At 43.1% G+C, this 70831-nt stretch overlaps 1 protein-coding gene and 1 long non-coding RNA gene across 2 annotated transcripts; one reads left to right on the top strand and one right to left on the bottom strand.

The window, feature by feature from the left end:
- Window positions 1-26960: 26960 nt before the first annotated feature.
- On the bottom strand, window positions 26961-54900 carry LOC115528682 (ankyrin repeat domain-containing protein 26-like). The gene is made up of 6 exons (XM_030336974.1): window positions 54793-54900; window positions 36864-37154; window positions 36110-36324; window positions 34632-34860; window positions 28930-28975; window positions 26961-27319 (listed from the first exon to the last, which is right to left on the bottom strand). Exons 2-6 carry the CDS (start codon window positions 37059-37061, stop codon window positions 27186-27188), a joined length of 822 nt encoding a protein of 273 aa, XP_030192834.1. The 5' UTR covers window positions 37062-37154; window positions 54793-54900; the 3' UTR covers window positions 26961-27185.
- Window positions 30935-33420, top strand: LOC115528684. Its single transcript, XR_003973348.1, has 2 exons — window positions 30935-32645; window positions 32843-33420. It is a non-coding gene; the product is annotated as an uncharacterized LOC115528684 (long non-coding RNA).
- Window positions 54901-70831: the final 15931 nt, after the last annotated feature.

The following is a 70831-nucleotide window of genomic DNA, read 5'->3' as shown; positions in this document are numbered from 1 at the left end:
CTCCATTGTTTAATTTCAGAGTCAGAGGATGTCGCTGTCATTATATATTTAGGCCAGATTTTCGAACCAATTCTAACTTCGTGAAAGCAATTAGTTTTCCACATGTGGAAACAGTGAAGCAAAAATTTGGCTGAAAGAAGCTTTCGCGATAGTGTTTTTTCCAGAATTAAGTATACGTCATTCGGTTTCCCTATAAAAGATTTACACACCACTCACTAAGAAAAGAGACGTTAGCTGAAAGATGCTTTCTCAATGGGTGTTCCTTCAAGGAGGTGAGTGTGTGGCAATGTCAATATACGTCAGCCTAGATTTCAGTCACTTCCTACTTCAAGAAAGATGTTGAAAGACAGTTTGTCCACAGTCTGTTTTCACAGAGTTGAGTGTATGGCACTTGCGTCAGCGTTGCCGCGTGGGTTTTCAGACACTAGTCCGCTTAGTGAAACAAGAGATTAGTTGAAAGAACGTCCCCCCACAATGTTATTTCACTGCGCTGTGTCTGTGCCATTCCCCTATGTTTCCGCAGAGGTTTACTTCGTGAAACAAGAAGTTATTTGAAAGATGGTTTCTCCACAGTATTGTCAAACACAACTGAGTATATGGCACTTCATAATTTCTCGCAAATATTTTCAAAAATTTTACCTTAGTGGAACCATATGTTAGTTGAAAGATGGTTTCACCACAGGGTTGCTTGACAGAGGTGAGGGTATGGCACTTTCTCCATAGACCCCGTATAGGGTTTTGAAACACTTGTAAATTAATGAAACCAGATATGAGTTGAAAGATGGTTTCTCAAGAGAATTTTTTCCAGTCAAGTATAAGGTCACTTTCTTCATCATTCCCCACAAAGAATTTTGAACAATTCTAATTTGGTAAAACAAGATGTTGGTTGAAAGACGGTATCCCCAAAAGGCTGCTTGGCAGAGTTGAGGTTATGGCACTTTATGCATAAGACCCACAGAGTGTTTCAAACACTTCTAACTTAGTGAAAGAAGATGTTAACTTGGAAAATGGTTTCCCCACAGTGTTTCATAGAGCTGAGTATATGTCACGCTCCGTGGAAGCCCTGTATGGGTTTCCAACACTTCTAACTTAATGAAACTAGATGTTTTTTGAAAGTCGGTGTCACCACAGTGTCGTCTGACGGAGTCAATGGCCCTTTCCTTATAGGCCCCGCGTAGGGTTTCCAACCCTTCTAACAGTGAAATGAGATGTTAGTTGAAAGATGGTTTCTGCAAAGTGCTTTTTGAGAGAGTTGAACAAAATGTCAATGCATAAACCCCGCAAGCGTTTTTTCAAAATTCTACCTTAGTGAAACAAGATTTTAGTTGAAAGACTGTTTCCCCATAGTGTTTGTTACACGGAGTTGAATATACGCCAATTTCTTTGTAGCCCCTACAAGCGTTTTCAAACAGTGCTACCTTAGTGAAACCAGACGTATGTTTAAAGATGGAATCGCCACACTGTTGTTTCACACGGTTGAGTACGTGACAGTGTTGGTGTAGTCCCGCATGGGTTCTCAAACAATTCTGACTTCGTGTAACAAAAAGTGGTTTTGCCACCGTGTTTTTTCACAGAGTTGAGCATATGGCGCTATCCCCCAAGGCCCCACAGGCGTTTTCCAACACTTGCAATTTAGTGATACCCGATGTTGAGTGAAAGATTGTTTTCCCCAAGTGTTATTTCACTGGGTTGAGTATAATGGCACACTCCCTTATAAGCCCCGCCTGGGATTTCAAACACTTCTAAGTGAAGCCTGAGGTTAGTTGAGAGATGGTTTCACCACTGTAATGTTTCACAGAGTTGAGTATATGGCACTTCGTGCATAGGCCCCGCGTGCGTTTTCAAACACTTTTACCTTAGTGACAGCCAGGGGTAGTGGAACGACGGTTTCCCCAGAGGGTCGTTTCACAGAGTTGAGTGTACGGCACAATCCCATAGGCCCCGCGTGTATTTTCGAACACTTGTAATTTTGTGAAACCAGATGTTAAATGAAAGACTGTTTTCCCTAGTGTTTCACTGAGTTGAGTTTATGGCACTTTCCCTGCTAGGCCCTGCGTAAGTTTTCAAACACTTGTAACTTTGTGAAATGAGATGGTAGTTAAAGAAGCTTTCACCACATTGTTTTTTCACAGTGACGTTTATGGCAATTTCCGCATAAACACTGCATGGGTTTTACAACACTGTAACTTAGTGAAACAAGATGTGAGTTGAAAGAGGTTTCACAAAGGGTTGTTTTCACAGACTACATAGAGCCATCCGCATCGGCCGGGCATGGGTTTTCAAAGACCTCTGACTTTGTGACAAAGAGATACTAGTTGAAAGATGTTTCCTTTCAGTCTTGTTTTGCAAAGTTAGGTATAAGGCACTTTTCCCTTAGGCCCCACAGGGGTCTTCAAACTCCTGTAACTTAATGAAACAAGGCGATACTTGAAAGATGGTTTCCCCCACAGTGTTTATGAGTATGAGTATATGGCTCTTTCCGTGTAGGACGCGTGCATGTTTCCCAACTCTTCTCCCTTGGGGAAACAAGGTGTTAATTGTAAGATGGTTACCTCACAGTGTTGTTTCAGAGTTGAGTATATGGCTTCTTCCACCTAGGCCCTGCATGGGTTTTCAAACACTTGTCCCGTAGTGAAACGAGCTGTTAGCTGAAAGATGGTTTCCCCACAATGTTTCCTACAGTCGTGTATATGGCACATTTGATGTGGGCCCCGCTGCGGCTTTCAAACACACTAATTTACGGAAACCAGATGGTAGTTGATAGATGTTTCCATCAGACAACTCTTTCACCGGACACAAAAGTGAGCACAAAAGTGCCCCTGCGTGAGTTTTTTAGACACTTTTAACGTGGTGAAACAAGATGATGGTTGAAAGATGGTTGTTGCCCCACAGTGTTATTTGCCCGAGTTGGATATATGACACTTTATGCATAAGCCTCGCATAGGTTTTCAAACACTTCTAACAGAGTGAAACCTTATGTAATTTGCAAGATGGTTTCTCTTCCAGTATTTTTTCACTGAGTCCAGTCCATGTCGCTTTCCACATAGTTCCCAGCATATGTTTGAAACTCTCCTAACTTAGGGAAACAAGTTGCTAATTGAGAGATAGTTATCCCACAATGTTGTTTCACAGAGTTGAGTAATGGCACTTACAATGGTAGTTGAAAGACGATGTCACCACAGCGTGGTTTCACCGAGTTGAGTGTATGGCACGTCTCTCGGAGTACCCCGCGTAAGTTTCCCACCACTTCTAAGTTGGTGAAACCGAAGGCTTGTTGAAAGCTGGTTCCCCACACTGTTGTTTCACTGATTTGAGTATAAGGCACTTTCTGCATAGTCCCCGACTTGCTTTTCAAACAACTCTTAGTGAAACCAGATGGTGGGTGAAAGATCAATTCCCCCCACAGTGTTGTTTCATAGAGTTGAGTATACGCCACTTTCCCTGTAGGTCCCGCGTGGGTTTTCAAACTCTCTCAACATTGTGAAACGAGAGGTTAGCTGAATGATGGTTCAGTAAACTGTTTCCCAGAGTTGATGTACGGCATGTTCAGCGTAAGCTCTGCATAGGTTTTCAAACACTTTCATCTTAGTGAAGATGTGTATGTGAGTTGAAAGTCAGTGTCGAGTATATGCCATTTCCTCATAGTTTCCCTCGTAGGTTTTCAAACACATCTCAGTGGAACAAGATGCGTCTTGAAAAATGGCGTACTTATGGAAAGTGCCCCATGCCCAACGTTGTGCCAAATCACTGTGCTGAAACATCTTTCAACTAACATGTTCACCAAGTTAGAAGCGTTGAGATCCTAGACATAGAACTATAACGAAAGCGGCCTTTACTCACTTTGTGAAACATCATTGCAGACAAACCAATTTTCAAAATGACACCTGGTTCAACGAAGTTGGAAGTGTTTGAAAATGCTCGTGGGGCCCACACCGAAACTGAGTTGAAAACCCACGTGGGGACTAAACCGGAAGTGCCATATTCTGAAGTGTATGAAACACTGTGGGGAACCCACCCGTCAACTAACATCTTATTTCAGTAAACGTGAAGTGTTTGAAAACCTTATGCGGGGCTTATGCGGAAATGCATACACTCAACTCTGTGAGAAAAGACTGTGGTGAAACCAGTCTTTCAGCAAATATCTGGTTTCAATAAATGAGAATTGTTAGAAAACCCATGCGGGGTCCACACAGAAAATACCATGTTACTCAACTCTGTTTACTAGGTTAGAAGTATGTGATAACCAGTGCAGGGCCTACGCAGATCGTGCCATATAATCAACTCTGTCAGACGACACTTCGGGGAATCCATCTTTCAACTAACATCTTGTTTCACTTAGAAGTGCTTGAAAAGCCATGCGGGGAACTATGAAGGGGTTGCCATCTACTCAACTTTGTGAAACAACAGGGTGGAGAAACATCTTTCAACTAACATAAGGTTTCACGAAGTTAGAAGTGTTTGAAAACCCTTTTCCGCATATGCGGAAAGTGCCATGTACTCAGTTCTGTGAAGCACTGTGGGGAAAACATCTTTGAACTAACATCTCATTTCCCTGTTAGAAGGGTTTGAAAACCTTTGCGGAGCCCAGGTGGAGAGTTCCGTATACTCAACTTTATCAAGCAGCTCTCTAGGGCAACGATCCTTCACTTAACATCAAGTTTCACTAGGTTACAATTATTTGAAAACCAATGAGGGGCCTACGCCGAAAGTGCTGTACACTCAGCTCTGGGAAATAACATTGTGGGGAAACCATCTTTCAACCCAAATCACCTTTCAGTTAGAGTTGTTGGAAAACCAACGCAGGGCCTATGCAGAAGGTGCCATATGCTCAACTCTGTCCAACAACACCGTGGAGAATCCACCTTTGAACTAACATCTTGTTTCACTGTTAGAAGTGTTGGGAAAATTGGGCCTTCTGCAGAAAGTGCCGTATACTCGACTCTGTGAAACAAGTGTGGTGAGACGGTCTTTCAACCAACATCTCATTTCCCTAAGGTGGAAGCATTTGAAAAACCATGCGGGGCCCAGGAGGCAAGTGCCATATATAATATACTCAACTCCGTCAACCTGCACGTTGCGGAAACCATCTTTGAAGCTAACATTTTGCATCACCAACATAGAATCGCTTGAAAACTTATGCGGGGAACCACGGGGAAACTGACATATACTCGACATCGGGAGGGAATACTGTGGAGAAACCACCTTCCAGCTAACATCCTGTTTCCCTAAAGGTGTTTGAACACTATGCAGGGCTGACCCCCCCCCCCCAAAGGGCCATGTACTGAACTCTGTGAAAAAACACGGCGAGGAAACTGTCCTTCAACTACCATCTGGTTTCCTGGAGTTAAAAGTGTTGAAATCCTATGAGAGGCTTAACCCTGAAGTGCCACAGCCTCAAGACTGTGAGTATCAGTGTGGTGAAACGATCTTTCAACTAATATCTGGTTTCACTAAGTTTCAAGTGTTTGAAAACACATGCGGGGCCTATGGGAATAGTGGCATACACTCAACTCTGTGAAACTACCCAGGTGGGGAAATCATCTTTCAACTACCGTCTGGTTTTTGTAGAAGTGTTTGAAATCCTGTGAGAGGCCTAACCCTGTAGAGTCATAAACGCAAAAGTGTGAATATCAGTGTGATGAAACTACCGTCCAACGAACATCTTGTTTCACAAAGTCAGAGTGTGTTTGAAAACCCATGCAAGGCCTGCATCGAAAGTGCCACTTAGTCAAGTCTGTGAAACAACATTGTGGGGAATCCATGTGTCAGCTAACCTCTCGTTTCAGTTAGTTAGATGTGTTTGAAAACTTATTCGGTTCTACCCAGAAAGTGCCCTCTGCCCCATTCTGTAAAACACCAGTGTGGTGAACCCATCTTTCAAATAACATCCGGCATCACTTTTAGACGTATTTGAAAACCTATGCGGAACCTACACGGAAAGTACCTTACACTCAAATGTGTCAACCAACACTTTGGGGACACCGTCCTTCAACTAACATCTTAGTTCACTAAGTTAGGTGTGCTTGAAAACGATGCGGGGTCTACACCAAAAGTGCCATATACTCAGCTCTGTGAAACAAGACAGTGGGGGGAAAAAACCTTCTTTCTCCTAACATCTGGTTTCACTAGAAGTGGTTGCAAACCTGTGTGGTTAGGGCGATGAGAATAAGTGTCACATACTCAACTCTGTGAAACAACATGGTGGGGAAACTGTCCTTCAACTAACATCTGGACTTACCAAGTTACAAGTGTTTGAAAAGCCATGCTGGGTCTATGAGGATAGTGCCATATTCTCACCTCTGTGAAACCACCCTGTGGGGAAGCCGTCTTTCAACTACCTACATTAGAAGTGTTTGAAACCTAAGAGAAACCTGAGCGCTAAGTGCCACACACTCAACTGTGTGAAACAAAGGTGTGGTGAAGCCATCTTTCAACTAATATCTGGTTTCACTAAGGTAAAATGTTTGAAAACTATGAGGGACCTGTGCGGAAAGTACCATACAGTCAACACTGTGCTAGAACACTGGGGGCACTCCATCTTCCAAACAATCTCTTGCTTTACTAAGAGGTGTTTGAAAACCCTGGTGGCTTACACCGAACGTGCCGCATACTCACCTCTGTGAAACAGCATTGTCGGGAGACAATCTCCTGACATCAAGTGTTTGAAAACACAGGCGGGGCTTACGCGGATATTGCCGTACACTCAACTCTGTGAAACAACCCTGTGGGGAAACGGTCACAGTAGTCTTTCAACTACTATCTGGACGCTCTCAGAAGTGTTTGGAAACGTAAGAGAAGCCTAACCGCTAAGTGCCATGTACTCAGCTCTGTGAAACAACGTTGTGGTGAAATGATCTTTCCACTAACATCTGGTTTCACTAAAAGTGTCTGAAAAGTACACAGGCTCTATGCAGCAAGTGCCAGGTACTGAACTCTGTGACCCAACACTGAGGGGGAAAACCTCTTCCAACTAAGTCTTTTATAACTTAGAAGTGTTTGAAAGCTTGAGGTGCCTATGTGGAAAGTGCCGTATACTCAACTCTGTCAAACTGCACTGCGTTAGAAGTGTTTGAAAACCAACGTGGGCAAAGATGTGGAAAGTGACATATACCAGCCACAGCTAAAGAATCCTGTAGAGAAACCAGCTTCCAACTAAACTCTTGTATAACTTAAGGGAGTAGCGTTGGAACACAAGTGCCACATACCCAGCTCTGTCAAACAGCGCTTGGGGGAAACCAACGTTTTCATCTAACGTCGGGTTCAACTAACTTGGAAACTTGGAAACCTAACGCGGGGCCTAGACGGAAAGTGCCATACGCTCACCTCAGTGAAACATGCGGTTTCACTGAGTTAGAAGTGTTTGAATACACATGCCGGGCCTCGCCGGATAGTGCCAAACCTTCACTTCAGTGAAAAACTACTGTGTTTAAAAGAAGCTTTCAAGAAACCTCTGCTTCCACAATCATGGATGTGTTTGTGACCCTTTATGGGGCCACAAGGTAAAATCCCATATACTCCACTCTGTGGGGCAACGCTGTGGTGTAAAATTCTTTCAATTCACATCGACTTCATTGAGAACTCTGAAAACCCGTGCAGGGAATACAAAGTAAGTACCGTATACTCTGTGAAACGACACTGTGGGGAAACGTTCTTTCAACTAACATCTCGTTTCTCTACATTAGAAGTGTCTGACACTTCTAATTCATGCGGGAACACTTCTAGTTCATGCGGGAACTATGCGGAAAGTGCCATGTATATGCTCAACCCTATGAAATAACACTGTGGGGAAACCATCTTTCAACGATAACATTTCGTTTCACTAAGTTAGAACTGTTTGAAAAACTATGCAGGGCCTATACCGAAAGTGCCACATGCTCAACTCTGCCAAACCGCTCTTTGCAGAAACCGTCTTTCAACCAACATCTTGTATCATTTGAAAACCTATGCGGGGAAGGATGCAGAAGGTGATATATACCAGCCACTGTTAAAAAAAAATCCTATGGAGAAACCATCTTTCAACCAACATCTTATTTCACTAAGTTAGAAGTGTCGGGAAACCTATGCGGGGCCTATGTGGAAAGTGCCATATACTCAACTGTGTCAAAGAGCACTTTGGGGAACATAACTTTTAACCAGCATCTTGTATAATTAAGTTAGAAGCGTATGAAAGCCTATGAGGGGAACGATGTGGAAAGTGACATGTATTCGATACTCTGAAAGAATACCGTGGAGGAACCATCTTTCAACCAAAATTTTGTTTCACTGAGAACTTTTTGAACACCTTACGTGGGACCTATGAAGAAAGGGCCATATACTCAACTCTAGCAGTAGTTTGGGAAACCAACTTTCAACTAACATCTTGTTTCACTATGCTAGAAGTGTTTGAGGAACTTTGTTGGGAACGATGAGGAAGGTGTCATATACTTCGACTCTTTGAAATCACTGTCGAGAAACCCTATTGCAGCTAAAATCTGGTTTCACTAAGTTAGAAGCGTTTGAAAACCTATGCGGTGCCTATGAGGAACGTGCCATATACTCAATTATGTGAAAGAACGCTGTAGCGACATAGTCTTTCAACTGATATCTTGTTTCACTAAGTGAAAACTGTTTGAAACATATGCGGGGCCTACAAAGGTAAGTGCCGTATAGACACCTCTGGGAAAGAACATTGTGGGTAAACCATCTCCTAGATAACATCTCGTTTCACTCAGCAGTGTCTGAAAACTTATGCGGAATCTATGCAGAGAGTGCCACATAACTCGGTGAAACTGCACTTCCGGGAAACAATTTTGCAAATAATATGCAACCACACAGTACAACATATTACACACAAACACCACACCTGTATCACACCTACCACCATACACGAACACACAACACACAAATACAAAACATTTATGAAAAATACACCACACACGACAAAAGTACTTTACCAAGATACAACACACAGACTCGCACACCCTGCACATACCACACACCTTGCACACCGCATTGGCCACATGAATACTATATACGCACATACATCACACGTACACCATGTACTCACACATGCATTACACACACCACATATACACCACACACCATGCATATACCACAAACTTACCCAACACAGGTCACAAGTGCCCTTTAAGTCACTGTGGACCCCTCGAACGCTTACCAAGGACCACAGGGTTGTAGATGCTGTGGATCTCAGTGGCTTGAGCCAAAGCCCCAGTGTCATCCACACCCTACACTTGGGGTTCTGTATAAACATGCCCCCACTCTGAGGTGAAAGTCTTACCGTATCAAAGTCAGGCCATAAAGTCCAGAAGAGGTGATTACTTCTTTAAATGCACAGATGTACAAAATGCGATAGGAATCACAAAGATTTAAGGAAAAATGACTCCGCCAAAGGAATAAAGTAAACTTCCAGTAACTGGCCGCAAAGTCATGGAGATCCACGGCTTGTTCAACAAATCATTCAAACAGTTGTTCTAAAGATGATCATGGAGCTAAAAGAAAACACATAAAAACAATTTAACAATAGGAAGACAACGCAAGAAGAAACTGAGAAGGTCAACAGACACTATTTTTAAATACAGCAATAAGAACTTTGCGACCCGGTAGAATGCAGTAACTGAATAATTCAGTAGAGAGCTTCACTCTCAGGTTTGACAAAGCAGAATAAAGAATCAGTGAGATGAAACACAGATCATTTGAAATTATCCAAATAAGGAGGCGCCTGGGTGGCTCAGTCAGTTAAATGTCTGACTTCGGCCCCTGGAAGGTCATGCCCCAAGTATGTCATTTCCCAAGCCCAGCTGCAGCTGCCCGAGAGGATTCCTGAGGCCTCCCTTACAGGGGCCATCGAATTATGTGACTTGGGGGCCAAAGACTGATTCTAACCGGCACCCTCCCTTCTGCCCTCAACACAATGAATAAACAAAATTTAGCAAAAATACAGAAAGCTGCTGGCAAACGTAACCTGGTTTGGTTAAGCTTCTTCACCTAGTAAATGATTGGATATGTCCTCAATGTTCTTTCTTCTTCACTGTGTATTTTCTTTTTGGTTTGTTTACCTCCAATTAGGTATATATATCCATAGGTGTATATCCACATAAATGTGTATCCACTTATATATCCATCTATCCATCTATATATCCATCTCTCTCTCTATATCCATGTATATACATTCATATATGCCTACCTACATATATCTATATCTATACCTCTGTATCTATAGATACTCATCTATAGGACATGGATGGAGGTACAGAGTATGATGTTAAGTGAAATAAGTCAGTCAGAAAAAGACAAATACCATCCAATAATTTTACTCATATGTGGCATTAAAGTCACAAACAACCAAATGGAAAAAATGAGAGAGAGAGGCAATAGACAATCAAGAAGCACACTCAATTAGTTAATATGAAGTGTTATATTACTTTCAGGTCTACAATTCCATATATCACTCTGTGCTTATTATGACAAGTACACCTCTTAAACCCCATCTCCGATTTCACCAACACCCCCCGCACGCACTACCCATCAAGTACTATCAGACTGTTCTCTATTCTTGAGTGTGCTCTGTGCTGACACCTTGGAGCCTGGTGTCGCATTCTGTCTCGCTCTCTCAAAAATGAATAAACATAAACAAATATCAGAGAGAGCTAAGGCTCTCTCCCCATGGGGACCCAACACCAAAGTCTGAAACACCACCACGCTCCTGGGATCCACAACCGATGTAGGCGAACACAGCATGGAACCTGGAAGCTCAGCGCGTCTTTTCTTTTGCACCTTCCCAAATGTTAAATTCTACATATAAGTGAAATGGTATGATAGTTGCTTTTCAGATGGACTCATGACGCTTGGCGTAATACATTCTAGTTCCAACCATGTAGTCATGAATGGCAAGAATCCATGCTTTTTGATGGCTGGGTAATATTCTCACCAAGGTAAAAAAAAAAAAAAAAAAAAAACTTCTAGATAGTGAAGGAAACAATCAACAAAACTCAAAGCACTTTAAGGGTTGGGAGAAAATATTTGCAAGTGACGTATCTCATGAAGGGTTAGGATACAAAATCTGGAAAAAACTTATGAAACTCAACACCCAAAAACAAATAGCCCAGTTATGAAATGGGTAGAAGACATGAGTAGACTCTTTCCCTAAGACTTTCAGATGGCTGCCAGACACATGGAAAGATGTTCAACATCACTGTTCATTAGGGAATGCAAAGCAAAACCATAATGAGAGGCCACCTCACACCTGTTAGAATGGCTAAAATTAACTTCCTAAGAAACAACAGTTGTTGGCGAGATATGGAGGAAGAGGAACACTCTTGGACTGTGGGTTGGAACGCCAACTTGTGCAGCCACTGTGTTATGATTTTTTTAAGGAAAATGTTAGAGAGCACTCCTCCTTCTATGCTTACTTGTTGCTTTCATTTCTGTCTACTATTTAGGGCACTGTCAGCAGGTGAAGTTTTTCCCTATGATGAGTAGAGTAAAAACAAATTGAAAACCAATATAAATCGGTATTTAAAGATATGGAGTAGGGTTTACTCAGTTAAAATTAAAACAGAACAAAAACAAAGACAAAACAGTTTACCCAACCAAGTAACCAAATTCTCATTGTGATTCCACTCTGTGAAAAAAAACGCTCACTTGTAGAAAAATATGTTGGGCTGTGTTTTCAAACTATGTTAACGTTGTAAAACCAGATGTCAGGTGAAAGGTGTGTTTTCACAAAGGTGAGTATATGGTACTTTCTTCATAGGGCGGGTGTAGGTTTTCATACACGTCTCACCTAGCGATGAAACTAGGTGAAAGATGAGACTAGCGATGAAAGAGGGTTTCCCCACAGTGTTGTTCCACTGATTTCAGTCCATGGCACTTTCTGAACGCATATAACCCGCATAGGGTTGGCAAGACATCTCACTTCTTGAAACCAGAAGTTAGTTGAAAAATACTTTCTCCACCGTGTTGTTTCAGAGTTGAGTACATGGCAGGCACTTCGCGCATAAGCCCCACATAGGTTTTCAGAGAGTTCTCAGTGAAATGAGATGCTACTTGAAAGATTGTCTCAATGTCTCTCAAGGTGTCGTGTAAATGTCCCTTTCCACATCCATCTCCGGAAAGGTTGCTAACACTTCTACCTTAGTGATAAAAGATGTTCCTTGAAAGACTGTTTCCGCCAAGTGCTATAGAAGGCATTTTCGGCATAGGTCCCACAGACATTTTCAGACACTTAGTGAACCGAGATGTTAGTTGAAAGACGGTTTCCTCAGAGTGTTGTTTCACAGAGTAGAGCATATGGCACCCTCCTTCTAGGCCCCTCATGTGTATTCCAACCCTTCTGACTCAGTGAAGGATTGTTTCTCCACGGGGTTGGTTCACAGAGTTAAGTATATGGCTACTTCCACGTAAGCCGTGCAAAGTGTTTGAAACCATGTTCATTCTGTGGTTAACTGAAAGATGTTGATCCCACAGTGCTGTCTCATAGAGTAGAGGACACGCGCTTTCTGCCTAAGCTGCACACAGTTTTTCAAACACTTCTAACAGTGAAACAAGATATTTGAAAAATGGCTTTTCCACAGTAACTTCTCACGGTGTCAATTATAATTCCCTTTCTTAATTGTTCTCCGCATAGATTTCCCAAACACTTCTAAATCAGTGACGCAAGATTGTAGTTGAAAGATGCTTTCCACAAAGTGCAGTTTGACAGAGTTGAGTGTATTGCACTTTGGGCATAAGCCCTACATAGTTTTGAAAAACTTTTAATTTTAGGGAAACGAGATGTTAACCCCACAGTGTTGTTGTTTGAAAGATGGTTTGCCCACAATATTCTCTCACGGAGTCGAGTATATGTCACTGTCGTGATCCTTCCCCCAATAGATTTCTCAAACGTTTCCAATTTGGTGAACCGAGATGTTAGTGGAACCATGGTTTGGCGACAGGGTTGTTTCACAGCGTTGAGAATATGGCACTTGGTTTGTAGGTGCCGCACTTGTCTTCAAAATATTCTCGCTTAGTGAAACCTGATGTTAGTGCAATGTTTTTCACCACAGGGTTGCGCCACAAAGTTGACAGTAGGGCACTTTCGCCAAAAGCCCCGCAAGTTTACCAAGGAGTTCCAACTAAGTGAAGTGAGATGTTAGCTGCAAGGTGGTGTCCCCACAACGTTGCTTCACAGAGTTGAGTCAAAGGCACTTACCGTGTAGGCCTTCCCACCTCCACCTGGAAAGCCACCCCACCCCACCCCACCCCACCCCAGGCTGCCCTCTGCCCCTCCCAGCCAGAGGTGGCCCTAGGGCTATTTGCTTCACCTCCATCCGGGTGCCCAGGTGGGTGCATAGCACTGTTGACTGCCTTCCTTACCGACTCCGACTCAGGCCCCGAAGTGCCTTTCCAGGGGGTCCCCCTACAATGTCGTCAAGTTCGACCTCGTGCAAATGGTCTTTGGAATCACAGCTGAGCCTTGATCCTGGGTGAGGATTCCGATCTCCGTCTCCCCCATATACCTAGTACAGAGCACCCATTCATTCGGTCAGCTGTTATTCAGCCAAGTGCCAGGGCCCAGGCTAGGTGCCAGGGGCACAGATCTGCTGACTTGAGGGTGTGATGTGTCTGTCTTTTTGAGCACGTGTTTTGTGCGCATCACCTGCAGGCACACACAGCGCAAGCATCTCTGTCATATGTGAACTCTGGTCTTTGAGGCTGTGACAGTGTGTAATCCTGCCGGGACTCTGGGCACACCTGGTTAATTCATTCTGCAAGTGTTTGACAGACACCCACTAAGGAAGTACCAGGCTCTGACCCCAAAGAAAAATGACCCAACGTCTCTGTCCTCAGGAAGTGCCATCTTGGGGGCTGTCGCAGTGCGGACTGGTGGGGGCAGTGGCCGGCAGGGCTGGGGATGGTCAGAAACGTGGTCCTGGAGACACGGGGAAGAGTGGGGAAGGGTGTTCCTGCCCAGCTGTGAGGATGATCTCCAGTATCCCCTTCAGCCCAGTGATCTGGGGCCTGGGACAGGCCTCCCCAGCCATTTTCATGCCCCAAAGCAGCCCCGAGGGCCGACGGAACCGGAGCTCCAGGTGGTGACCCGTGGGCCCCGACTGCTGGGGGCTGGGAGAGAATACAGGGAATGAAAATGAAGCATGTTGGCTGGAGGACCTGCCTGGGCTGCAGACCTTTCTGAGAGGCGAACTTGGGGACCAGGCACCAGAACACAGCACCTGGAAAGTAGAACCCCGTGATCCAGACCAGAGAAGCGGGATCACGGAACTTAGAGGAGGAAGATGGAGCAGCAGACCTAGAATGTGGGCCTTCTAGAACCTGGAACACTCAAGTGGGCCAGAAGCTGGAAGATCCAGTCTGTGCCCCTGGTGGTCAGTGGGGGAAACTGAGGTCCAGCAGGAACGGGGAGGCCTTGAGCATTGGTGAGCTGCAGTGGCACGCACGTGGTCTCTGCTGAGCCAGGACCTCCTCACAGCTCGCTGCTGCCTGACCTCGGGCGAGTCCTGTCCCCTCTCCAAACCTCAGTTTCCCCCTCTGTGAAATGGTCACGTGATGGTGGGACAAGATGGAGCACCTCACCTGGTGCTCAGGCTCTCCCGGCAAGCTAGTGGCATGGCTAAGGCCTGGACCCTGGCCACCTGACTCCTGAATGACTCTGTCCCCTTGTGGTGATGGTCTGGTCACTGCTGTTCCTTTCTCTTCTTTCTCACACTCAGTGGGACATTTGGGCACTTGCAGCCCTTTTCTGGAATGCTCTCGGGATCTAGCAGAGGGAAAAGACTAATCAGAGGAGCAAGAACAGACTGGCGGCTCCATATGAAGGAGCAGGGGCCCGGTGCCTACAGCCCTGCATGGTGCCCTGTGCCATTTGGTGAGGGCTTCTTGAGTGTCCCCCGGTGGAGACGGTCGGGTCCTGAGCCGAGGGTGCCGCGGCCCCTCGAAGGCAGGGGTGGGCAGAGGTGGATTGGGAAGGGAAAAGAGAAAGGGCTCATTGTTCCAGCTCCACGGAGGCTCCCCAGGTGCACCTGCTCCAGGCCACCTCTCCTGAAGGAGGTGGACGACCTTGCTCGGGCTCCCAGAGAGCTGGAGCTGTAGGATCTGGGCCAGGAGCAGCCCGGTCACTTCCCCAGATCCCTGTGAGGCGGCGCTACCAGCCCCCGCTTTTCTGCCTCCAAGAGAGCAGGATTCCAGAGTTGGGGGCGGGGGGCGTTGGAGCCAGGGTTCCAGCCCATCCTTTGAGCCAGCAGCAGCCGGGCATGGTGCCAGGCACTGAGCACCCAGGGGGGAACCGAGATCCCTTCCTGTTTCCCCTCCTTCCTTGCCGGGTCTCCTCCGGACCATCAGCCATCCTGCTCAGAGCGCTTGGAAGGCTGGAGTCCTTCCCCGTGTCTCCGCTCTCCACCACTTCCCTCCCATTGTGGGGGACCCGTCGAGTTCCTGTACATGAACCACCTCATCGGGGTGTGCCTTGCCCAGGCAGGACTAGACTTTTTCGAACCCCAGACCAGTTCTGAGAGCCCAGCAGCACTGACTGCAGGTGCAGGTGTGTGGATTTGGGAGTGGAGCGGGGGGGTGTCATTTATTCATTCAACAGGCCAAGGTCAGCGCCTCCTTTGCATCAGGCTCTGTGCTGGGGACCCAGGAGAGTTGGGCAGCACCGCCCAGTGTGGGGTGAGGCAGCTCAGTCCTTCCTCAGCCTGGGGGAAGTGCAGTTCAGCTGAGCCTCCCTGGGCAGGGAGTGAAAGATGACACAGAAACTTGGAGCCTCCTAGAGGATTTGGACTTTATCCTGGGAGCAGGTGTTCCAAGCTGAGAGGGGCAGCATCAGATGTGGCTTTTGCTTGGCTCGTGGGGCTCAAGCCAGGAGCCCCTTCCCTGGCAAGGCTGCTGCTGTTGTCCAGGTGAGTGTGGCTGGTGGTGCAGGCAGCGTGGGACAGTGGCACAGGGGGTGGGGTGGGACGACAAGTACCTGGGCATGGAAGAGACGTGCCTGGCGATGGGGAGCGCGAGGTCAGTGAGAAGCCAGATTCAGGATGGCTGCCGGGGTCCTGGACTGGGAGACTGGGTGGATGGTCACATCTCGGGTTATCAGCTCAGGTTTCAGGAAGCACTATTTGAGCGAGTTCTTTGTGGCTGGTTTTGTGGCGGAGGGTCCCAGGCAGGATGGGAGCCGACTCTGCGCCCAGGCCTCTGCCCTCCAGCTTGGCCCAGACCCTGCCAGGTCTGCTCCTCTCTCTCCCTTAACCCTACAGGCACTTTAGCCTCTTGAGTGCAGGGCTGCACCTCGCAACTGTGCCCTGTCCACATGGGGGAGTGCCACTCCACTCCTGCTGCCTGGGTCCACGGGAACCGCCCTCTGCCCAGGCAGGCCGACCCTGTGCTTTGATGTGTCTCATCCCCTCACTGTGCAAGGGCATCCCCCCCCCCACTCCTCAAGGCACGCAGGTCCTGGAACAAAGCCTCTCCGCACTACAGCTTGAATCTGTCACCCTCCTGGCCCTGTGCTAGAGCAGGCTCCCTGAGGACAGAGGATGGCTGGGGCACACCCTCCCCCCCCTCCCCCACCTCAGGCCTGTGGGCTAGAGATGGAGCTGAAGCTCCTTGCTGAAGTGGCCCTTTGTACATTGTCCCCCTGGGGGAGGGGGGAGCCTGGTGGGAGGGGCTGGCACTGCCCAACACCCTGTGCTGATCTCAGTGGCACTGAGGATCCAGGTGGGGAGTGGGGGGGGCGGGGGGGGTGGGTTCTCTGGGCCTGGGATCAGGGGAGAACACCCTGCCAGGTTGGGCTCGCACTGGCCGGGCCTGCCGCCCCACACTAGAAGGTACTTGTCATTCAGAGTCTGTCATCACTTCTCAGGCAAGGTGTGTTGTCACACAACAGTTGTTTAGGGAGCACTGCTCCTGGCCAGGCTTTGTGCTAGGGGGTGGGGCGCCACCTTGACCAGTGACCTGTGAGTGAGGCTTACAGGCTTAAGATGACCCTGCTCTCCTGTTGACATTCTGAGCGCCAGGGTGTGGGTGGGGGAGACAGACCAGGAAGAGGTAAACAAGGAGCAGGCTAGCTTCCGCTGTGAGTGCTGGGGAGCAGAAGACCCGGGCGGGGGACAGCCACTGTAGCTGGAGGCCCAGGAAGGCCCCTCTGAGCAGGCAGCCACATTCCAGGCCAAGGAGTAGCCAGTGGGAGCACCCTGCGACGGAAAGGTGGGGACTGTGACTGGAGCCCAGTGGATGAGGGCGGCGAGGGCAGCAAAGATTCGAGGACCAGCTTGGCGGGGTCTGTGGGCCCAGAGAGGAGTTTGCATTTCATTCTGAGGGAGACTAGTGTGCGGGTGGGGTCGAGGGGAGGGGGGACGTGGCCTGGTGGGGACTTTGCAGTGACAGAATTTGTGGGGCCCAGTGCCAAATGAAAATGTAGGCCCCGAGGGGCGCCTGGGTGTCTCAATGGGTTAAGCATGTGACTCTTGCTTTCTGCTCAGGTCAGGAGTCCAGGGTTATGGGATTGAGCCCTGTGTCTGGCTCCGCATCGAGCCTGGAGCTTGCTTAAGAATCTCTCTCTCTCTCTCTCTCTCTCTCTCTCTCTCTCTCTCTCCCTCTCCCTCTGCCCCCCTCCCCCACTCTTGTGTGCTCTCTCTCTCTCTCTCGCTCTCCCTCTGTCTCTCTCTGTCTCTCTCTGTCTCTCTGTCTCTCTCTCTCTCCCAAATAAAATAAAATAGGGGCACCTGGGTGGCTCATTTGGGTGACCACTTCTGCTCAGGTCATGATATTGAAGTTCGTGAGTATGAGCTCTGCGTCGGGCTCTGTGCTGACAGCTCAGAGCCTGGAGCCTGCTTCAGAGTCCGCATTTCCCTCTCTCTCTGCCCCTCCCCTGCTCATGCTCGGTCTCTCTCTCTCTCAAAAATAAACATAAAAAAATAAAATAAAATAATGAAAAAAACCGAATGAAATCACAACTATATTCAGTTAGTCTGAGAAATGCAAAGTTGGTGTAACATGAGCAAATAATGTAATTCCCCACAGTAACAAATACTTTATTTTGTTTTTTTATTTTTACTTTTTTAATTTAATTTTTTATTTTTTAGAATTTACATGCAAATTAGATAGCATAGAGTGAAACAATGATTTTTAGGAGTAGATTCCTTAGTGCCCCTTGCCCATTTAGGCCATCCCCCCTCCCACTACCCTCCAGCAACCCTCAGTTTGTTCTCCATATTGGTGAGTCTCTTCTGTTTTGTCCCCCTCCCTGTTTTTATGTTTGTTTCCCTTCCCTTATGTTCATCTGTTTTGTCTCTTACAGTCCTCATACGAGTGAAGTCATATGATTTTTGTCTTTCTCTGACTAATTTCACTTAGCATAATACCCTCCAGTTCCATCCATGTAGTTTCAAATGGCAAGATTTCATTCTTTTTGATTGCCGAGGAATACTCCGTTGTATCTAGATACCACATCTTCTGTATCCTTTCATCCATCGATGGACATTTGGGCTCCTTTGCATACTTTGGCTATTGTTGATAGTGCTGCTATAGACATGGGGTGCATGTGTCCCTTCGAAACAGCACACCAGTATCTCGTGGATAAATGCCTAGTAGTGCAATTGCTGGGTCGTTGGGTAGTTCTATTTTTCATGTTTGGAGGAAACTCCATACTGTTTTCCAGAGTGGCTGCACCAGCTTGCATTGCCACCAACAATGCAAAAGAGATCCTCCTTCTCCACATCCTCGCCAACATCTGTTGTTGCCTGAGTTGTTAATGTGAGCCATTCTGACAGGTGTAAGGTGGTAGCTCAGTGTGGTTTTGATTTGTATTTCCCTGATGATGAGTGATGTGGAGCATTTCTTCATGTGTCGGTTGGCCATCTGGATGTCTTCTTCGGAGAAGTGTCTACTCATGGCTTTTGCCCATTTCTTCACTGGATTATTTGTTGTTTGGGTGTTGAGTTTGAGACGTTCTTTGTAGATTTCGGATAGTAACCCTTTATCTGATATGTCATTTGCAAATACCTTCTCCCCTTCTGTCAGTTGCCTTTTCGTTTTGCTGATTGTTTCCTTCGCTGTGCAGAAGCCTTTTAGTCTGATGAGGTCCCAGTAGTTCATTTTTGCTTTTGTTTCCCTTGCCTCTGGAGACGTGTTGAATAAGAAGTTGCTGCGGCCAAGATGAAAGAGGGTTTTGCCTGCTTTCAACTCGAGGATTTTGATGGCTTCCTGTCTTGCATTGAGGTCTTCCATCCATTTTGAGTTTATTTTTGTGTATGGTGTAAGAACGTGGTCCAGGTTCATTCTTCTGCATGTCGCTGTCCAGTTTTCCCAGCACCGCTTGCTGGAGAGACTGTCTTTACGCCATTGGATATTCTTTCCTGCTCTGTGAAAGATTAGTTGGCCATAGGTTTGTGGGTCCATGTCTGGGTTCTCTATTCTGTTCCATTGATCTGAGTGTCTGTTCTAGTGCCAGTACCATACTGTCTTGATGATTACAGCTTTGTGGTATAGCTTGAAGTCTGGGATTGTGATGCCTCCTGCTTTGGTTTTCTTTTTCAAGATTGCGTTGGCTCTTCGGGTCGTTTTCGGGTTCCATACACATTTTAGGAGTATAGGTTCTAGCTCTGTGAAGAATGCTGGTGTTACTTTGATAGGGATTGCATTGAAGATGTAGATTGCTTTGGGTAGTATCGACCTTTCAACAATATTTGTTCTTCCTATCCAGGAGCATGGACTCTTTTTCCATTGTTTTGTGTCTTCTTCCATTTCTTTCATAAGCTTTCTATAGTTTTCAGTATATACATTTTCCACCCCTTTGGTTAGATTTATTCCTACGTATTTTGTGGCTTTTTGTGCAACTGTAAATGGGATCGATTCCTTGATTTCTTTTTCTGTTGCTTCATTGTTGGTGTATAGGAATGCAACCGATTTCTGCGCATCGATTTCATATCCTGTAACTTTGCCGAATTCATGAATCCATTCTAGCCGTTTTGTGGTGGCATCTTTGGGGTTTTCTGTATAGAGTGTCGTGCCATCTGCAAAGAGGGAAAGTTTGACCTCCTCCTGGCCGATGTGGATGCCTTTTTTTTCTTTGTGTTGTCTGATTGCAGAGGCTAAGACTTCCAATACTATGTTGAGGAACAGTGGCAAGAGTGGACATCCCTGTCTTGTTCCTGACCTCGGGGGGGGAAACTCTCCCATTTGTCCCCACTGAAGATGATATTAGCGTCGGGTTGTTCATATATGGCTTTTAGGATCTCGAGGTATGCTCCTTCTCTCCCTACTTTCTTGAGGGTTTTATCAAGAAAGGATGCTGTGTTTTGTCAAATGCTTTCTCTGCGTCTATTGAGAGGGTCCTATGGTTCTTGCCCTTTCTTTTCTTGATGTGATGAATCACGTTAATTGTTTTGCGGATATTGAGCCAGCCCCACATCCCAGGTATAAATCCCGCTTGGTCGTGGTGAGTAATACTTTTCATGTATTGTTGGATCCGGTTGGCTAATATCTTGTTGAGAATTTTTGCATCCATGTTCCTCAGGGAAAGTGGTCTATAGTTCTCCTTTTTAGTGGGGTCTCTGACTGGTTTTGGAATCAAGGTAATGCTGGCTTCATGGAAAGAGTTTGCAAGATTTCCTTCCATTTCTATGTTTTGGAACAGTTTCAAGAGAATAGGTGCTAACTCTTCCTTAAATGTTTGGGAGAATTCCCCCTGGAAAGCCATCTGGCCCTGGACTCTTGTTTTTTGGCAGTTTTGATTACTAATTCGATTTCCTGACTGGTTATGGGTCTGTTCAAATGTTCTATTTCTTCCTGTTTCAGTGTTGGTAGTGTATATATTTCTAGGAATTTGTCCATTTCTTTCAGATTACCCATTTGATTGGCATAGAATTGCTCATACTATTCTCTTATTATTGTTTTTATTTCTGCTGTGTTGGTTGTGATCTCTTCTCTTTCATTCTTGATTTTATTTATTTCGGTCCTTTCCTTTTTTTCTTTTTTGACCGGACTGGCTAGTGGTTTATGAATTTTGTTCATTCTTTCAAGGCACCGGATTCTGGCTTGATTGATCTGTTCAACTGGTATTTTTGTGGGGTTTTTTGTTTGTTTGTTTGTTTGTTTGTTTCGATAGCATTAATTTCTGCTGTAATCCTTATTATTTCCTCTCTTCTGCTGATTTGGGGTTTTATTTGCTGTTCTTTTTCCAGCTCCTTAAGGCATAAGGTTAGGTTGTGTATCTGAGATCTCTCTCCCTTCTTTAGGAAGGCCTGGATTGCTATCTATTTTCCTCTTATAACCACCTTTGCTGCATCCCAGAGGTTTTGGGTTGTGGTGTTATCCCTTTCATTGACTTCCATATACTTTTCAATTTCCTCTTTCACTGCTTGGTTGGCCCATTCATTCTTTAGTAGGATGTTCTTCAGTCTCCAAGTATGTGTTACCTTTCCCAATAGTTTCTTGTGGTTGATTTCGAGTTTCATAGTGTTGTGGTCTGAAAATATGCACGGTATGATCTCGATCTTTTTGTACTCACTTAGGGCTGATTTATGTCCCAGTATATGGTCTATTCTGGAGAACGTTCCGTGTGCACTGGAGAAGGATGTATATTCTGCTGGTTTAGGATGAAATGTTCTGAATATATCTGTTAAGTCCATCTGGTCCAGTGTGTCATTCAAAGCCATTGTTTCCTTGTTGATTGTTTTGATTAGATGATCTGTCCATTGCTGTGAGTGGGGTGTTGAAGTCTCCTACTATTATGGTATTACTATCGATGAGTTTCTTTATGCTTGTGATTAATGGATTTACATATTTGGGTGCTGTCACATTTGGCGCATAAATGTTTACAATTGTTAGGTCTTCTTGGTGGATAGACCCCTTGATTATGCCATAATGCCCTTCTGCATCTCTTGATACAGTCTTTATTTTAAAGTCTAGATTGTCTGATATAAGTATGGCTACTCTAGCTTTCTTTTGTTGACCATTAGCATGATAGATGGTTCTCCATCCCCTTATTTTCAGTCTGAAGGTGTCTTTAGGTCTAAACTGGGTCTCCTGTAAACAGCATATAGATGGACCTTGTTTTCTTATTCATTCTGTTACCCTATGCCTTTTGATTGGAGCATTGAGTCCATGGACATTTAGAGTGAGTACTGAAAGATATGAATTTATTGCCATTATGATGCTTGTAGACGTGGAGTTTCTGGTGGTGTTCTCTGGTCCTTTCTAATCTTTGTTGCTTTTGGTATATATATATATATATATATACACACACATACATATATACATATATATATGTATGTGTATATATGTGTGTATATGTATATATATGTATGTATGTATGTATATGTAATTTTTTTCATCTTTTCTTGCCTCCGAAAGTCCCCCTTAAAAATTCTTGCAGGGCTGGTTTAGTGGTCACAAATTCCTTTAATTTTTGTTTGTCTGGGAAACTTTTTCTCTCTCCTATTTTGAGTGACAGCCTTGCTGGATAAAGAATTCTTGGCTGCATTTATTTTTTATTTTTATTGTTTAATGTTTATTTATTTTTGACAGAGAGAGAGAGAGAGAGAGAGAGAGAGAGACAGAGACAGAGCATGAGCAGAGGAGCGGCAGAGAGAGAGGGAGACACAGAATCCGAAGCAGGCTCCAGGCTCTGAGCTGTCAGCACAGAGCCCGACGAGGGGCTCAAACTCACAGACCGCGAGCTCACGACCAGAGCTGAAATTGGACGCCTAACCGATTTAGCCACCCAGGCTCCCCCGCATATTTTTCTGATTCAGCACACTGAATATATCCCGCCACTGCTTTCTGGCCTGCCAAGTTTTTGTGGGTAGGTCTGCTGCAAACCTGATCTGTCTTCCCTTTGAGGTTCGGGAACTTTTTTTTTCCCCCTTGCTGTTTTCATGATTCCCTCCTTGCCTGAGTATTTTGTGAATTTGACTATGATATGCCTTGTTGATGGTCGGTTTTTGTTGAATCTAATGGGGGTCCTCTGTGCTTCTTGGATTTTGATGTCTGTGTCTTTCCCCAGCTTTTGTACATGTTTTCCGCTATGATTTGCTCACATTACCCTAATACCCCTATTTCTCTCTCTTCCGCCTCTGGGACCCCTATGATTCTGATGTTGTTCCTTTTTAATGAGTCAATGGTTTCTCTAATGCTTAAATCATGCTCTTTTGCTTTAATCTCCCTCTTTTTTTTTTTCTGCTTCGTTATTCCCTATAATTTTGTCCTCTATATCGCAGAATCTCTGTTCTGTCTTGTCCATCCTTGCCGCCACTGCATCCATCCGTGATTGCAGCTCAGTTACAGTATTTTTAATTTCATTCTGGCTATTTTTTACTTCTTTTATCTCTGCAGAAAGGGGTTCTAATCTATTCTGGACCCCAGCTAATATTCTTATTATCGTGATTCTAAATTCTGGGTCAGACATCTTGCTTCTATCTGTGTGGGTTAAATCCCTGGCTGTCGTTTCTTCATGCTCTTTCCTTTGGGGTAAATTCCTGCTGAATTCTGTGGCTCAGGTTGTGCAGATTGTTGTGTTAGTCCTCCAATCAGTGTTCTAGGTGTGCAGGATGGTTTCGTGTTGGCCTGGCTGTATTTCATGGATGCGAGACACACACAAAACTTCCATGCAGTTCCGCCATCTTGGCCCCTCCCCCATTCACAAATATTTTAAAAACACATCTCAGGGTGCCTGGGTAGCTCAGTCGGTTAAGCATCCAACTTAGGCTCGGGTCATGATCTCACAGTGTGTGAGTTTCAGCCCCACGTGGGGCTCGCATTGGGCATGCCACTGTCAGCGCAGAGCTTGCTTCAGATCCTGTCTCCCTCTCTCTCTGCCCCTCCCCTGCTGGCTTGCTTGGTCTCTCTCCAAAATAAACAGTTAAAAAAACCTATCTCAATAGATGTGAAATAAACATCTGTTAGCATTCAATATTCATTCATGACAAAACTTAGAAAACTAGTATTATAAGGGAACTTCCTCAATATACTTGTAGCAGAAAGACCCTAAGTGACTCCATGATATCTGCCCTTTAGTGTTGTCAACTTTTGTTTATAATTCTTTTCTCTTAAGATCTATGATTTGACTCTAGCTATGATAATATGACAAAGATAAAGGAATGTTGCAGACCTAACTATTTCAGTTAATTCAGAGTCAACCAAAAGGAGGATTATGCTAGGCAAACCTGATCTGATCACGTGAACACCCTTCAAGGAGGACTGAGCCTTCTCTGAAGTGACATTCTCCTTGCTGGCCTCCTAAACTAAGCGGCCATATCGAGGAAGTCTACGTGGCCACAAACAAGGAACAGCCCTGCTCTAGGCTGAATATTTGTGTCCCCACTCACCGAAACTCATGTGTTAAATCTTAATGTTCAACGTGATAGTATTTAGAAGTGGGAGATTTGGGAAGTGATTAAGTCATGAAGGTGGAGCTCATGAATGGGATTAGTGCCCTTACAAAGGAGGGCTGTGAGAGCTACCGTGGCCCTGCGCCAAGCAGGAAGACCAGCGTCCATGAACCAGGAAGCAGGCCGTCGCTGGACACTGAATCTGCCAGTGCCGTCATTGTGGACTCCCCAGCCTCCAGAACTGTGAAAAATAAAACTTCTTTTCATAAGCCGATGGTATTTTGTTAGAGCAGCCCAAAAGCAGTAAGACAAGTGTCTGGGAATGCTTCGGACCTAAGCCTCCAACTAGCCAACAACTAGCAAAGACCTGTGGAAATGAGTCCAGTCATACAGTCACCAGGAGATTCTCTTAAAAACAAACGCAATGGGCTTGGAAGCAGATTCTTCCCCATCGAAGCACCCAAATGGGGAAGCACAGTCTAGCGGACACCTTGGGTACAGCCTTGTGAGAACCTGAACAAAGGACCCAGCTAAGCCATTGCTCAGCTTCTGACCCATACAAATGTGAGATACATGTGTGTGGCTGTAAGACACTGTGTTGATGGTGATCTGTTGTAAACGGCAAGAGCAAACTAAGAGACTGATAAAAGATACACACTTTTAAAAACCCCACTATCTACATAGTTCTAGAAAACTAGTTTTACATGTTGCAATTTCAAGAAGACATGAACACTCACTATCCTCACATTTACTCAACGTCATTCTTGTAGTAGGAAAGAAAAAAAAATGAAAGCTCTAGGAATTGGCAAGAAACGAAAATGCCACTATTTATAGATGATATGTCACTGCATGCCCCAAATCCAAAGCAATATGCAGATAAGACACTCGAGTAAGAAACAATATATTGTGGGGAATAAGCGTAGACAATTAAAAGACTAGGTGTTTGGAAAAATCAACATACGAAATGTCTTTCCTGACAAACTATTGGCAGATTCAATGCAATTCCAATGAGAAACGGCTTTGGAGAGCTTGCTAAGTTGATTAAAGAAGACCTGTGGAGTCCTTCCTTCCTTTCTTCTTTCTCATCCCCAACAGTTTAGTTCCCAGTCCTAGAAACAGAGGCATGGAGTTGTGGGGGTCCAGAGTGAGGTGCTGGAGCTTAGACAGAATGGGGAAGGCATTACGTGTGGGACAGTCACCCTGCACAGTGTTGGAGCTCAAGTGAGAGCATCCCTGAAAAGTGAATGATATAGAATAATGAAGTATCACAGACTGGACAGGGTGGGGAGGCATCTGCACAGGGGAAGAATAGCCCAGCGTGGGTTTTCAGAACCTGCAGGGGGGCAAACCATCTGCAGAAGAGGTGGCCTGCCACAGGGTGTCTGAGAAAGGAGATATGTACGTGTCTCAAAGTACTTCCCCACCAAATACTAAATAATTGGAAAGTGGAAAGTTAATATTCCAGGGGAGAAACCTGGCAGATACTACGTCTGGTGGCCAACATTACTATCCCAGTGATGGGACAAATCAGAATTGTAGGTCTCATGATAGGATGCAATGAAAAGAGTAGGTTGTAGTGATACTCTTGCTAAAAATGTATGATCTGAATTTTACCGTAAGGAAACCTAAGAAAAATCCACATTGAAAGACATTCCACATTACTGGAATTTACTCGTCAAAAAGGTTAAAAGTCATGAAAGTCAAGGAAAGACAAAGGAACTGTTCTAGAGTGAAAGAGACTAAGACACACAACTGAATTCAATACATGGCTCTGAACAGGACCTTCCTTGGTATTACGTATACTACAGATAAGTGAGCAAACTTTAAAGAATTATGAGGAATAAATGATAGAATTATACTGAACCTTGAACAAAAGAGTTTTAATGGGTGCACTGACTATACACAGATTTTTTTTCAGTAATGGAAATGTATTTTCTTTTATAATTTTCTTCACGGTATTTTTTTCTATAGCTTACTTTATTTTAAGAATATAGTACGATGCATATCATATACAAGAGATCATTGGTAGTAGCAGTGGTTAAGTCTTTGGGGGTCAAAAGTTCATGGCTTTTTGACTGTGGGGGGCAGGGCTCGGAGCCCTTAACCCCATTGTTCAAGGGACAAGTGTATTAGAGTTAATGTTCTGATTGTGAAGGTTGTATGGTAGTTATGTGGAATGTACTGACTTGTAGGATTTAAATGCTACAGGAATCAGGCATCCCATTAGTAATTTACTTGCAAATGGCTCTGGGGCAAGGGGGGGGGAGTTCTTTTTTTTTTGTTTCTCTATTTTTTCTTTTCTCTAACTTTGTTTCCAAAGAGCAAATCAAAAATAACTAACTAAATAAATAGAAAAGGTGAAAAGCCTTAGGCAAATCTCATTTCTCCATGTGGAAAGAGCTATGAATCAGTGTTTACAATTAAAATTATAAATAGGTTTTATGGCTCTATAAAAAATTCTAATATGTACAAACATTGGCAATAGCCATAGCAGGAATACATCAAACTAACGTCTAAATCTTTAGGCCCACATATAGTGGTAAAAATTGGAAAATACAAAAAAGCCATCCATAGACACTACTGAAGTATTAATGACAACTTGGTTGTTTGGGTGCTGTTCAAACAGCAGGGAGTGGAACAGTCTGATGTATGTCAAACCCTCTAGTGCTGGTTTCCACGTACAAAATGTGCTTAAAAGTTAATGAGATGCCAAGAAACATAGTTTAAAATATTATACAGATTTTCATTACACACATATGACACAAAAACATTATCCTTTAATCAAGATTTTTCCATATAGTGTGTTCAATTGGGAAACAATGAAAATGTTTTGTAAGCACCCAGTGAATTTTGTCTATTTATTTTTCAAATCAGATATCTTTTGTTCAAAATCTGTACATATTCTCGTGATGCTTTCCATACTGGATCTGGATTTAGAATTGAATCATCAGTAGATACTAAAGGAGTTCTACAGGATCCTCGTTCAAATTTGGTAGCAGCTGAAAAGGAAAAGAAAGAATTATCTTCTGTCTCCAAAATACTTTTCACTACAAGTCCTTAAAAAAAAAAAGAAAGATGGGGCGTCTGGGTGGCTCAGTCGGTTAAGCGGCCGACTTCGGCTCAGGTCATGATCTCGCGGTCCGTGAGTTCGAGCCCCGCGTCAGGCTCTGTGCTGACAGCTCAGAACCTGGAGCCTGTTTCAGATTCTGTGTCTCCCTCTCTCTGACCCTCCCCCGTTCATGCTCTGTCTCTCTCTGTCTCAAAAATAAATAAACGTTAAAAAAATTAAAAAAGAAAAGAAAAGAAAAAGAAAAAAAGAAAGTTGGGGCCTTTATGAAAAGGTGTCAAGAAAATTGAAAAATAACTATGTACAACTGCAATATGAAACCCAAGATTAGTATTAAATATATTTTGCTCAGGGTTGCACACTGAATGAATTGCTATTGTGGATAAAGATCAGAGTTTCTGGTTTTTTCATTACAAGGTGAAATTACAAGATGAGGACACAGTCCACCCTGAACAATCATAAACTATAAACTGAAAAATCAAACAGGCATTTCCAAACATTTCTGAACAGGACCTTCCTTGATATACAGATGTAAGTGACAGGTATAAAACACAGCACTACTGGAACATACAGAAGGGACATCCCAGTTTTGCATCAATATTGTCTGCTTTTTGGTGAAGGTGATATGTAAGCTGACACCTGAAGGACAAGAAAGTAGTATGCTCGGTAGAGGGAAGAAGCACATAGAAAGAGCTAGATGTGAGGAAGTACACTTGTGCAATTATGAATAGTTTAGTTTGAGAAGGTGCTAGAGCAAAGCAGCGCAGTGGGGCAAATAGTGAGACAAGGCTGAATAATCTGGCAAGAAGCAAACTGATTTGGGTGTTTTCATTCCATGCTAAGGAATTTGAAGTTTTACCCAAGGGCAAAAGCAATGACAAAGTCAGTGAGTGAAGATTGAAACCCGTTACCTGTCAAGTGACAGCTATATGACCTCTACTTACTTAACCAAGCATTACTAAGACGACTTTGGCTTTTTGGGTCTTCTATCACTAGCGGAAACAACAATTTGATAAAGCACACCTTTTCTGAGACTCGTGCAGGTTGACAGCTCCATAGGGATGGCACCAGTGAAGGAAGATTATCGCCAGAAATAATAACAGATATATAGACTTAGGGAGATTGAAAAAACTTCTTTAGCATTTATTTATTTTTGAGAGAGAGACAAACCACAAGCGGGCAGGGGCACAGAGAGAGGGAGACCCAGAATCTGAAGCAGGCTCCAGGCTCCGAGCTTTCAGCACAGAGCCCTCTGTAGGGTCTGAACCCACCTGAGCTGAAATCAGTCGCCCAAACGACTGAGCCACCTGGGTGCCCCTAGACTTTTGGGAGATTTTAAAAGAGCTATGGAACATGAGGACTAAATGAGGAAGAAGTGTGTTCTTCATTATGCTCATGCTTTTACATTTTTTATTAGATATGTACAAAAAAAATGTGAATGCAGTATCCATTATCCAAACAATGGAAAGGGATGCCATTTACTATTTATAGTTTATTTCAGAAATCAATGATATCTAACTTCATACATTTTTGGAAACATACCTTCTTCTAGTGCTCTGGTTACTCCTTTCTCCAACTCCCACTGCATCTGAGATAAGTCAAATATTATTTAGAATGTGTAAGGTAAACAAAAGACATTGTAGGAATTATATATAGCTTATGACATGTGGTCTTGAAACAAAACTTGTAGAGATTAAACCAAAGTTAGGGATTGCTTACATAGAAAGACAATCACATGAATAAAATAAATTCCTACCTATTTTATGTTAGTTTTAGGTAATGGAGAACAGATACATACATACATACATACACACACGTATATATGTGTGTATATATGTGTGTGTGTGTGTATACGTATATATAATATGTGTATATTATATATATATGTGTATATATATATATGTATAATGCTATTTAAGTGAATCTGATAAAAAGCACAATTAATATTGATCTATTGAATGTGTATAATCTCTGAAAGGTGATGTTTGATCTTACTGGTACAAAAAAGTTTAAACAAGAATCATATTGTATACTGAATTATTACTTGGAAATGATTAGAAAACCTGCCATTTATGAAAGTTTAATCAGTTTTTTACCTGAATGAATTGTTCCTTAAAATGGGCTTTCCATTCTTTCACTTTTAGAAAAACAAAATTTGAAGGAATGCTTTTGCTACTAATTTTTCAGGACTGACTCTTAAATACATATAAAATGAAGAAAGTGGGACTGTCATACTGTCATGTGGAAAATTCTACTGGCAAAAAATTGAGTGATAATATTTTGCTATCTGCATTATGACTAAAACACTTATTTCTTTTCATATGCACACAAAGATTTCAGAAAATCTCTTTGAAGAAAGGAAAAATAGAGGGTTGCAACAGTTTTCAAACTTAGCTTCTGATTTATAACTTTCTCAATTAGAGATAAGGAAAACAATATACAATTTTCAATTGTAACTTTGTTTCCTTTCTCCAAATTAGGACCAAGTTTGGAAACACTTGACTTATTAAAGCTATGGTTATCTACTTACTTATGAAATGTGTACGAATATTTCCAACTACAGGTGACCCTTGAAAAACACAGGGGTTGCGGTGCAGTCAAAAACCTGCATATACTTGTTTCATCCCCCCAAAACTTAATTACTAATCGCCTACTGTTGACCGGAAGCCTTACCGGGAACATAAACAGTCGATGCGTACATGTTTTGTACAGTAGAATAAGCCAGGGCAAAAAAATGACATTGAGAAAAACAGAAGGAAGAGGAAATACACTTACAGTACTATACAGTATCCAAAAATAATCCATGTGTAAGTAAAGTAGACCCGCACAGTTCGAAACCATGTTGGTCAAGGGTCAACTGTATATTACAACTGTTCCTGTCTAGAATGTTCTTATTTAGATCTTTCTTATACAAGGTAGCCTCTCCCTGAATGCCCCAAACGGGCTCCAAAATAGCGTACTGAACATAATCAACACTGGTGATAAGGATTCCAATGTCTTTACAAATGTAGGTGTGAGGACAAATGTTTTGGCTGACATGTTTCCCAATATTTGCAGAGACTGTTTTCCCTAATACCTTCTTTTAATTGAAGTATAGTTGACAGACAATGTTACACTCATTTCAGTATACAAATTCAGATTGGACAATTGTAGACACTATGCTATGCTCACTACCGTACGTGTAGTTACCCTCTGTCACCATACAACATTAATACAATATTATTGACGATACTTCATATGCTGTATTCTTCATTCCTGTGACTTACCTATTTTATAACTGGAATTTGTACCTCTTCCTCCTCTTCACCTATTTTGTCCTTACTCTCTACCCACCTCCCCTCTACCAACCACCAATGTGTCCTCTGTAGTTATGATTCTGTTTGTTGACTTGTTTGGTTTTTTTATATTCCACATGTAAGTGAAATCAGATGGTATTTATTTGTCTTTCTCCGATTTATTTCACCTAGCATAATACCCTCTAGGTCTATCAATGTTGTCACAAATGGCAAGATCTCATTCTTTTTGATAGCTGAGGTATATTTCATTGTATACATATTACACATCTTCTTTATCCATTCATCTATCGATGGACACTTAGGTTGCTTCCATATTTTGGTTATTGCAAACAATGTTTCAATAAATATAGGGATGCACACAACTTTTCAAATTAGTGTTTTCATTTTCTTTGGGTAAATACGCAGTAGTGGAATTAATGAATATCTATTTTTAAGTTTTTGAGGACCCATAACACTTTTTTGACAATAGCATTATATTCAGGCCTTATAAAATGAATGGGACAGCATTACTATACCAGGCTTATAAAATTAATAACTCAATACCAGATGATGGGGGAAGGCTTTATTCAAACAATTTTATATTACCATTAATAAATTCGATATAAAATATAAACCACGTTTTTTACATGACATGACTTAAGGAACTACCAAGGTAATGTTGCATCTTTTCCCCGAAAGCTCTTTTCCTGAATATTTACCTCTGTGACCTTTATGTTTATTTCTAGGTAAAAACTGTGTTTCGATGGTGAAAATAGCTTTCAAGTCCATGAATGAGGACACATGTGTACTTTTTTGTACACCTTTCCATTTATCAGAAATATAAGAGGGTGAGAAAATTATACACAGAAAAACTATATATCAGCAAATTTTAATTCAAAGAACACTTTTAAAGAATTTTTAATTAGAAGAATTTTCTCATTACTGTTAGCATTCAAATATGGCCCATAGAAATCTAAGGTTCGGTTGGGGACACTGCAGGATTGAGGGACAAGGAAGTCACAGCCATAGTCTCCATCTCTCCTTTAGTTAGACAGCTCTACTTCTCTCTGTTTTACACAATAGAGTTTAATGCAAAAAAAATTATGTTCTATTCTTTGAAAAAAAATTATTTTGAAGGTATAAAAGTCACTAATTTAGTCAAAATCCCGAATTTTGCGTAATAGACAAAAAGGGCTCAGAGAGTGTACTTTGCCTGAGGTCATGGAACCAACTAGATGCAGACCAGGAATACACTTCTGGTCTTACCAAGCCTAGAGTTCTATGCCAGTTACTTCCTCATAGTCAGGGAAAAGATGTATATTTTAAGTATAACTCAGAGAAAATGAATACATAAAACTCTGTCATGTGGCTCAATAATGTTTAGGTATGAGGCACACAATAGTAGCTCTCTAACTAAATTACAAATTTTAAAGTCATGAATAAAAAGAAAGGAACAGAAATTATGTTAACTCCTTTTAGTAGCAGTCAATTTTTAAGCACAACTTTTTTAAACGACAGGACAGAGAACTTGAGAGAGAAAATCTTCAGGTGAAGCAAGCAAGCTGAAACTGAGGAAATTCTTCCTGAAAGAATGATTTATTTCTTCCAAAGAAATTTGGTTTCTCAAAATCAATCAACAAATGAGTGAACCCATGGTGTGGTTATTTATAGCAAAATTTAAAACCCAACAGATTTCTCTTTCCCATCTAGCATGCTTCTGTCTAACCTCTCATCATTAGTTGGTATGTACAAAGGACACAATTCACTTTATTTATAATTGAAATCCAGTCAGAAATAATAGGTGAACCTTCACTTCTCACATTTGGACTTCTCTCTCTCTCCCTCCCGACAGGAAGGGAGACTTACCTAACGGGTGAATTTGGGAGAAGGAGCTAAGCAGTGCTTATGTGTTTCTGAGTCTCCTCTTTGAAAAGATGTGCCTGCCCACAGTAACATGAATTTGGGTCTGCTCTCAGCTCTGTGGTAAGCACCCTGCCCCCAGGGTTGGTGTCAAGCATTTGTTTCCTCAATTGACAACTGTGTGGGGAAGTGCCCAATTTGGGAGGAAGCCCAGTGTGGCTAACATAACCTAAACCATATCCTCCAATTTGTTAGTGTGTATTAGTAATAAAGCTACTAAGTTTCTCTCCGTCTCCCTGTCTCCTGTGTTCTGAATTTAGGAAGAGAAGAGCAGTGTTACTTGTCGCCTACCCAGTGTCACCTGTCACAGCTCCACCAAGAAAAATGACTAGACAACACTTACAGAAACATTCTCTTCTTCCTTGACTTCATAACTAATGTACATTGTTCAAAAGCAACGCCCACTCAAAAGAGAGAAAAAGTTGAAAGAAACCATTTTAGAAACAAACATAGAAAGTCAGACAAACTGAGGACACAGAGGAATACCTTCCAAATGAAAGAACATGACAAAACCTAAGGAAAAAAAAAAACTAACAAAACTAAGAAAAAAAACTAAGAAAAAAAACAGAGATAAGAGATGAGTTCAAAGTAAAGGTCATAAAGATGCTCAGTGAACTTGGGAGGAGAATGAATGGATCCAGTGATGACATCTACAAAGAGATAGAAAATATAAAAAAGAACCAATCAGAGCTGAAGGATACAATAACAGAAATGACAAATACACTAAGGGGAATCAACAGCAGATAAGAAGATGCAGAAGAACAGATCAACAATTTGCAAGACAGGGTAGTAGAAATCATCCAAGCTGAAAAACAAAAAGAAAAAAGAACTTTAAAAATGAGACTAGGTTAAGGGACCTGTGGGACAACATCCAGTGTAATAATACTTGCATTCAAGGGGTTCCAGAAAAAGAAAAGAGAAACGGGCAAAGAACTCATTTGAAGAAATAAAAGCTTCATTTTAAAAATTCAAATATTTGCTTGATTTAGCTATTTATAAAATGCTGTACAATCGCTCAGCAAGATATTTTATAAAAATTGAAACAGAGGTGCTATTAGTCAAAAAAAAAGGAAAAAGAAAAAAGAGTGCCATAAGTAAGAGAGCAATTAAAGATGTATTCTCATGTAAGAACATAGCAAAAATTTAACTTAAAAGAGAAATTAACCTTTTTAGTGTTACAAGTTGATTTAATTCATAAAAAAGGACTTACCATGGGTTCTTTTTTTTGTTTAAAGTAGCCTCCATGCTTAGTGTAGAGCCCAATGCAGGACTTGAACTCATGACCCTGAGATCAAAACCTGAGCTGAGATCAAGAGTTAGACGCTGAAATGACTGAGCCACCCAGGCACCCCCTTGGATTCTTTTAAATAGTAAACATTCATATGTCGTTAAGTGTTTGGAGGACGATCATTCACTGACATACAGTGGTGCAAAAACTGGGTGATAGCAAAACCTTCAAATGTTTATGAACCACTGCCAACTGAAAATAAGTCCAAGCATCTAAGTGTACCTGTGGTCAACAGGCAATAACATTTACTTTCTAAAATCAAATTTAAATGAAAGCTTTTCAAGAAATTTAACATGGGTCAGTTTAGTTATATTTATTGAATACAGTTAATACTAGGTGTCTCTTGTGGCGCACCTGGGTGGCTCAGTTGTTTTCAGTGTCCAAATCTTGATTTTGATTCAGGTCATGATCTCATGGTTTTGAGACTGAGCCCCACATTCGGCTCAGTGCTGAGCATGACACCTGCTTGGGATTCTCTTTCTCCCTCTCCTTTTGCCCCTCCCCTGCATGCACTCACTCATTCTCTCGCTAAAATAAAATAAAAATAAGTATCTCTTGGAAATGAGAGATCAAGGGACTAATATATATATATATAAATTTATATATATATAAAATTTACCTCAGTTCTTTCTTAGCACATACAATTATGACTTTTACTTCGTATGTATTAGTTAGATAAACAACTCAGAATTTCACCAAATTAAAAGCAACAATTATATCAGATATCTGAAACCCAAAGTAAAACAGATAATATAACTAACCTTCCACAAGGAAGTCTCCCAGTAGGCATATGACGGCCGTGGGTTTAAGGTAGGAATCACTAAGTTTCTTCCTGGAGTAAGGTTTCCATTGAGCACTGAATTATTTTCAAAATGTCCACAATAAGGTGTTTCCAGGCCTAGGCTCATAGTAAGAGTCCTGAGTGAAGTTTGATGCTGCTGTCTCTCCTCAAGAAGTTTTGTATTGCTCTCTGACAGTCTCTCATTAGTCCTGTGAAGATTAAAAAACACAAATACATTTTCTTTTTCCCTAAATCATTCCTAAATGACTTACATCTTTTTAAGTTTCCATAATAGTAAATAGCATTTGCCATTGAACAGTGTTTTAACACTGAACATGTGACAGAGCACACCTACTATCTAAAATTATACTTTTAAAATTGTTCTAAAGAAATACTTATGTTTCCAGGGGGATCCCTAACTAACCATTCAAATTAGGGAAGGGAGAGAAGTGGCTATCAGTGATGTACATGGCTTAACGAATAATACTTGCTGTCTTCTGGAATGGCTGTACTGACAACATCCTTCAGGATGCCAGTATATATACACACTTATATTTAGTAAACCTGTTTACAGATATAAAAATAAACCATCCCTCAAAGACATTTTCAAGCGTTTGCTTTCACCACTCTTGTACATTTCACTTACTATCTCAAAGAAACTGAGCATTTGACACCGAGGAATCACTGAGACCAACAATCTCTAGGGAAGATAGTAGATGGCAGACGTGTGATCAGAAAGAATTAAAACAGCTACAGAGGCAATTAGCTTATAACAGTTACCAAGGCACTGGAGGCAGAATCTGCCCTTTCTGTCTTCAATCTTCCACATACCTCCCTCCCACCACGGTGCTCTTTTTAGCCACTTTGGGAACTCTACTCCCCTTCAGCCCTGTGTGAGTCTTTCTGTATTTCACATGTATGCCATTATGTAAAGTAGAAAAACCATAAAGGATAGTTTGTCTCAAGGCCCACTCTAGTAATAATACCAAAGTTCACAATCAAGAGAATAAATGTACCAAGCTGCCAGGATGAGTAGTAGTAGTACTTGACCTTTTAGGTTAAAGATGTCATCTTCCAAAAATGAACTCATCGACATTTCTATTTAGGGTACTTCTGACAAGCAATTTTATAATAATATGCTTCTAAATGAGAAAGCTTCAAACAATGCACTTAAAGACTAGCAGATCCGATCAATGGAAAATATACAGGGCAGGGGGTGCGGGGGTGGGGTGGGGTGGGAGAAGAGGTCCTGTAAAACCAAAAAGAAGAGGAGGGATGCAAACTGTCCTGGACTAACATTTCAAAGGTAAGTTCACTTAGAAACATCATTTTCCAAAATTACACGATCTAGTTGGCTTTCACTTCCTACTCATCTCATGATCTTGGCTCCACAGAAATTATGCTTTAGAGGCAAATTAATAAGCTAAATTTCTTGTCTATGATTCTGTTTTGGCTTACGTGTTCAGCTCATTTCTCAAGGACTTTCTAACTTTTAATTCTTCTAGGTAGAGTTGCCTGTAGGTTTCCAACTCTGTTTTAGTAGAATCTTGAGACGTCTTCATTGTAGAGACCTGAGATTCCAGATCTTTAATTCTAAGTTCCATTTGACTTCTCGTTGAAGCATGAGCATTTTCTCTTAACTGGTCCAAGTTTTCTTGAGCTGCTGCTTGTGCCTAAAGCAAATTGACAGGATAGTTTTAAAATAGCTATAATCTGAATAATTAATTATACCTGTTTCCTTTAGTTCTGAGTCAATGATTCAGAGAGCAATTTTAAAGGAAACAAAAAAAAGCCCAAGTGTAAAATATTTATCATCAATGTCAACTGAATTAAATATGATTTATAAAATTAAAGTTCAATCATTCTTGTATTAGTATTCACGCAATCTGATAATTCAAATAATAGAATCAATGACAAAATTTTAAAAGTCAACAATAAACTTAAGAATAATCCAAGTAGAGTGCAATTTTTAAATCATAAGTTTTCTTTTCCTCTTCATACTGAGACTAGTTGTTTAAATCATCATTTTTTCTCATCCTCTCGATTTAGTAGGAACAATGATGAAAACTGAAATCTTTAAAGGGAGGAACAAATGCCTCCAGAAATCTACAAATTTCCATAAAGCAAGTAGAGGAAACCCGTACAATACACCTATCCAAAATGTAATTTGCAGTGAAATGAACGAAAGCACATTACAGATCAATCAATTAACCTGTAAAAACAGGTTGACTTCGTGTAATTTTTGTACTATGTCCAGTCGTGCTCTTTCTTCAATCTCCCGTTTATACTGTTCCACTTGACTGCGTTCTACCATATTCATTTCCATAAATTGTTTCAATTTTACTACTTCTCGTTGTAACTTCTTGTTATTGCTCTCTAGTTTTTCACGTTCTTCTTCGAAAGCTTTCATTGATAATAACTCTTGTTGAAGAATTTGATTTTTTGCATCCAGGTGTAGACATTTTGAAGATGTAGTTTCCAGTTCTGTTGTAAGGACAGCAGCCTGCATGAATAAAACACTATAGTTTGGAAGTGGAGTGGAAAGAGTCTAACTCAAAACTACGATCAAAATTTGTTTTCAGATTTTAAGTAATCTCTAAGCCCAGTGTGAGGCTTGAACTCACAATCTCAAGATCAAGAGTAACTGAGCCAGCCAGGCACTCAAAATTTTAAATAAACTCATTTGCAATAAAATGTTACCTGTCTTAGAATGTGGAACCTTAAACAACTCAGAAAATCAAGAGCAAACTTAAAGCCATCAGGTGTTACTGAAATAGATCTTTGCTATCATTGTCTTTACTACACAACATTTGCACTTGATTCTATACTTTTATTTTTCTATCATTGTTTCATATCTTTCTTTCATAAAATAAGTCCCCTCTTAGGAGAAAGTCTCTTAGCCCTTCCCCCATCTTAACACTCCATCATTTTTAAAGAAGTTTTAGCAATATCATATTGACTTATGTTTGCCCGCGTCCAAAAATACGTCCCAAGATAAGACTCTGAAAATAAGACTCTAATTCGTGAATCTATAGGTAATGATTCTAATGCCACGGCCTTTTTCTGAGCTGCAAATGTTTTAATGCTAATTTGAACTGCATTCCCAGGAGAAATGATTCTCCAGGTTAAGAAATCACATCTTCCAGTATAAAACTTTAATTGGATAATCCACATATTTTTTTGAGGCAAAATAAAAACTTATTTCAACACTGTTATCTTGTAATCCTTTGTTACTTTCTAGAAAATAAGAGATCATACTAAACAACAACAACAACAACCACAACAACAAAACTGGCTGGAGTTTCAGTGATGCTGAGTTGGAAAGGTCTTCCATCCGTTACATATGATTGGTAAGACAAGGTGAGTGGATGTGGTCGTTTTATAAATTCGTTGATACTTCTGTGAACATCGCTCCCCTTAAATATATGCTAGCTTCAGTAACTGGTTTCTAGTGAACAGAATATGCAGAAGTGCTGTGATTTTTAAGGCCAGCTTGGAAAATGTGATACAGCTTCCATCTGACTTTCTTTGTCTAGGGAAGCTCACCCTTAGAACCCAGCCACCACGTTGTGAGGAATCCCAGGCTACCTAGTGAGTCTTCATGTAGATACCCCAGCTGAGACTAGCCAACGTCCTAGCCAAAGGCCAGCCTCAACAGCCAAACACGTGCACGAACAAGCCTTTAGATGATTCTAGTCTCCAGCTTCCAGTTATGCCAGCTGATGCCAAATGAAGAAGAAATGAGTTGCCCTACTCTGCTTTGCCTAAACTAAAGATTGGTGAACAAGATAAATGCTGTTTTGAACTACTAGGCTTTGAGGTGGCTTATTATGCAGCAGTAAATTACTACCACAGATACTGATACTAAAACCGGTGTGCTGCTATTGAAAAAAACCTAAAACTAAACTTCCTTTGAACCGGGAGGTAGGTGGAACCTGGAAAGATGTAGAAAAGCATAAGAATGAGACCCAAACAGGGCCTCCACAAGACTCTTAGTGGAAGCCTGATGGCCTGTGAAGAGGCTGACAGCAAGGGTTTCTAAGCAAGTGAAGAAAATGACACTGGAGGAAAGGGAAGTCATGCTACAAAATACCTGAAAGTAAAACGGATAGGAAAGAGAAACTAAAGAAAGACTATGCAACTGAAAGGAACCAGGACTTACTGGGTTCAAGTATCTGTTTCTCATTTACAGCCTCTCTACATGTGGAACTGGCAAATAATGCCAACATGAAGAAATGGCTTTTGGGTTACGAGAAAATCCAGGGTGCTACCAGGATAACAGAAAGATTCAAGGTATGCCTCCAATTTCTTTAGGGATCTTAAGACTATAAGATTTTTTTTTTTAAAGAAGGTTCCACACCCGACATGGGGCTTAAACTCAGCACCCAGAGATCAAGTGTCACATGCTCTACCAACTGAGCCAGCCAGGAGCCCCAAGAGTAGACGAATTTTAAAGGCATTGTCATATAAGAGCTTCACAGGAAACCTGAAGCGAAAAGCTGATCTCAAAAGGACTTGGGAGGGTCGCTTTGCTACAACAAGGCATGAAATCCAGTACTATTTACAGAAAACTAAAAAAGGTAAGAGATTTATAGTAGCAAACATACTATTTGCTAGCTTGGACTACAAGAGACCAAATCGTGCAAAAGGAAAAGAGGCCTTTGGGTCTTAGAAGTCCCACAGGGAGGAAGCAGGATGAAAAAACAGCTGCAAATACAGGTCATTCCTTATGAAAAGGAAGGAACCAAGAACTCAAAGAGTAAAGAAAGGGAAGAGACATGGAGAAAGTATTCCCGTGGTTAGGACTAAATCCTATCTTAAGAACTGACAGCATGCATCAGGCTGTATTTCAAAACTCTTATGGACTAGGGTGCTTCCCATCTTCTTTTTCTGAATGGGAGAGTCTTCAGCAGTTGACTAGAATGTTGCATTTGTGAGTGGTAAATAACTGTCTCTTTCGTTCTCAAGTCCTCATATTGAGAACACTTGCACTCAAGGGGCTATACTTTAGATACCATAACCCAGGCAGCTTATCCCCACTGCACCTGATTAAGATGGTAAGATCTTGGACTCAAGCCCTGAACCTGATGCCATGATAACTGAGACTTGCAGGAGGTATTGGAGGGGGAGGGGAGTGAATGTATTTTTCAGGTGGGAGGAATACAAACATTTGTGGCCAGTGGGTAAATTATACTGCTTTTTAAAGGTGTCCATAGGTTTCAAATATTAATTCCATAAAAAAAAAGACCACGGAACAACCTTAGTGGCTTGCTCCTAATGAACAGAATATGTGAATATGATGCTGTGTGTATTCCAATCCTAGGTGACAAAAGGCGATACAGATTCTGCCTTGCTCTGTATCTCAGGCTGCTTACTTGGAATCTAGCTCCCCATCTAGTGAGGAAGTCTAGGCCACAAAGAGGGTCTAGGTGTGTCAGTTTAAGTGTTTTTGCTGCCTCTTGAACTGAAGTCCCAGGCAACAGCCAGCATCAACAACCAGACGTTAGTGAACAAGTCTTCAAATGGATCCAGCCCCAAACCTTTCAGTTGCCCCACCTGAAGCTGAGCGGGGCAGACACTAGCTGTCCTGGCCACGCTTTTCCTAACAGATGTGTGAACTAAAGAAATCTAACCTTTGGGGAGTTCGTTAAGAAAGAAACAAAAATGATAAATGGAACAGTGGATGAAAAAAAAAAAAAGAGACAAGACACATAAACTTGTATAGGAGAAGTTGGTCTCCATTAAAGTAGGATGTAATAAATGTTAAGATTAATTTATTAACAACCAACAGTGCTAATGAGAAGAAGCAGATAACTAGAAGCAAGATCTAAGAAGTTTTTCTCTCAGTTTTTCCCCAGTTAGGATCATATTAGCTGTTCATTTTCCATATATGGCCTTTATTATGTCGAGGTATGGTTCCTCTAAGCCTACTTTGTTGAGGTGTGCTGCTCTTCAAAACATCCATCATGACCATATGATCTTGTCAATCGATGCAGAAAAGGCCTTTGACAAAATTCAGCACCCTTTCTTAATAAAAACCCTTGAGAAAGTCGGGATAGAAGGAACATACTTAAAGATCATAAAAGCCATTTATGACAAGCCCACAGCTAACATCATCCTCAATGGGGAAAAACTGAGAGCTTTTTCCCTGAGATCAGGAACACGACAGGGATGCCCACTCTCCCCGCTGTTGTTTGACATAGTGTTGGAAGTTCTAGCATCAGCAATCGGACAACAAAAGGAAATCAAAGGCATCAAAATTGGCAAAGATGAAGTCAAGCTTTCACTTTTTGCAGATGACATGATACTATACATGGAAAATCCGATAGACTCCACCAAAAGTCTGCTAGAACTGATACACGAATTCAGCAAAGTTGCAGGATACAAAATCAATGTACAGAAATCAGTTGCATTCTTATACACTAACAATGAAGCAACAGAAAGACAAATAAAGAAACTGATGCCATTCACAATTGCGCCAAGAGGCATAAAATACCTAGGGATAAATCTAACCAAAGATGTAAAAGATCTGTATGCTGAAAACTATAGAAAGCTTATGAAGGTAATTGAAGAAGATATAAAGACATGGAAAGACATTCCTGCTCATGGATTGGAAGAGTAAATATTGACAAAATGTCAATACTACCCAAAGCTATCTACACATTCAATACAATCCCAATCAAAATCACACCAGCATTCTTCTCGAAACTAGAACAAGCAATCCTAAAATTCATATGGAACCACAAAAGGCCCCGAATAGCCAAAGGAATTTTGAAGAAGACCAAAGCAGGAGGCATCACAATCCCAGACTTTAGCCTCTACTACAAAGCTGTCATCATCAAGACAGCATGGTATTGGCACAAAAACAGACACATAGACCAATGGAATAGAATAGAAACCCCAGAACTAGACCCACAAACGTATGGCCAACTCATCTTTGACAAAGCAGGAAAGAACATCCAATGGAAAAAAGACAGTGTCTTTAACAAATGGTGCTGGGAGAACTGGACAGCAACATGCAGAAGGTTGAAACTAGACCACTTTCTCACACCATTCACAAAAATAAACTCAAAATGGATAAAGGACCTGAATGTGAGACAGGAAACCATCCAAACCCTAGAGGAGAAAGCAGGAAAAGACCTCTCTGACCTCAGCCGTAGCAATCTCTTACTCGACACATCCCCAAAGGCAAGGGAATTAAAAGCAAAAATGAATTACTGGGACCTTATAAAGATAAAAAGCTTCTGCACAGCAAAGGAAACAACCAACAACATGAAAAGGCAACCAGCGGAATGGGAAAAGATATTTGCAAATGACATATCGGACAAAGGGCTAGTATCCAAAATCTATAAAGAGCTCACCAAACTCCACACCTGAAACACAAATAACCCAGTGAAGAAATGGGCAGAAAACATGAATAGACACTTCTCTCAAGAAGACATCCGGATGGCCAACAGGCACATGAAAAGGTGGTCAACATCGCTCCTTATCAGGGAAATACAAATCAAAACCCTCACTCAGATATCACCTCACGTCAGTCAGAGTGGCCAAAATGAACAAATCAGGAGACTATAGATGCTGGAGAAGATGTGGAGAAATGGGAAGCCTCTTGCACTGTTGGTGGGAATGCAAATTAGTGCAGCCACTCTGGAAAACAGTGTGGAGGTTCCTCAGAAAATTAAAAATAGACCTACCCTATGACCCAGCAATAGCACTGCTAGGAATTTACCCAAGGGATACAGGAGTACTGATGCATAGGGGCACTTGTACCCCAATGTTTATAGCAGCACTCTCAACAATAGCCAAATTATGGGAAGAGCCTAAATGTCCATCAACTGATGAATGGATAAAGAAATTGTGGTTTATATACACAATGGAGTACTACAGGGCAATGAGAAAGAACGAAATATGGCCCTTTGTGGCAACGTGGATGGAAGTGGAGAGTGTGATGCTAAGTGAAATAAGCCATACAGAGACAGACAGATACCATAGGTTTTCACCCTTATGTGGATCCTGAGAAACTTGACAGAAACCCATGGGGGAGGGGAAGGAAAAATAAAAAAAAAGAGGTTAGACTGGGAGAGAGCCAAACATGAGAGACTCTTAAAAACTGAGAACAAACTGAGGGTTGATGGGGGGTGGGAGGAAGGGGAGGGTGGGTGATGGGTATTGAGGAGGGCACCTTTTGGGATGAGCACTGGGTGTTGTATGGAAACCATTTTGACAATAAATTTCGTATATTGAAAAAAAATAAAATAAAAATAATAAAATAAAAAAAAATCCATCATGAATGGATGTTATAGTTTGTTATAGTTTGTCAAATTCTTTTTCTGCATCTATTGCAATGATATGATTTTATGCTTTTTTGAAAATTAATATGAGGTATCACATTCATTGATTTGCAAATATTGAACCACCCCTGCACACCAGGGATAAATCCCATTTGGTTATAGTGAACGATTTTTTTTAATGTTTATTTATTTTTGAGAAAGAGCACAAGCAAGGGAGGGACAGAGAGAGAGGGAAACACAGAATCTGAAATAGGCTCCAGGGTCCAAGCTGTCAACAGAGCCTGAAACTGGGCTCAAACCGAAGGACATTGAGATCGTAACCTGAGCTGAAGTTGGCTGCTTACCTGACGAAGCCACCCAGCTGCCCCTGCTCCTGGTGAATGATTTTTTAATGTATTGTTGGATTCAGTTTGCTTATTTTCTTGAAGAATTTTGCATGTTCATCAGAGATGCTGGCCTGTAATTCTCTTTGTGGTGTCTTTATCTGGTTTTGGTATCAGGGTAAAGCTGGCATAGAATGAATTTGGAAATTTCCCTTCCTTTTATGTTTTTCTGGAACAATTTGAAAAGGACAGGTTAAACTTTTTCTTTTCTTTCTTTCTTTCTTTCTTTCTTTCTTTCTTTCTTTCTTTCTTTCTTTCTTTCTTTCCTTCTTCTTTCTTTTTTTGGTATTAGCTCTTCTTTACATGTTAAAATTTACATCTGAAGTCATCTGCTCCTAGACTTGTGTTTGTTGAGAGTTTTTTGATTCCTGATTCAGTTTCCTTGCTGGTTATTGATTTTTTTTTCAAATTTTCTATTTCTTCTTGTTTTAGTTTGGTAAGTTATACGTTTCTAGGAATTTATTCATTTCTTCTAAGTTGTCCAATTTGTTGGCATACATTTTTTCATAATATTCTCTCATAAATGTTTGTATCTCTGTGGTGTTGGTTCTTATTTCTACTCTCACATTTGTGGTTTTATTTATTTCGGTCTTTTCTATTTTCTTGTTGATTACTCTGGCTAACGCCTTATCAGTTTCATTAATTTTTACAAAGAACCAGCTCGAGGTTTCATTGATCTGTTCTAGTTTTATCTGTTTTTTGTTTGTCTATCATTCATTTCTGCTTTAATCTCTTTTCTTAATTTTATTTTGAGAGAGACCACACATGAGTGGGGGATGGGCAGAGAGAGAGAGAGAGAGAGGGAGAGAGAGACTCCCAGACAGGTTCCATGCTGCCGGCACAGAGCCTAACACGGGGCTCGATCTCACTACTGTGAGATCATGACCTGAGCCAAAATCGAGAGTCAGACACTTAACCAGTGAAGCCACCCAAGGGCCCCCTGCTCTGATCATTATTACTTGCTTTCTTCTGCTGGCTTCAGGCTTCATTTGTTGTTCTTTTTCTAGCTCCTTTAGGGGTAAAGTTAGGTTGTTTGAAACTTTTCTTGCTTCTTGAAGTAGGCTTATATTGCTTTGTACTTCCCTCTTAGGACTACTTTTGCAGCATCTCAAAGGGTTCAGACCATTGTTTTCTCATTTCCATTTGTATACATGTATTTTTTAAAATTTCTTCTTGTATTTCCTGCTTAACCCATTCCAGTGTAGTAGCACGTTATTTAACCTGCATGTATTGTTTTTTAATAATTAAGGCCTGTTTTTTGTTTGTGATCCATTCTTGAGAATATTCCACGTACACTTGAAAACAACGTGTATTCTGTTTTAGGATGGAACGTTCTGAAAAAATCTCTTAAATCCAATCTGGTCCGCTCTGCCATTCAAAGCCATTGTTTCTTTTTTTTCTTTTTTTTAATATATGAATTTTTGTCACATTGGTTTCCATACAACACCCAGTGCCCATCCCAACAGGTGCCCTCCTCAATACCCATCACCCACCCTCCGCTCCCTCCCACCCCCCATCAACCCTCAGTTTGTTCTCAGCTTTTAAGAGTGTCTTATGCTTTGGCTCTCTCCCACTCTAACCTCTTTTTTTTTTCCTTCCCCTCCCCCATGGGTTCCTGTTAAGTTTCTCAGGATCCACATAAGAGTGAACACATATTGTAACTGTCTTTCTCTGTATGGCTCAAAGCCACTATTTCTTTGGTGATTTTCTGTTAAGATGTATTTTTTGGTGATTTTTTAAATTAAGATCTATTGATGTAAATGGGGTGTTAAATTGCCCTATTACTGTATTATTATCAATTAGTTCTTTTATGTTGGTTATTGTTTTATGTACTTGAGTGCTCTCATGGTGGGTGCATAAATATTTGCAATTGTTAGATCTTCCTATTGCATTGTACCCTTTATTATGATATAGTAGCATTCTTTGGCTCTTGCTACAGTCTTCGTTTTTGGTTAAGTTTATTTATTTTGAGATAGACAGAGCAGGGGAGGGACATAGAAAGGGGGTGAGAAAATTTCAAGCAGCCTCCATGCTGTCAGCCTGGAGCCCAACATGGGGCTCAAAGCCACCAGCCATAAGATCATGACCTGAGCCAAGACCTAGTCGGTCGCTCAAATGACTGAGGCATCCAGGTGCCCCACAGTGTTTGTTTTAAGGACTCTTTTTGTCTAACAAAAGTATCGCTACATTTTCTTTTAACGTGATAAATTTTTTCTCCATCCCCTCGTTTTCTTTTTTTTTTTTAATAGAATTTATTGTCAACTTGGCTAACATACAGCGTGTACAGTGTGCTCTTGGTTTTGGGGGTAGATTCCTGTGGTTCATCACTTATAGACAACACCCAGGGCTCATCCCAACAAGTGCCCTCCTCAATGCCCACCACCCACTTTCCTTTCTCAGCCACCGCCCCCCCCCCATCAACCCTCTATTTGGTCTCTGCATTCAAGAGTCTCCTATGGTTTGCCCGTCTCCTTCTCTGTTTGTAACTATTTTTCCCCTTCCCTTCCCCCACGGTCTTCTGTTAAGTTTCTCAAATTCCACATATGAGCGACAACATATGATATCTGTCTTTGTGACTTATTTCATGTAGCATATTATCTTCCAGTTCCATCCACATTGCAACAGATAGCACGATTTCACTCTTTCTCCTTGCCAGGTAGTATTCCAGTGTGTATGTAAACCACATCCTTTATCCATTCATCAGTTGATGGGCATTTAGGCTCTTTCCACAATTTGGCTATTGTTGAAAGCACTGCTATAGACATTGGAGTACATGTGCCCCTATGAATCAGCACTCCTGTATCCTTTGCATAAATCCCCAGTAGTGCTATTGAGGCGTCATAGGGTAGTTCTATTTTCAATTGTTTTGAGGAACCTCCACACTGTTTTCCAGAGCGGCTGCACCAGGTTGCATTACCACCCACAGTGCAAGCATCCCCTCACTTTTAATCTGCAGGTGTCTTTATGTCTAAAATGAGGTTTTTATAGGCAGCATACAGATGGGTCGTGTTTTTTGATCCATCCTGTCACCCTAGGTCTTTTGGTTGGAGTGTTTATTCCATTTATATACAAAGTAATTATTGACAGGTATGTATTTATTGTCATTTTACTACTTGTTTGCGGTTGTTTCTGGAGATTTTCTCAAATCCTTTATTGTTTTTCTCGCCTTGATGTCTTTCTAATTTGCTTTAATGATATATTTGGATTTCTTTCTCTTTATTCTTTACATGTTTGTTAGTGGGTTTTGGTATATGATAAGCATTAATTTGTATATCACCTGCTCTGCGTGTAGCAGTCTATATTAAGTTGATGGTCAATGAAGTTAGAACTCATTTTTTTTCTCCTCCCCATGGTTTAGATAAGCTATTTTATTGTATATCCTGTTTTGGGGCATTCCTTGACTGATTTTTTTTACAGAAATATACATTTTTACTGCTTTTACCTTTTCTGCCTTTATACTGTCACTTCTCCTTTCCACTCAGAGTCCCCGATAATATTTCTTACAGGCTGATTTAGTGGTCACAAACTCCTTCCATTATTGTTTGTCTGAGATATTCTTTATCTCTCCTTCTATTATGAATGATAGCCTTACTGGATAGAGTATATTTGGCTGCAGATTTTTCTCATTCAGCACTTTGAATATATCATGACTTTTCCTTATGCCTTGCAAAGTTACTGTTGAAAAATCTCCTGCTAGCCTTGTGGGTTTCTCCTTGGAAGTTAATGACTTGTTTTGCTGCTTTTAAGATTTGTAGCAGTGGGGCACCTGCGTGGCTCAGTCGGTTAAGCATGACTTGATCTTAGCTCAAGTCGTGACTTCGCAGTTCGTGGGTTCAAGCCTCCAGTGGGCTCTGCACAGAGTGCTTGGGATCCTCTCTCTCTCTCTCTCTGTCTCTCTCTCTGTCTCTGCCCCTCCCCTGCTTGTGTCTGCATTCTGTCACAGAAAAATCAAAAGCAAAAACAAAACAAAACAAAAGAACAAAACACTAAAAAAAAAGTTGTTAGCAGTATATTTTGCAAATTTAATTACAACATGTCTTGGGTGTTGATTTTTTTTTTTAATTTTTTTTTTAATTTTTTTTTCAACGTTTATTTATTTTTGCGACAGAGAGAGACAGAGCATGAACGGGGGAGGGGCAGAGAGAGAGGGAGACACAGAATCGGAAACAGGCTCCAGGCTCTGAGCCATCAGCCCAGAGCCCGACGCGGGGCTCGAACTCACGGACCGCAAGATCGTGACCTGGCTGAACTCGGACGCTTAACCGACTGCGCCACCCAGGCGCCCCTTGGGTGTTGATTTTGATGGAAGTTCTCTGTGTCTCCTGGATCTCGATGTCTGTTTTCTTCTCCACATTAGGGAATTTTTCAGTTATTGTGTCTTCAAATCAATTATCTGTCCCCTTCTCTCTGTCTTCTTCTTCTGGGACTCCTATCATATGAATGTTTTTACATTTGACGGAGTCACCGAGTTCCTTAAGTCTATTCTTGCATTGGATAATTCTTCTTTGTCTTCTTCAGCTTCATTGTTTATCATTACTTTGTCTTCTAGGTCATTAATTTGGAAGCTAGCTGCTTCTTCCAGCTTGCTGTTCATTTTACTGCACTCTTCATCTCTGATCCTTGAACTCTTTTATGTCTGTGGTAAGGGTCTCACTGATGTCTTCCATTCTTTTCTCAAGTCCACTGAATATCCTTATGATCATGGTTTTAAATTCTCCATTAGGCGTGTTATTTACATCTGTCCCATTTCGGTCTCTGGCCATGGCCTTATCCTGTTCTTTCATTTGGGATAAATGCCTCTGTGTTTTCACTTTGTCTAGGTATCTGCCAGCTTCTGTGTGTTAGAGAAGCCAGTTAACTATGTCACCTGCTCCCAAAGTAATGGACGTAGGAAAAAGACGTCATGTAATGCCTAGGGTCTAGCACTTCAGGGAGTGTCACCAGTGTGTGCTGCATGTGTCCTGCTGTTGTGTTCTGGCTATGCTATCCTTCAGGCCAGTCGTCTGCAGAGGCTCTCCTTGCCTGGTCTGGTGTGTGTTTGGTCCCTGGCCTGAATGTAGCGAGTTTTAACTAGGAAACTCTCTGGTTGGGAGATGTGGTGTGGGCAGGCGTTTGTCGTGGTCTTCTTGGGGAGGGGTCTGCTGTGCTGGAACTCAAGCAAGAGTGATTGAGAAGGGTAGTTCCACCAGAGTGCAAGGCGGTGGTGCTTGGTGTAAGCAAGTTAGGTAGCCAGTGTTACCAATGCACTGCTTCCTGCAGGTGGCTTTATGTTTGTGGTGAGGGGCAGGAGAAGGAGATGGTGGCAGCCAGTGGCTTTGTTCCTACACACAGGTCTCTCTGAACTTTGCCTCTGAGGGACGTGCTCTGAGACGAGCAAATAATCTCCCCACTGTGTGCCCCAGGCACTCTTCAGATCACTGTATCCATGCTGTATCCATGTGTCCAGGATGCTTGGACATCCTGCCCTCTGTCCAAGAGCAGTGCAGTACCTCAGGGCTGCAACCCAGCTAAACCGGATGCCCTTTAAAACTCCAGACTTTAAGCACTACTGGTTGCAAGAACTCACGCAATGCAGCCCCTCTTGTTTTCCAAGCCAGTGGGTATGGGGAAATGTTCTCTTTGTGCCTTCCCCTGTGCGTTCCTCTCTCTCACCCTTATCCACAACCTCGACTCCCTCCCCTCTGCAGCAGCCAGGATCTGTTTCTCTTCTAGACGACATTTCTGCATCAAGGACCTTCTTTGATGTGGCCTCTTCTCTCCCTTTTGTTGTGGAGTTTGTTCTGTCAGTCTTCAGGTCGATTTCTGGGGTATTCAGGGTGAGCTGATTGTTATCTAGTTGTATTCGTGGCATGAGGCAAGCCTAGAGTCCTCCTACTCCACTGCCATCTTCCTGTGTCTAAGATAGTTTCCTAAGATTCCCTTCAATTACAACAATGCTTACAAGTAGGCAGGAATGCCTCTTTAGAATTTCCCCTCAAGTTAAGGTAGAAGCACAGAGACATATGATTTGAAGCACAAAAGTTGAAAAACCAGAAAGAGTCAATCTGATAACCAAAATTGGGCCTTTGATCTGATTTCAATTAAAGGAAATACGCAGCTTTGAGTATTTTTTAATCCATTGAATACTCAGTCTTCATTCTCCTTCCCTCAGTGAGGAAATAAAGAGAATGTTATGAAATCATTGTTCATCTTCTCAGTAGCACAACAAATGTACTGTCCTTTAGCACGACTTCAATTAACTGCACATTCTCCCTTACCTTACTCCAACCTTGTTTGTGGGGGGAGGGAAGACCATTTCGCCTTTGTGTTGTCCCACAATGCTTCTCCATATCATACAAGTTGGCTTCAAAAATTTTTTGTCATTCAAATTACCAATCTACTACTTGTCTCTGATAAATCAACTTAATACTACCTCACTTTGTACAGCTGTATTATTTGAATGATGTAATGTTTATTCCATTCATTATATGCTGAGCTATAACGCATAGCTATGCATATCTTTCTATTTAAGTGAAAGAAAGCGATACAGGCTACTGTGTTTTCCAAGAATGTAGGATCTGTGCCAAGAACAGGATTAACACCAGTGTTACACGCAAGAACCAGGTCAGAAGAGGATCTCATTGTGAATTGCAAGATGATGGATTAGCAAGATTGCTTAACAGGAAAGAGGAATACCCCAGAGTTAATCTTTTCCTTCCTAGATGGTGAAAAGTATGGGTGAGTCTATGCATTATAATGAGAGAATAAAATATAATGAAGTAAACGGTAGACTGAGTCAAGACATCCTATGGCCAAGATTTGATGGCAATGAAAGTGGGCAGCACTGACTGAGAGACTAAAATTTGCACAGGCGGGGAACATGGGTGGCTCAGTCAGTTGAGCCTCAACCTCTCAGGTCATGATCCCAGGGTCATGGGATCAAGACCCCTGTCAGCCTCCACACTAAGTGTGAAGCCTACTAAAAATTCTCTCTCTTCTCTCTCTCTCTCTCTCTCTCTCTCTCTCCCACACACACACACCCACATCCTGCTTGTGTATGCTCTAAAAAAATAAAATAAATTAAAGTATAAATAAATAAAGTCTGAACACACTAAAGAAAGAGCATTTTATCTTTTTGAGCCTGACTTCACGTCGAGTCATGGGGTCAGCAAGGCATAGGCTGGTGAAAGGGTCCTTCAGGAAGCAAAAATCTCTATAGGAGCAAAGTTGAGTTCTACTACATTGACATTTTATTATTACATAAGTGACTGGTAATTTGCAAGATAAGTAGGAAAAAGTTTTCATAAAATTTGATACAGTACTGGCATAAGGACAGACATATAGGTCAATGTATTAACATTGAGAATCTAAAAATAAACTCTCACATTATCGTGAACTGATTTTACACAAGGGTGCCAGACAATTAAATGGAATGAGAATAGTCTTTGTAACAAACGGTACTGGGACAAATGGATAGCCACACGCAAAGTAATAAAATCAGACCTCTACCCCATGGCATATATACAAAATTAACTTAAAATCTAAGAGCTAAAATGATAAACCTCTTAGACAAAAGCTGACGTGTATATGTTTGTGACTGGATTTGGCAATGATTTCTTAGACATGACACCGAAAGACAAAAGCAGATTAAGTTTACTTCATCAAAATTAAAAACTTCTATGCTTCAAATATCACCATCAAGAACATGAAAAGGCAAGTGACTAAATAGGAGAAAATACCTGAAAATCCCATGTCTGCTAAGGGATTTGTATGTAGGCTATTTAAGGAAGTCTTCCAATAATGAAACGACAATCCAATATAAAAATGGGCAAAAGAATGGATTAGTTCTTTAAAGACGATACAGAAATGGATAATATTCACGTTCAAAGGGAGATGTTTGGGGTGCCTGGGTGGCTCAGTCAGTTAAGCTTCTGACTTGGGCTCAGGTCACGATCTCAAGGTTCATGGGTTCGAGCCCTGCATTGGGCTCTGTGCTGACAGCTGGGAGCCTGGAGCCTGTTTCAGATTCTGTGTCTCCCTCTCTCTGCTCCTCCCCTGCTCACTGTCTCTCTCAAAAATAAAAGAGACACGTTCAACATCATTAGTTATAAGAAAATGCAAACCAAAAGCCACAAGATGCCATTTCATACCCACTAGAATTGCTATCATAAAAGCAACAGATAATGACAAACATTGGCAAGAATCAGGAAAATGGGAACTCTCACAAACTGCTGATGAAAATGTAATGTTGCTGCCACTTTGGAAACTGCCAGACTTGCCAGTTACTCAAAAGGTTAAACTAGAACAACAATTGTTCTAAACTTATTTGAGAAAGAGTGCACAAGTGGGGTAGAGGGACAGAGGAGAGGGAGGGAGAGAATCCCAAGCAGGCTCCATGCTCAGAGCAGAGCCCAATGTAGGGCTCGATTCCACAACCCTGAGATCATGACCTGAGCTGAAATCAAGAGCTGGCCACTCAACCGGCTGAACCACCCAGGTGCCTGCCCCTCTTCAAAAGGTTGAAAAAACAAAACAAAAACAAACACAAAAGGTTTATTTAACAGAGTTACCATATGAACCAGCAACTGTATTTATAGGTATATACCCAAGAGAAATCAAAACATGTTCACATAAAAAGTTGTTCTTTACACAAAAAATAACCTCAAAATGGATGAAAGACCTCAATGGAAGACAGGAAGCCATCAAAATCCTCGAGGAGAAAGCAGGCAAAACCCTCTTTTATCTTGCCTGCAGCAGCTTCTTATTCAAAACGTTTCCAGAGGCAAGGGAAACAAAGGCAAAAATGAACTAGGGGGACCTCATCAAAATAAAAAGGTTCTACACAGGGAAGGAAACAATCAGCAAAACTAAAAGGCAACCGACAGAATGGGAGAAGGTATTTGCAAATGACATATCAGATAAAGGGTTAGTATCCAAAATCTACAAAGAACTTCTCAAACTCAACACCCAGAACACAAGTAATCCAGTGAAGTAATGGGCAAAAGACATGAATAGACACTGCTCCAAAGAAGACATCCAGATGGCCATACAAATCAAAACCACACTGAGATAACACCTTGCACCTGTCAGAATGGCTCATATTAACAACTCAGGCAACAACAGATGTTGGCGAGGATGCAGAGAAGAGGATCTCTTTTCCATTGCTGGTGGCAATGCAAGCTGGTGCAGCCACTCTGGAAAACAGTATGGAGTTTCCTCAAAAAACTAAAAATAGACCTACCCTACGACCCAGCAATTGCACTACTAGGCATTTATGCAAGGGATACAGGTGTGCTGTTTCGAAGGGACACATGCACCGCCATGTTTATAGCAGCACTCTCAACAATAGCCACAGTATGCAAAGAGCCCAACTGTCCACTGATGGATGAATGGATAAAGAAGATGTGGTATGGGGCGCCTGCATGGCTCAGTCAGTTAAGCAGCCAACTTCGGCTCACGTCATGATCTCGCGGTCCATGAGTTTGAGCCCTGCGTCAGGCTCTGTGCTGACAGCTCAGAGTCTGGAGCCTGTTTCAGATTCTGTGTCTCCCTCTCTCTGACCCTTCCCTGTTCACGCTCTGTCTCCTCTGTCTCAAAAATGAGTAAAACGTTAAAAAAAATAAAAAAAGAAGATGTGGTATATATATATATATATATATATATATATATTCCATGGAGTATTACTCGGCAATCAAAAAGAATGAAATCTTGCCATTTGCAACTATGTGGATGGAACTGGAGGGTATCATGCTAAGTGAAATTAGTCGGAGAAAGACAAAAATCATATGATTTCCCTCGTAAGAGGACTTTAAGAGACAAAACAGATGAACAAAAAGGAAGGGAAACAAAAATAATATAAAAACAGGGAGGAGGACAAACACAGGAGACTCATAAATATGGAGAACAAAATGAGGGTTGCTGGAGGGGTTGTGGGAGGGGGGATGTGCTAAATGGGTAAGGGGCATTAAGGAATCTACTCCTGAAATCATTGCTTCACTAAATGCTAATTTGGATGCAAATTTTAAAAAATAAAAACTAAAGATACAACAAAAAGAATAAAGCCCCCACCCCACCAAAAAATTTCTCAACCCAGGAAGCCTCTGGTTTGGGGATTCAGGAGATAAGGACCTTCTAGAGAAGTCAGAGCTGTGGACTGAGTTGGCTGAAAGCTAAGTTTTTGTTTCACAGGGAAGACCTTAAAGGGGCAGCTAATTTCATGCCATAACCCTAATTCCCTTCTATAGGGATCTACAGAAAATCCCTCATTATTCTTTACTAGGCTTCATCAGTTTTGGATATTCTTACAAATTTTAGTTTTTGAGACCTTAAAGATTTCTTTAGGACACAGTAGCAGGACAACGCCTCGCACTCTCATTCATAGAAGACTGATCAACAGAGTGTCATGTTACTCGCATGAAAAGTTCCCTAATACAATGTGACTCATTTATAAGAGGTCTAGAAAAGAATATAATTTTAAATGTCTCTTCAGCCACAAAAAGGACCAGTCAACAGAATGTTCCAATTCCCCTGATGGGTATAGCTGTCTAATGAAACTTGCATGTATATTATATAGCTTGTGTGACTGACAGAAACGGGTTGGTCAGTGTATTTACCTCATTGCTCCCAGTTAGGATTTACAATGTGAATCCTACAAAGGAGGGTGAGAGTGGGATGACATTAACTGTTCTGCTTGGAAACAGTTGGGGTTTCACTACATATCAATAAATTAGAATCTTGAATGGCACATTAGTCTTTTCTGAGGTTGAATTGTGAAATCTCTGAAAGGCTGATTAACTCAAGTGAGTGGAAAAAGAAAATGAGTTTCTGAACTTGCAATGGTAGGAGCACTATGTTACTAGGTAAGGCCCTGACTGAGCAGACATTTCTACTTTTTCACTGGAATTTCTTTTCCTTTACAAATCCAACAGAGAAAAGTCCATTCCTTTGAGAAGGACGTTTGCATAACAACCTGCTAGTCATTCTTGATGAAGACAATAAATTGCAAACTTGTAATTACAAATTACAACTAATCATCAACTTAATCCGTTCTCAAACTCTCACTGAAGGGTTGAGACTACAAGAGAGTCAGAATTCAAGATGACATGATCACTCAAAGCATGCGGAAGTTTGAAACACGCTGAAAAATATTAGCAGGGACTCTCACACATCCGTATGCCAACGTTCACAGCAGCATTATTAACAGTAGCCAAAAGGTGGACTAAACCAAACGCTCACTGTGGTATATATAAAATGTTGCTTTTTTAGACTCTCACAATGTTTTTATGAAAATCTCACTATAAACATCATTAGGAGTTCAATCAATTTCATCTCTATAGAAAAATTCCATCGCTAGTAGCAAATAGCAACGATATCAACCAAATATTTGGATAAGTGAGCCTTTCCATGTGATCCAAAACATTCTTATGTACTACTCCTAGTGAAATAAGGATTCCTTTTCAGTAGGACAGACATCAAGAGACTGACTTACTAAACTTGTCCTTAACAAGTTGCTCGGAAGATTGTGAATTTGGGCCGCTTGCTGTTTGATGGTTTCTTCTGGGCTGGCATTTTGCACTTCTAGCCTAAAATGCAGATCTTAAGGTAATTATTATCACACATAAGTTTCCAAAAATACCATATAATTTCTGAACAAATGAGGGTCTTACAGAAATTCTTTACATTGTATCAAGAGGAAGATTTGGCAATTGAGCCATTTTTCTCGTTGTCTTTTGTGGATAAGGTGCAAAATTGAGATATAATATGCCACAATTCTGCATTTCAAAATAACTCAAAGCTGGAATTTGTATCCAGCTTAACAATGATATACTGGCATAACTGGCTCCAGAGTGCAGGAGGAAAAGCCCGAGTCCCACCCCTGGCCTGTGAGGAGAAGGAGGTCTGATGACACAGGGCTGGAGGGGGGACGTGATGATGTCCCCTCATCCACCTGTGATAGGGCCTAGCATGACACCTGCACCATCGAAGTGACACTTAGAGGGCTTCCCTTTTTTTCCTCAGTATCTTTTCTCCCCATTACATCCAAATGCCTGACATGTGCCTTTCCATTTAAAGAAGCTTATGATGAGGTAGTAAAAAAATAATCGCTTAATGTGTTTCAGTGCGAAAAGGCTACAGAAGACATTACTGTGTAAGATGTAATGAAACCTAAAAATAAATAAAAATAAAAACAACACAAATGGAATTAAACCAGTTATATTTGAATTAATTTAAAAAATTGAAAAATAAAAGAAACATAAGCGATTTGCAATTCTACCTCCTTACAAATTCCCTAATGGACACTGCACTGAATTTCCCTTCATTTCCATGTGTGTTTTGATTTTTACATATATATATACATATATATATTAGAACATATATATTTATATATATAAATTCTGCAAACATATATATATATATTATATATACATGCAAACATATATATTATATTTATATTATATATATAATATATATATACACACGCAAACATATATATATTATATTTATATTATATATATAATATGTATATACACATGCAAACATATATCTATTTATATATATAAATATAAATAAAAAATATATTATATACATTTACATATATAATATATATATATATATTAGAACAAAAAATTATAGAACCCCAGTTTGAGGTGATCCAGGCTGTCCACCGGGCTCCGCAGAAGCTGACAGACCCCAAGGGCTTGGGCTACTTCCAGCCCTGGCTGGAGGCTGCGGTGGCCCCTACTTGATGCCCAGGCTGCTGTGTGGTCACGGGTCTGCAGATCTGGACCTGGGGAGCCGCCCTGCTTGCATGCCAGGGAGCGCAGGGCCTCGGCCTTCACTTTTCCCAGGAGGCCTGACTTGGGCAGAGTCAGGGCTATGCACCCCTGCAAATATGGAGCAGGTATCCGTTTCCAGGAGAGATGTGCTCAGGGCATCCCTCCCCTTTCCTGTGCTGGTTGTTACCACCCTCCTGTCTCTCCCTTGCACGATCACGTGCAATATGGCCACCACAGGGCTCCCTTCCCTTTGTTTGCCTTTCCCAAAAGGGCCAAGAGAAAGTCAGGGAAGCCACGGAGATGTGGGCCCTTATTTGCCTTCTGCTTTTCCTCCCGCCCTCTCCACATTCTACATTTCCTCTTATTCTTCCCCTTTATCACCTCTCACCTTCTTCAGCCATCCCCCTCTTGAGCCTGGGGGAAGAGACTTTCTGACCCCTGCCAGCTGGTGGGAAGAGAAGGATCGAGCTTGTCCAGAGCACCATGCCCCTCCCCTGGGAGAGCACCAATTGTGCTGTTCCTGAAACCCCCAGTCTTCTGGGGGAGCCTCTCAGGCAGGTGGGCCCATCCATCCTCCGCCCCCACCCTGCTCCCAGTCCACCACTCAGGGTGACTGAGCAGGATCCAGGAGTGCAGACTCAGGTCTGGACCCAAGACGCTGCTCGGAAAGCGGGTGAGGGGGTGGCGGGAGATCTTATAGACATTGGAGATGTGAGGATGTCCTGTGCCTGGACAGGACCAGGTTCTTCAGGATGAGAATCATTCAAAGAGGGAGTGGTGAAGAGCCACAGAAGAAGGAGCTTAAGGATGGGAATGCAAGAAAGTGAAGGACATGACAGAGGAAAGAAATTAGGTGCAGGATTTTGCTCCCTTTTTCTGAGTCTTCATAATCTGCAATTAATCTTTGGCATGGACCATGGCAGCTGTGGCCCGGAAGGGGTGGCCTTGGGAAAGGACAGGGGACAGTGAGAACTCATACTCACTGCTCCTGGAAGGATAAGGGCTGATCTCGGGCCCCATTCTGACCTCAGCTCTACACTCCCCCCTGGGGCCATGATGAGGGACTGGGTCTCTGATCTCCAATGTACTTTTCCAGCCCTCACATTCCGTAATTGTGGCCTGGAATGAACGCTGGTGTCATCTTGTCCTTCTTAGAAGGCAGCCGCTGTCTCCATGCATTTCTGTGCGTGACGTTGCCTTCCTCAGTACTCACAACCTTCTGCTTCCCTTCTATCTCCCATGATCAGTGTCCTTTCCCTTCTCCTGTCACCTCCACCGACCAGACTGTTGTGTCATATGGGTGGAGGGGGGGAATGATCACGGATATACAGCCAGCCTCCCTAACCAATCAGTTGATCAAGTAACCAATGCAGCCAACCCCCCTGGGATACCTGCCACAGGCCTGGGGTTGTGCTGGGCCCTGTCAGAGGGAATGGCAACCACTGCCACACACAGAGTGTCTGTCCTGTGCCTGGGGCGACCTTAGGTACTTGGAGATACTTAGTCCTCAGAACAACCCTGTACCTTTCCTAGCCCCTAAGAGGATAAACATGAAATTAAAAGTACTTGGTCCAAATTCCCCTAATCCACACTTACTATAGGGGTTCTATAGTAGGTGAAGCCACATGAACACTGTACCTGCCAGCCTTTGCCTGAGCCCTGGAAAGACTGGGGGGAGACCCCGGGCAGGCCTGAATGGAGGTCACAGGATGGGCCAGGACCGTGTGGCTGGAGCAGTAGGTTGTGACAGGGGCAGGGACTCCTGTCTGCTGCTCGGAGTCTCTGGGCCTGGTCAGTCCCAGGGGAGAGCTCAGTGGGGCCGTGAGAGCCAGTGTGTATGGCCAGCCCAGCAGCCTTCACACAGGCTTCTAGAATTCCCGCCAACCAGGGAGGGTCTCAGGGCAGCTGCACACAGGCCTCTCTCACATGGACTCACATGTGCAGGATTTATTCTGATACTGAGAGAAATGTGCTCCAGGGTGCACCTCCCACCTCACTTCTGTAGGAGGCTGAGAGGGTACATTTTCTGTGATGCCCACTCTGGGAGCATCCTTTCACCCAAGGTCAAGGCTGAGGGTGTCCCATGCAGGTGCTGGTCTGAGACCTGAAGGTGCAGAGAGAGAGGGTCCCCACATTCCCAGCCTCCAGCTCACATGGTAGCACTTGGTCTCCAGTTCAAGTGTGTGACAGTGTGTCTCCCCAGACTTCTTCTGTCACAGGTCATACCAAACCCAATGTAGTAACTTCCCTGTTCAGTTTGCAAAATGTGCAAACCAAATGTAATTGAGGCTTTGATGCTCGGTGGAGAAGCAGAAAAGAGCTGGTCTTGGGGGAAAGATAATCTTGAAGAGCAAAACACACTTGAAGCCCATACACATAGTATCTCCTACTGTTATGATGCTGACACATGAAAAACAAAACAAAACAAACCTTCACATATATTTCCTCCATCTCTCGGATTTCATACCCCATTCCTCAGTCTCCAAAGCAGCAGGGATATTCAACTGCTTGAATGTTTAACTTCATTTACTTTAATTAACTTAAGCATAAGCAGGCACATCTGATCAGTGGCTGCTCCCCTGGATAGCGCAGTTAGGGACACTGGTGTATGGATTTCTGTAGGATATTGTCACGGTGATGCACGACATTATGCATTTGTCAAAATTCATAGAATGTCAAATGTCTCAGGAGGTGCCTGAGCCAAGAGAAAAACCCAGATCCTAACTCAGTCTCCCATTTCTAGGTTTCAATCCTTCACCCAAAACACGATGCAGTTGCCCCCAAGTGAAGCCCCTCTGAAGGATGAGGGGAAGCCCAACGTGGGCCACCCTTCTCCGGCATCTTCACACCATCAGCCATCCCACGTGGTGTCTTCCAGGTGACCAGTTGAACACCCTCAGTGACCAGGGTTGTTTGGCTCCCAAGCTGACTCAGAAGCCAGGACATTCCAAACCAATGGTCACATGATGGCTCTGCTAAGAATTAGCTTCCCTTCAACTGACCAGCTCTGGCTGAGCAGGTATTGTGAAGTAATTGGGAAAGTGGCCACCTGGGCTAGTGCTTTGGTGGCTTCATAAATTGTCTGTGGCCTTCCATGTCTCACTGGCTATTGATTGAAGTGTCTAAGCTGCATGGACTAAGCCTAGACTTGGCTGAGAATGAACACAGGGCTGTTCTGGCTCTGAGTATCCACTTTCCCTGCTCCTTCCTTCATCCCTCAGATCCAGTTTCTACAGACTCATCATCCTTTTTTTTTTATCTTTTTCTCAGCTTCCTCTTTTTCCATAACTTTATCTTCTAGTTCACCTATTCTCTCCTCTGCCTCTTCAATCTGAGCCGTCGTCATTTCCATTTTATTTTGCATTTCGTTTAAAGCGTTTTTCAGCTCCTCCTGGCTGTTCCTGAGTCCCTTGATCTCTGTAGCAAGAGATTCTCTGCTGTCCTCTATACTGTTTTCAAGCCCAGCAATTAATTTTATGACTATTATACTAAATTCAATTTCTGTTATATTATTTAAATCCTTTTTGATCAGTTCATTGGCTGTTGTTATTTCCTGGAGATTCTTTTGAGGGGAATTCTTCCGTTTGGTCATTTTGGATAATCCCTGGAGTGGTGCGGACCTGCAGGGCACTTCCCCTGTGCTGTGGTATATAACTGGAGCTGGTGGGCGGGGTCGCAGTCAGACCTGATGTCTGCCCCTAGCCCACCGCTGGGGCCACAGTCAGACTGGTGTGTGCCTTCTCTTCCCCTCTCCTAGGGGTGGGATTCACTGTGGGGTGGCATGGCCCGTCTGGGCTACTTGCACACTGCCAGGCTTGTGGTGCTGGGGATCTGGCGTACTAGCTGGGGTGGGTAGGCAAGGTGCACAAGGGCAGGAGGGGCAGGCTTAGCTCGCTTCTCCTTAGGTGATCCACTTCAGGAGGGGCCCTGTGGCAGCGGGAGGGAGTCAGACCCGCTGCCAGATGGTTGGCTCCGCAGAAGCACAGCGTTGGTGTTTGCGCAGAGCATGCAAGTTCCCTGGCAGGAGCTGGTTCCCTTTGGGATTTTGGCTGGGGGATGGGCGAGGGAGATGGCGCTGGCGAGCGCCTTTGTTGCCCGCCAAACTGAGCTCTGTTGTCCCGGGGCTCAGCAACTCTCCCTCCCTTTGTCCTCCAGCCTTCCCGCTTTCCGAGCAGAGCTGTTCACTTATGACCTCCCAGAGGGTAAGTCGCGCTTGCTGTCGGAACACAGTCCATCAGGCCCCTCCGCTTTTGCCAGCCAGACTCAGGGGCTCTGCTTGGCCGGCAGGCTGCCCCTCTGCCCCAGCTCCCTCCCGCCAGTCCATGCAGCTCGCCCCGCCTCTCCGCCCTTCCTACCCTCTTCCGTGGGCCTCTCATCTGCGCTTGGCTCCGGAGACTCCGTTCTGCTAGTCTTCTGGTGGTTTTCTGGGTTAGTTCGGCAGGTGTAGGTGGAATCTAAGTAATCAGCGTCAGGACACGCGGCGAGCCCAGCGTCCTCCTACGCCGCCATCTTCCTATCTCCAGACTCATCATCCTTTTGATGAGTCTAGACCCTTTTGTGGCAGGGGACAGAGCCTTGTCTCCTCTGGGAGGGCCCTCCCCATAACCACATCCTAGATACCCCTTCCCCAGGACACTCCTGACCTAGGATGGCCTCACTTCAACTTTAAAATATCTAGCCCACACCACCTCGACTTTCTCATTCAGCATTTCCACATGTTTGTTTCAGAACTCAGTCCCAATGTTCCAAAGCTGAACCCCAAGACTACAGAACTTCTGGAACCACATGCTTCCTGGAGAAGTCTAGGGAGTTGAAGAGAATGGGAAAGTTATGCATTTCCAAAACCGCCCAAATCAGGAAAATACCAGTGTAAGGGGTACCTGAGCTAGAAGCAGACTCCAGTGGGTCCCCAGCAGGGTGGTTCCAGCACTCCTGACTTAGCTCAGCTTCCTACCTGGACCATTCAGTATTTTCTGACACTAGTCAGTGTTACTGTGGATACAAATGAAGATGAGACAGATGATAATACATAAAGATGATTTCTTCAAAATTTGCTAGAGCAAGGGAGTCAGCCACTATCCCTTGCATTTGGGCAGACTCAGAGATGGACAGAAGAGTAGGGAAACCTAGTAGAGACAGAAGACGAGGTTTCAGTGACACAGGAGACTACTGGCATAAGGAAGCTGTGGTAAGTGTTCTAGAAGAAGGGCATCCCATATCATTGTTAGGGGTGCATCTGTGGTTTTATCTGCTGGTTTTAAGTTGCAATAGGGACAAATTCAGGGGTACTCCCAGTTACAATCAAGTCCTGGCCATCTGGGGCCAATCATTACAGAGGTTATTATTTAGCTTCCAGGGCTGTTTGCTCGAGAGAGCGGTCTGACATCTACACGTCTGACTTCTAGGTAATATGACGAAACTGTAGACAATAGGTTGATTTCCTGGGCTGGTTGCTACAGACCTCATGTCAGAGTCCTATTTTTATATTTGGCCAGGCCACTGTCCATTTGTATCTTTCATTATCAGTCCCCCATTTTGGTTATGATCTCACTTTTGAGAGATTGGCCCATTCAGAGAAAACCTGAGATCCCATGCTTTGCTGCTGGACACTGTCAGCCATCTTCAGAGTCACCTGCCTTGGAAGATATTCTTGACCATTTAGTTGTCATCATGGCAATCATCTGATGAGAGAACATTTATATGAAAGCATTTAAGACTCCAGATAGAATGCAATGGACCGGCATCATGACCACAATGAAACAAACAAAGAAACAAACAAGAACAATTAAGAGTCCATGTTAGGCACTCCAATGCCAGAACTCCAACTGCCCAACCCAGGCCAAGAGAACCAATCCCATAAACCACGCAGATCAAACTTATAGCAAATAGCTTCTTCCTTAAGGCACTTCATAGCCTGTTCTGCCTACCTTACTTTATTGTTCCAAGCACAAAAAGTGTTAGCAATGGCACAGATGCCCCAATGACCAGCCAGCAGGAAATCTAGGGTAATGTGACTGTCCATTACTATGCATGCCAATGGGTTGAGTATGATCTGTATTGCAACTAACACATAAACTGTGTTATCAGTAACTTTTGCCAAGAGGAGGGATAGGTTTCTTTTTTTGTTTTAATGTTTTTTGATATTTGAGAAAGAGAGCATGTGAGAGTGAGGCTTGGCCCCAACATCTTGGGGGGAAGCTGCTCATTATCCATCACCATTTGCCTTCTCTTTTGTTTAGTGCCTTTTCCCTTAATGGTGAAGTATGACAGAGCAATGACTGTGGGATCTCGAAACCGGTATGGGCCCCACACGAGGAGGATCAGGAGAAAGGATTGAAGTTATTACTGATGACAGCCTAGCATAGAAATTTTGTGTCTTCCTCAGGAAGTAGAGGTGTGAGAGAAGGTACTAGGGATTGGGGTGGCCCCCATCCCCACAAGCTGTGCCAACCCCTCCATAATTCATCACTTCCACCAGCTTCCCTTTCTCAGAGGCCAATTAGATACCATTAAGCATGTTTCTCTTTAATGAGGATTGATCCAAGTGCACTGAGGGCAATGAAACAGGCTCCTCAGAGTTGAGGTCTATCCTGAACCAAAGTCATGATTCACAGCATCATATTGATTCTGAAAACATATTTGCCTTTCAGAATCCTGTGGATATTTTCCTGGCTAGTAATAGGATTTTTTTCAGGATTTTAACCATATTTAAATTTTACATTTCTATATACTTTGACCTACAGACACACATCATGAAGCTTTGAGATAGGATTTTTCTTATGAATGGCAAAGTGCACACCAGCAACTGTGCTGTTTAGGGAGATGTAAATCCAGGGAAATATAAACTACTCACACAGAGACCCACACACAAGCATATGCCTGCTCAGAATCACTCTTCTCACTTCACAAACAGATGCAGCCAGTCTGAACGCACACAAAGTCACCAGCTGAAAGCCACACAGCTGCTTGTAAACACATGAACATGGTTTACCCATGGACAATCCACTTTTTCACTACGTCTGTGATCTTCATTTCATTGGAAACCCAAAGTCAGAAGGACTCTCCAGACTAAAGACAGCAAATGATTGATTCCAGAATATGTACCATTCTCCGTTGTTCCAGAGGCCAAGGAAACTACAGAAAACAAAATAGCATCAGGGTCACATCATAATGTACACTTACAACACTGCTCTTTAGTTTTCTTGGTGACTTTAGTATACAAGATGGGACACAATGGTTGAGGCAAATGCCCCAAAAGCAAATGAAGAGGATGCTTGTCAGAAGTTGTTTTTCCTGGGAGATGTGTCTCTCAAGGTCTCTTAAGATGGCAGTTACAAAATTCTTCACCCAAGCAGGCAACATGGCTGCTGAAAAAAATAATCCTAACACACTGTTTATCACCAGGTTTGGTGTTGCCAGTGGTAAATGACCTCTTGATCCAGGTAACAGTTGGCCAGAAACAACCACTTACCACTCTCCCCACCAGGGAAATTAATGGTATGATGTGAAACGTCCATTGACAGATTTACAACTGAATGTGATTGGAAGGTCACAAAGGAAGCAACATGAATTCTTCAGGCAAAGAAAGGCAAGCTCACCTTGGCCACAGACTGGTCCTCCGTATCGTCCCACATCGTCACATCTACCATGAAAAGGTCTTCCCTTTCATGGGTTCCTAGAAGGACACAGAATAGATGACAGTACATTGTGGTGCTTTTCAAGAATAACTCAGTGTTGCTTGCTATCAACATGGGCCAGAGCATATGGAGGATCTGGTTGTCTGCATGGACTGAATGCTACTACTGGGCCACCCTCAGCGATATTCCTATAAAGTGTGCAGTGTGAGGAGGTTTTTTGAAAAGGTAGACATTGGCCACTGTGCAGTGTCAGTGGCACATATCTCCCGGGGAAACCCACCCTCTCTCTCTCTCTCTCTATGTGTGTGTGTCCTTTCTATTTGTTTCTGTCTCTTTCTCTGTCCCTCAGTTTCTGTCTCTCTCAAACATACATGCACACACACACACACACACACACACACACAGTGAATACATTGTCTTTCTCACACTGTAAACATGGATATAGGTTTTCCCCTGGATAATCTGTCTTTTCTCCACACCCTCAAGCCTCTGTCCTACAGGGAACCTGGAGTCAGGGTAGCTCTCTAGATTGATGCCAGCAGGAATATCCCAACTTCCTGACCATATAGATTATTTCATCAGCAGGGGACTGATTCCAAAATACATACCATATTCCGTTGCTCCCGCGGCGACCTGAATGTAGAGAAAAGAAACCCCATCAGGGTCAGATCATGATGAACACGCATTGCACTGGTCTTTGGTTCTCCTCTTCACTTTAGGAAACCAGATGCACACAGTGCTTGAGTCAAAGGTCCCCAAAAACAAATGAATAGGATGCCTATCTGAAGTTGTTTTTTCCTGGGGATGTGTCTCTCAAGACCATTTAGGGTGCCGACTACAAAATTCCTCTCCCAAGCAGGAAAAATTGCTACTCAGGAAAAGATCTATGACACTGTTTCTTAGCAGGATTGGCATTGCCAGCGGTTAATGTCCTCTTGATCAAGTTACAGTTGGCAAGAGACAACCACTCACCAATCTCCCTACCAGGGAATGTAATGCTATCATGTAAAATGTACATTGTCTTATGTCACCGAATATGACTGGAAATACACTAAGTAATCAACTTGTCTTCCTTAGGCAAAGACAGGCAAGTTCACCTCAGCAACACCTTGATGTCTTCTTACACGAACAGCCCACACTTTTTCCTCCTTAGGGACACCTAGAAGGACACAGAATATACGTCAGTATATTGTTGGCATTGCTCACGAATAGCTCTGGACTTTTCCTTGATATGAACATGGGCCAGAGCATATGGAGGCTTTGGTTGCCTGCATGGAATGAATGTTACTGCTGAGCCATGCTCAGCAATAATGCTTATAGTGTGCAGTATGAGTTTTTTGAGAATGTAAACATGCGTCTTGTGAAGTGTCAGCGGCACGTATCTCCTGGAGAAAACACATCTCTCTCTCAGTCACCTCACTCTCTCTCTCTCTTATGAGTGTGTCTCGTTCCCTTTGTGTTTCCCTTTCCCTCATTTTCTGTCTCTCTCAAACACACATGCGCATGCACACACACACACACACACACACACACACACACACAAAACACACAGTGAATATATTGTCTTCCTCACACTGTAAACATGGACATAGGTTTTCCCCTGGGAAATCTGTCTTTTCTCCACACCCTCAAGCTTCTTTCCTACAAGGAACCTGGAGTCAGGGTAGCTCTCCAGACTGATGCCTGCAGGCATGCCCCATCTTCCTGAATATATGCAGTATTTCATCAGGAGAGACAGATTCCAAAATGTATACCATTTTCCATTGCTCTCGCAATGACCTGAATGTAGGGAAAAGAAACACCATCAGGGTCAGATCATGATGAACACACATTTCACTGGTCTTTGGTTCTCCTCTTGACTTTAGGAAACCAGATGGCACACAGTGCTTGGGTCAAAGGTCTCCAAAAGCAAATAAAATAGGTGCCTGTCAGAAGTTCTTTTTCCTGGGGATGTGTCTCTCAAGACCACTTAGGATGCCGACCACAAAATTCTTCACCCAAGCAGGACAAATTTCTGCTGACGAAAAAGTCTTAGGACACTGTTTATTACCAGGTTTGGCACAGCCAGTGGTAAATGTCCCCCTGACCAAGGTGACAGTTGGCAAGAGGCAACCACTCACCACTGTCCCCATCAGGGAAAGTAACAATATCATCGAAAATGTAGATTGTCATGTTTACAACAGAAGTTGATTGCAGAGTCTCTAAGACAGCACTTGTGCTCCTCAGGGAAAGACAGGAAGCTCACCTCAGCAACAGCCTGGTGACTCATGACAGGAAGGGGCCGCCGCTTTTTCACCTTAGGGACACATAGAAGGACACAGAATGCATGTCAGCACCTTGTTGGTGCTCCTCAAGAATACCTCTGGGACTGTTCCTGGATATGAACATGGGCCAGAGCATATGGAGGCTCTGGTTACCTGCATGGACTGAATGTGACTGCTGAGCTACGCTCAGCTGTATTTCTTGAAGTGTGCAGTATGAGTTCTTTGAAAATGTAGCTATTGGTCATTGTGCAGTGTCAGTGGCACAATTCTCTGGGGAAACACACGTTCTCTCTCTCTCTCTCTCTCTCTCTCTCCCCATGTCTTTCAATGTGTCTCTTTCTGTGTGTGGCTCTGTCTCTCTGTCTCTGAGTCTCTCAAGAAAACACACACACACACACACACACACACACGCGCGCATACACACAATCATGCGACATACAGACACATACAGAACAACCCCAGACTCAAGCACACAGAATCACACCACACAGAGTGAATACATTATCTTTCTCATACTGTAGAAACATGGACATAGATTTCAACTGGGACGTCGGTCTTTCCCCCCCACCCTCAAGCACCGGTCCCCCCGAACCCTGGAATCAGGGTAGGTCTCCAGACTGAAGACAACAAGAATTCCCCACCTACACCACCTCCTAAACATTTTCCTCAGCAAGAAACAGTTTCCAGGACTCATACCTTTCTCCCGTGCTCCTACGGCCACCTGAATGTTAGGAAAGAAAACACCATCAGGGTGAGATCATGATATACGTTGTGTGCACCACTCTTCAGTTCTCATTGTGACTTTAGGATACAAGATGGGACACAGTGGTTGAGTCAAAAGTCCCCGAAAGCAAATGAATAGGATGCCTTTCAGAAGTTCTTTTTCTTGGGGATGTGTCTCTCAAGACCACTGAGGATGCCAACTACAAAATTCTTCACCCAAGCAGGACAAATTGCTGCTGACGAAAAAGATCCTAGGACACTGTTTGTTACCAGGTTTGGCACTGCCAGTGGTAAATGTCCCCCTGACCAAGGTGACAGTTGGCAAGAGGCAACCATTCACCACTCTCCCCACTAGGGAAAGTAGCAATATCATCTAAAATGTACATTGTCACATTTACAACAGAAGTTGATTGGAAAGACTCTTAAGAAAGCAATTGTGTTCCTCAGGGAAAGACAGGAAGCTCACCTCAGCAACAGCCTGGTGACTCAAGACAGGAAGGGGCCGCCGCCTTTCCTCCTTAGGGACACCTAGAAGGACCAGAATACCTGTCAGTACCATGTTGGTGCTGCTCAAGTATAACTCAGGGACTGTTCCTTGATACGAACATGGGCCAGAGCATATGGAGGCTCTCTCTGCCCCTGCCCCCGCTTGCACTCTGCCTCTCAAGATAAAATAAAGACATAAAAAATTAAAATAAATAAATAAATGTCTTATTTATTTATTGTGTGTGTGTGAGAGAGAGAGGGGAGAAGGGTAGAAGGAGAGGGAGAGAGAGAATCCCCGGCAGACTCCGTGCTACCAGCGCAGAGCCCAATGCAGGGCTTGAGCTCACAAACCATGAGATCATGACCTGAGCTGGAATCAAGTCGGACGCTCACCTGATGGAGCCACCCAGGCACCCCAACACCACCCTCTCCTTGACAGGAGTCATTTATCTGGCACCGGCAAAAATAATAGTTACCACTATGGCACCACTTTTATTGATCACTTACTGGGTGTTGAATGTTTTCTCACACAGATAAAGGTGTGGAGCTCTGGTTAAACATAGTCCCAAGCAACGCGGAATCAGACAGCAAGACAGTAGTATTATTGGCAATAGCGACTACAATTTATTATGTCTTATTTCTTTAAAGAAACTTTTAATGTTTATTTATTTTTGAGAGAGAGACAGAGCACAAGCAGGGAAGGGGCACAGAGAGAGGGAGACACAGAATCCGAAGCAGGCTCCAGGCTCTGAGCTGTCAGCACAGAGCCCGACGCAGGGCTTGAACCCATGAACTGTGAGATCCTGACCTGAGGCGAAGTCGGAGGCTCAACCGACTGGGCCACCCATGGGCCCCGCAACTACAATTAATTACAAGGATTCAGTGTGATGACCGCAGCAAGATCTTAGCACCAGATGTGCTCAGTCAGCATTTTTGTTATAAACATAACTAAATGAAGACGATTCGGAGGAGGAAGTACGAACTGTGTGCCTGGTTGTGCCAGGGGCCTTTACACACTGTGTCCCAACAACTTTATAAGGTGAGACCTATTAGCCCATTTTACAGACCAGGCAACTGAGGGCAGATCAAGTTGTCTAACTTCCCCTTGGTCACAGAGCAAGTAAGGGGCGACATCACTTCCCTCCATGGGTATCACCAACCCTAAACTCACCTCTGAATACCATTAACCCGCTCTCTGGCTCTCCGGGTCCCACTGGTGTCCAGGTGACTCCTTAGTTTTCAGACCTTCTTAGAGGTATCCACCTGACCCTGCCTCTTGTTCCAGGTGTGGCTGAGCCCATCCTGAAGCCACAGCTGCAGCCCGAGAAGGAGGACGAGGAGGAGGACGAGGAGGACGAGGAGGACGAGGAGGAGGAGGAAGAAGGGTTCCTGCTGAGCTCATCTTACAGGGGCCTCTTCCAGCCCACTGGGACCATCTGCCCGCTTTAACTTGGACAACGCTCAGGCCCTGGTGGGGACAGGAAACATCCCTGAGCGATAAAGATAAAGATAAAGATCAGGACTGGCTTGGAAAAGCATCCAGGGCGCTTTGTGTGGGCCCAAACACCCGGCCCAACCCCCGTTCTGAGCAGCCCCCACGTCTGAAATGAAATTGAGCACCGGTGGGCACTCCCCGGAGGAGGTGGCCTGGGGGTCCCCCAGCCTGATGTCCGAATCCACCAACTGTAGACTGCGACCTTCCCGGAAAGGCGCTCACCGCTCACAAGAAAAAAATACGCATACGTATAAAATGATAGCTAGTAAAAATTATGCATTTGCTCTCTGCCAGGCACGTCTAATCCCCTCACATACATTAACTCACTGAATCCTCACACAGCCGCACTTTACAGAGGAGAAACTGAGGCTCAGGGAGGGGATGTGACCTGCCTAAGGCCCCACAGCTAGGACATCGCAGAACCCGGATTTGAACCAATCCACCTGAGGATAAAGCCAACGTTCTGAACCCCCAGATTACGGTGCTGACATCTTTCAATCACATGTACATATGCATCGTGTGTCTGACAAATCTAAAAATCATTCCTCAGAGGCCCCTGGGTGGCTCAGTCGGTTGAGCATCCGACTTCGGCTCAGGTCATGATCTCACTGCTCGTGGGTTTGAGCCCCACATCGGGCTCTGTGCTGACGGCTCAGAGCCTGGAGCCTGCTTGGGATTCTGTGTCTCCCTCTCTATGCCCCTCCCCTGCTCATGCTCTCTCTCTCTCTGTCTCTCAAGTATAAAATAAAACATAAATTTTTTTTTTTTTAAATCACTCCTCAAACTATTACCACCAGCTACCTTAGAAGTCGGATCATGAGTTCTACCTTCCTTTTGGTTTATCTGTATTTTAAATGTTCAACAGTGAGGGGCGCCTGGGTGGCTCAGTCGGTTACGCGTCCAACTTTTGATTTCAGCTAAGGTGATGATCTCACAGTTCATGAGTACAAGCCCCGCATCAGGCTCCGCGCCGACAGCCCGGAGTCTGCTTGGGATTCTGTTTCCCTCTCTCGGTCCCTCCCCACCCCCTCTTCAAAAATAAATAAATAAACATTAACAATAAATACACGTTCAACAATGGAAAAACGTATTATAATGTAAATGTATACAGTGTAAATGTATTGTAATGAGGACAAAAAGAGAATAAAAATTATTCATCTGGAAAATGAAACCAGAGCCACTTGACAAGCAGTAATCTCAAGCCACCACAGGCCAGGTGTGGAGGTGAGCGCCCTATAAGGCAGAAGGACCCACCAGCCATAAACCAGAAGCACTCCAGAGAGACACATGCACACAGTGGGGGCTTTACCTAACATCACCATTCACCCAACAGGATGGACACCGACTCGCCTTCCACCCCACGTTCACTCCACGTTCACACGAGTGACCTCATTCAGAGGTGTCGGCATCCCCGTTTCACAGGTGTAGACACTGAGGCAGAGAAGGGAAGCCACTCCTGTGGCTGGTGACAAACCTGGGCAGTGTCTTCAGGGGGCTGCTAAGGTCCACGGGAGAGCCACCTTTGGGGATGACTCAGGCCTCGGAACAGGAACTGGGGGACACCCGGAAAGCCCCCTGGGAGCCTGGCTGACCCCAACGGAAGCCGGGGCAGAGGGCTCACACTTGTTCTGCTGGCTCAGCCGGCCTTCTGGGCACTCCAAAAATGCCTCCGAAGCTTTTCAAAAGCTGCCCCCCACTTCCAACAAAACCCCCTTTTGAATGAACTGAAAGAAGGAAAAGCAGAGGGGCTGTGATTGAGGCATCTGGACGAAGACGATGTCAGGAGGCACCGTCACTGCTTTTCCGGAGTTAGTGCCGACCTCGACCGGGCACCTGTCGCCTCTCCAAGAAGAAGGTGGCGTCTGCTGGTCCCAAAACTTCCTCTCGCATCCAACTCCTGGGTGCGTCACGGGAAACAGTCTGGCTTCAAAGCTGACAGAAGGGGGGGGCCAGGAGACCAGCACCCCTTGGGCCCCTGCCTGCACTCATCATCACACCACCCTCTGCCTCCTCTTCTCTCTCCCTGGAGAGGGCAGGGGCCGCGTCCCAGGCAGCCCTGAGATCCAGGGCCCAGCACGGGTCCGGGTGCACAGTGGGCACTTAGCAAAGGGCAAAGATGGAAATGATCGACCATCCCAGGAGAAGG

This window comes from Lynx canadensis, chromosome D3 (genome assembly GCF_007474595.2).
Source record: "Lynx canadensis isolate LIC74 chromosome D3, mLynCan4.pri.v2, whole genome shotgun sequence".
NCBI classification, from domain to species: domain Eukaryota; kingdom Metazoa; phylum Chordata; class Mammalia; order Carnivora; family Felidae; genus Lynx; species Lynx canadensis.
This window is presented reverse-complemented; position numbering and strand designations above follow the sequence as displayed.

What these genes read in the sequence shown, in the direction of transcription:
- LOC115528682 (XM_030336974.1), bottom strand. Translation starts at nt 37,061, where the DNA reads ATGAAAGCTTTCGAAGAAGAACGTGAAAAACTAGAGAGCAATAACAAG. An exon ending in GGGAGACTTCCTTGTGGAAG is followed by an intron (nt 28,976 to 34,631) that starts GTTAGTTATATT and finishes GACTTATCTCAG; the next exon opens with ATGCAGTGGGAGTTGGAGAA. An exon ending in AACCAGAGCACTAGAAGAAG is followed by an intron (nt 27,320 to 28,929) that starts GTATGTTTCCAA and finishes TTTCCTTTTCAG; the next exon opens with CTGCTACCAAATTTGAACGA.